Raw genomic sequence first — 72,089 nt, forward strand, 5'->3', positions numbered from 1 at the left:
CAAACCCGCGCATAAATAAAACAGAATAGTCGAGCAGTTGAAAATATGGTGCAAACTAGTACTCGAATAATGAAGGCATTGCGAGGGGTGTCTTTCTATTCATATTTAAAATAGAAACAGTCCATATAAAATACAACACCATTGCGCACGGCCTTAGGAGATTGATGTTGTATATAGTGAAAATAAGTATATTTTGTGTATTTAGTTAGACATAATGTTAATGCTAGTTTAACTGATGTTTTTTGAACCAAATACATATATTAACTTTGAAATTTCATATTAGGCCGTTCGCAATGCTGAGTTTCAAAATTGCTACGACAGTTCTAAGATTTGAAACTGTCAAAAACTGAAACTGCAACACGATCAACGCAACACGCAGTTCTTAAAGGTGTTTGGCATTCATCCCTACATATTTGTGCGTGTGCAAATTTTTTTTGCTTCGGTGATCAGTAATCCAGTATCAGGTAACGAGCTCGAGTCATGAACCAAGAAGAGGTACCGGACGATTCTGCTGACGAAACATGTAAAGAAAGTATGAATATTTATGGAGATCGCTGATCACCTGATGGTCTTGTAAACAATTTTCAAACCTGGTATCGTGGGTGAATATCTAAGAGACGTGATTTGAATTGTTGGGCAGTTGAAGATCTTCAAAATTAGGCTAAATTATCCTGAAGACATGAGAACATCCTGAGAAGTTTTTGGAGATCTCTGATCACCTGAAGGTCTTTGGAATATTTTCTGAGTCACCTGGTATCATAAGAGAAGATCTGAGACAAGTGATTTGAATTGTTGGATAGTTTGAGATCTTCATCAAAATAGTAGCTGATCAACCTGAAGTCTTGAAAAAGTATCCAGAGGACTTTATATACATCCTAAAACACATGGAATAATTTATTCTGCCTGGTATTATGAGAGGATATCTGAGAGATGTGATTTAGATTTTTGGATAGTTGAATATTTTCAGAATGATACCTGATCAACCCGAAGTCTTGAAAAAATATCTTAAGGACTTCATAGCGATCTTAGGACACCTGCAGATCATTAAAATAATAATTGAGCTGCATGGTAGGGGAAAGAGTTCAATTGTTGCGATACGTTAGAAGCGTTAGGAGCCTATTGTTGAGTATGGAGGTCTGCTTCCTGGCTTCTAACGATTCTACCGTATCTATTGCGAACTGTTTTTTTTTGTAAAAGACGCAAGCGCTTTCATAAAATTCTGTGAGATATGAATGAAGCTGTTATGTTGAAAGTTGAACATAGAATGTTTATTATACTCTAGTTTTGGTTACAAGAAGGTTTTCAGGAATACATATTATTATGGAGGGAGATACTTGGAGTTATTTGGCTTATTTACTGTTTGGTTATATGCTTGAAGCGTACAGTACTCAAGAATGGTTCTGTATTGATGTGTAAGCTAGAATCATCGATGGCCACTTGCGACGCGGGAACGTTGCGCCGAGGCGTAAGTATAGAGATCGAATTACGCCTCGCACCAATCGATTATTAGAATAAGGCATGGTGACAATGACATGGGTTATCGACCACCCAACAAACAATTTGAGCTGCGTAAAGGTTGAATAAGCTATTTTTTAGCTGAAGAAGCAAATTTTTGACTGAATAAGCTCTTGTTCTGCTTCCAATGTTTGTTGGGCATGTTTCGAGACTGAAGAGGTTTGCAATAAATTAATTTGAAGTGGTTGCACTTGCTAGATACATTTGAACTTGGCTTGCCTTGGCTTCTATGGGAATGATGATGCGCAAGTGATTTCTGTACTGTGGGAAAGTACGAGTAATTTGAGTTGAAGAAAATGTCAACGAATTTCTGTTGTTAACGAGTCGTGCATGTTTCAAGCGTCCGAAGCAATTTGATAATTTATGAGTTGTTTTGTACAGCGTTTCAAGGATGCTGTTATGCATGCTACATCTGCGACGAAACATGGATTTCCATGAAGTTCTATAACATACTATGAAATTCTAAAAACTACGGTAATGTTTTTCGATCTGCTATGAAATACCTCTCACTTCTTTGAAATAACCTGAACTTCAATGATAGAGGAAATGCAGGTAATGTCGGCCTAAGTGTCCCTAATTTGGGCCCATGCATAAATTCAGCAATCGACTAAATGTTCAATAACAACAAAAAATATCCATTAGTAACGTCCCAATAACGCGTTCATCTAGATAAAATCGACAAATAGCAGATCTTTAACGATGGGCCCAATCTTAGATCCATAGGCCAACATTAGAGACTTTTTAACTTTTTTAAAATATAATTTCCATATGTTTTCTGTTCTCTATGAAGTTCTTCCATTTTTATGAAGCTCTTCGTTATTTAAATGAAGATCTCCGATCTTCTATAAAATATTCTCAATATTCTCAGAAGTTACAACATTTCTGTAAATTTCCCAAATTTTTATTGAATTTGTCAAAAATGAAACTGCAACACTACATAACCGGAAAAACATCTTCTATGAACTATCCCCAAACTTCTCAGAAGTTTTCAAAACTTCTGAAAAATGCCCAAATTTCTAATAAATCTTCTCAACTACTATGAAGTTCTTTGAACATGTACGACCCAAGTAACCAAAAGTTCCGCATTTAAAGATTAATATCACTTCCAAGTTCCATAAAGTTCAAATAAAGTTCCGACCAAACCTTCAAGTTCCATAAAGTTCAAATAAAGTTCCGACAGAACTTTCAAGTTCCATAAAGTTCGAATAAAGTCCCGACAGAACTTTCAAGTTCGATAAAGTTGAAATAAAATTCCGACAGAACTTTCAAGTTCCATAAAGTTCAAATAAAGTTCCGACAGAACTTTCAAGCCACATGAAGCAATCCGCACAAGTCTTTATTAGTAACAAAATTTAATGTACGTAAATATGAAATGATCAGTGGCCCTAATAAATCATAATCTTATATTTATGCAGTTGATAAAAAAAAGTAATTTCCTAGATTCGAACCCGCGTATTCGGCATGCAATCTACGATTGCTAACCACTGCGCCACAAGTGTGTTGGAATATTAAGCGGGCAAACACCAATTTAAAATTCATCAAGGTACTGTGTTTCATATTCAAGTCAGTCAGCTGGCACTGAAAACTCCAACAGTAGGCGGGACAACAGCTCACTATATTATATCTCAGATGACGTAGCGGTTCGTGCTGGGGCTCTCACACAGAAGGACTGGGTTTAATTCTTCAAACAGTTCCAATTCTCTACTACTTGATGCTAATGCTGGTAATCAATACCATTTACCTTTAGAATTAACTTTCATAAAAGTGCGAACTTAAATACATAATTGATGTAGAGTACAATTTATTTTCTAAAAGTTCCGTTCAAGTTCCACCAGAAGCTGCTTAAAAAATGCTCTTCAATTATGGTACCGGAACTTTCAAGTTCTTATAACAACTTAAAAATAAGGCTGCTTAGAATTCTATAGACCACCTTCAACCAAGCTGCTTAAGCAAGAAATAGCCTTTTATCAGAACTTTTGGTGACTTGGGGAGAAACATAAATAAACACATCAAAAGAAATTTGAAACAGATTTCCAGTCTTACTTCAAACCCGCTCAGAAATAAAACCGAATAGTCGAGCAGTTGCAAATCTGGTGCAAAATAGTGCTCGAATAATTAAACTGCAACTCAGCATTGCGAGGGGTGCGTTTCTGTTCTAGCTTCAAATAGAAACAGTTCATATAACATACAACAGCATTGCGAAAGGCCTTATACATTTTTGAATTAATACCAAACATTCTTATTGTATTTTCTTTTGGGGTGGGGGTAAGACGGACAAGCGATGGATTAAAATGGGCATTCAACTGTAAGATTGATAAAAGTATTTTCGATGATTATTTGGAAGTGAAGTAACTTAAAATGATGTTTTAGGAGCTGGATAGCATGTTCTACATACACGCATAACATTACAAAAAGGCCTCGGCTAAAAAACAAAAGATTAAAAATTATTGATTCTGATTGTCACGGAATTTTTTATTACTCAGTATTTTAGTTATGTAAGAATGATACTTATATAAAACCCCATAATTATAAATATCATTTCATATTGTCACACTTCCAAGTATTATCTCCCATATTTGTACTTGTCCATGATACCTCATTCAGCATATTTTTAATTGTTTGAAATTGGACATTTTGAATCCAATTCTTAACTAAATTTTTGAAGATGGGAACGGTTATAACAGTTTTTACACTTTAAGCTCGTACAATTCTTCATTTACACTTTCAAATCTCACCCCAGCAGGCCTGCGTTCAATCCCAGTCGGCGGCGCCAGGATGTTCTGAGGCATAACATCACTAACATCCTTCGGAAGGGAAGTAAAGCCAGGGTCCAGGTGTGGGAGCTACCTCCCAGGCGTCGGTAGCGTTGGTGCTCAGCACGGAAAACAAAATCAAGGAAAAAAAAAATCACATTTTTGGTTTATTTTTGCATCATTTAATAATTTTAGAAAATCACTGAATGTTCCGATTGCCATGAAATAAGACCGCAGTAAAGGATGAATGATCAAAACAGTGATATTTGAAGTTTTACCAACGAAACAAGTACCTGCCCGTTTTATACTGCCTGCTCATTTTACCCCCATCTTCCCTATGATTATTTATTCGTTATTGTTTTTTGCCAATGATGAAACAGCGGGTGAGTCATTATTGCGAACGCTGCTGAAGAAATTAGCAAATAAGTCATCAAACTTCTCTAGTGTATTTGCAGTTGTTCTGCATACGTCATTCTTCGGGAATCCGGTTGATTTTTTTCTGGTTCTTAATATAGGATGAGAAAGATGCGGATCACGTTTTAAATTTGATTCAATACGGTTGGTATAGCTGAGATACGCGTTCAAATGGAATTCCCTGTAACGCTTTTCGAGGTACTTGAGTCAGATATAAACTCACGATATTTTGTACGGAAGAAATATTTCTGAGCTTTACGGACAATATTTCGAAGATGTCGTAGATCCCACCCTAATATACACTCCATGAGAATGTCCATCGTTAAATTGACGCGTAAAATCTCCTTTTGTTTAATTTTGAGATATAGGGGAAATGTATGTAATGTCGGCCTAAATGTTCCTTATTTGGGCCCATACATAAATTCAGCAATCGACTAAATTTTCAATAGCGACCAAAAGTATACATTAGTACCGTCCTAATAACGCGTTCATCTAGATAAAATTGATAAATAGCAGACTTTTAGCGATGGGCCCAATCTTAGATCCATAGGCCAACATTAGAGCCATTACCCCTAAGTCGCATAAACAAAGATATTGTTTACAAGGTTGCATACAACATGGCTGATTTATGCGAATTTGAGCACAATAATTTACATGAAATGTCGAGTAAATTCACGTTAAATCTAGTGTTAATAACGTGTGCGCTATAAATGGCAGCAATTTACATGAATTTTCCATACGGTGTGTGGGGTAAGATGAAATCATCTACACCAACCTTGAAACTTTTACATGCAAAAACATCTGGTTTATTTTATATTAATATTTTTCCAGAGATCCCCGAAGTTCAACATTGAAAAAAAAAACATTTAAACCTGCCCCGGTATACCTTACTAATTCAAAAATGGTACAGGCATAGCTCTCAATTAACAGCTGTGAACATGCTCAAAGAACACTAAGTTGAGAGCTGGAGAGAAGTTCCAGTAGGGACGTAATAAAGCCAAAGAATATGAACAGTATACTAAAAATATTAGAAATTACGGATTGGTTTGGTTGAAATCGAATTTATCTAATGTGAGGCCGACCATAATCGTCACGCATTCTACTGCACACTAATGGCTAATCGACGTAGAAATATTACATAATTTTAGAATTAATTCAACGGATTCCTTTTCAGTATAAAACTACACTATTTCCGTGTCGCCATCGACTGGGTGATAAATAAGTGGTTTGGTCTATCCAGCTCTATCATGTGTTCAGCTGTGAGTGAAAAGCTGAAGACTTTACAGTCGAAACCAGAATATGTCTTGTCAGACACGCATCCTCATCAAGAGACAAAAATTCTGTCGAGGCTAATCTTACCAAACGAAAAAAAAAAATCAAAACCAAAACGTTTGATCGATACACCTCACAGTCGAAGCTTGCTTTCCAAATAGTCAGCATCGGACCCGGGCGGAAAGAGTGAGTGAGAAACCACCGAAACAGCCCCACAGAGGAAACTCTAATCTGGTGAAGTGAATCTTGGCTGATCTACAACGGAAGCGGATAAGTTTGCTTGTAAAAACGCGGAAAATCCCTCGCCGTAATACCGGAAAAGACAGCAGAACATATAAAAGTGAGCTTCCTCAAACGGCACTGCGGGAACAGTTGTTACCAGAAAAGCTGCCAGTGTTGAAAGCTACCCGAAACCAAAGGAAGATAGCATAGAGAAGATATCAAAATTAGATTTATGGATTTTTAAGTGCTTTATTGTATAAAGATTTGCGGTGCGATTCAGGCTTCCGTGGGGTTTCCTTCTTCCATTTTTCGGTTGCTGCAGAAAGCGGGAAAACGTCGCTGTAAGCCCTGCATCCGCAACGAATGTTCACTCTGTAAAGTGTGAAAAGTGAAGATTGTAGATTTGGAGCATCACCAAGTGTAAGTGTGAAAAGCTACGCGTTTTGTGGGAAAACCCCCGGCAGATTTTCCGGTTGTCAGACGAGCAAAGTCAGCAAAGAAGACACAATGCACCGAGGATATATTAGTTTAGCACGATGTAAGTGATGTCAAATTATATTCATACGTACGTCCATTTAACTCTTCGTTTGAAATTGAATTCATATTTATCAAGCTTTTACGCAAGTAACAGCCTAGAAATTTTAATTGAAATAAATTTAAAGCTTCTAAGACTTTTCCAGTATTTCAAGTAACATTCCCAATGCCTTACAGCTTTACTTGAGCTTTATTGAGGTTTTATGAGATTAACAATTATTCCATTTAGTTTGATTGAGTGTTAAGCAAAGGGGCTGTCCATATACCACGTGGATAACTTAGGGGTGAGGCAGTACGGAAAAGTCCACGCTTGTCCACGGGGAGGGGGGTTTTATCATCGTCCACGTCGTGTCCACGAATTATATTGAATAAAATGAAATACCTATGCTAACAAAAATAAATGAACGTGATTCGGTTTCTCGCGGATGAATGATCATAATCTGCCAAAAAATATCGCGCTAAATATAAAATCAGCCGGCGCCGGTGGTGTAGTGGTAAGTGTGACTGCTAACACCCCGATGGGTCTGGGTTCAATCCCAGCCGAGGTCGGTGGGATTTTTCTGAGGCATACAAATCTCTGGTCACGTCTTCCTTCGGAAGGGAAGTAAAGCCGTTGGTCCTGGCCCATGTGTGTTGAATGGGTGCGATACCCTTCGCAGGTGTGGAAGTTGCCTTCCTGCACATTCGATTGCCGTCAATCGATGTCCGTCGGTGATTGGCACTAGATTGCGGAACAGAGACCGACGTTAAACAAAGGAAAAAAAGATATATAAAATCACATAAAAATACAATAACAAAATCATTGACGGATGTATCAAGTACACAGGACCGCATGAATTATTCCTGGAAAAATTCCGACTGCCCTTGGGGGAAGTGTATAGAATCTGTGTTGAGGCAAAACCCCATCATTGGTGATATATGAAGAGCGTCCAATATTGGAATCTAATAAATTCTCATGTTAAGGAACTAACAATTCTCATTAAAGTCCGGATATGATGGTTAGGGAACTAGGGGAAATGACGGCTTCGGCATGACAGAATATTTTCGGCAACCCAAATTGAAACACTATTTTCACTGGATTTGCTTACGAAAACACTTCGCTGAATGCATGCAAACGATTCTTTATGCTTTCAGCTTCAATTTGACTATATTTTTACCACTGAGAAAAAGCAATCTAGCAGGGTTTTCTTGAAATGAAACACACGCACTACAAATTGTAGCTGATTTCGAGTTGCCGATAATAGAACAGCAGATTTACATGCAGTTCAAATGGAACGATTGCCGAAGAAAAACTGGTTGCCGACAATACTCGCTCTCACTAGAGAAGATTGGAGCTTTGTAAAAGCGTTTCAAAGCAGTTTTTGACAATTCTTTCGACTGAAATTGTTAGAGCAGCTGGCAGCAAAAGATTGTAAACAAACCAATACTGCATATGTGTGCGTTCCATAGAGAAAAAGGTCGCTGCTTAGGTTGCCGAGAATACGTAACTTCCCCTAAATACTTTCGAGTTTTAGTTTTTGTTTTGTAACTTTCGGCTTCTCTTTTGACAAATGGATCTAAACTAAACTAAACTAAGGAACTTTTAGAAGGAGTCTGGAGGATGTTATAAACAGGTTCGGGAGACTTCATGGCGGATGAAGTGAAGTAAAGTTTTGACAAATGGATCTAAACTAAACTAAACTAAGGAACTTTTAGAAGGAGTCTGGAGGATGTTATAAACAGGTTCGGGAGACTTCATGGCGGATGAAGTGGGTTTGTTTGAAAGTATACAAGACTTCAAAGTCGGGCCTAGTCAGGTTTAGGGACGATTCTGAAAACATTAAATCACGAACTAACTTAAAGTATACTTCTATCAGGACCGGGTTTTTTCGTGATTTCTGGAAACTTCCAAAGCGCAGCACCAGAAACTTCAAGTAAAAGTTCAGTGCATTTCAACTACAAGACTAAAGAGCTGCTGTTTTGATTTTCATGAATTTCGACTAGTGAGTTGGATTTGGTTCCTAAGTATTACTATAGTGATGTGCTTAGATGATTTTATAAGTTCGACAGTGAGCATTCATAAGGGCGTATACGCGATGATCGATTCTCTTCATCGATTTTCTCTTTTGTTAATAACTCGCTAGATTTAACGTTTGTCGGTGCGTTTGCTGTTGCTTTTGATAGCCAATGCAACCTGTTACAACTCTACATTGAATAAATTCTACAAAATTGTTGCGCTTAGCTGTAGCAATGCAAAGAGAAAATCGATGAAGAGAATCGATCATCGCGTATAGGCCCTTATGCATACTCACTGTCGAGTTGATTTATAGAACATCGGAGGTCGTTCTAGGATTTCAGGGAAGGTAGGGGTGACCTTAGAAGCAAGATAAATTGGGTTTTCACAAAATGTCATAAGAGTTTTAAAGTTACGAAGCTTTCGAAACGGTCCTGATGAATTTTGACGGGTACACTGACTTTGAAGTTGGATATTAGCATGAGCATTAGCATCAAACAAGTTGCACAATATCGTAGGTGGTATGAATTCAAAACTATTAAGAGCAAGACGGATATCTATTACTGGACAGATAGTAAGTAAGAAATAATTACTATCTCCCAGATAAAGACATATCCCGCTCCAACAGTTGAGGATTGTCCTGGCCACGTCCTTACAACTGGTAGGGATAGGAAAGGTATGTTAGTCCAAAATTTACTTAAGAGAGATGCAGAGAACTCTACATACTTACCTTACCAATCAGGCTAAGGCCTTGTTGTCCTCTGCTGTCCGAAGAAGTCGTCTCCACTCTACTCGATCCATGGCCACACTTCGCCAGTCTCGTAGTCTGCGAAGGGTCCGCAGGACGCCTTCTACTTGGTCGATCCACCTTACCCGCTGCGTGCCTCTTTTTCTTTTTCCTGTTGGGTCGCTTTCTAGAACCATTTTCACTGGGTCGTCGTGTGGCGTTCTTACGACGTGCCCAGCCCACCGTAGTCGCCCAATTTTGGCAATGTGGCCGATGGATGGTTCTCCCAGCAGCTGGTGCAATTCGTGGTTCATTCACCTCCTCCACGTTCCGTCATCCATCTCGTGGCCGTAGAGGACCACCGTTCTAATCAGCGTCTTGTAGACAGCCAACTTCGTGCGGCGGCGAATTTTATTCGACAGGAGCGTCCTCTGGAGTCCAAAGTAGGCACGATTCCCTGCCATAATGCGTCTTTGAATTTCTCTGCTGGTATCATTTTCGGCGGTCACCAGTGAGCCCAAATACACGAACTCATCGACCACCTCGATTTCGTCACCGTCAATTTGAACTCGGGGTGGGAGGCCAACATTGTCTTCCCTAGAACCTCTTCCTTTCATGTATTTTGTCTTTGATGCGTTGATGGCAAGTCCAATCCGCCTAGCTTCAGCGTACGTTTCCGCCATCGTCTAAAAGTTCCGTGCCATGATGTCAATGTCATCGGCAAAGCCAAGAAGCTGGATGGACTTCCTGAAGATCGTGCCACTCGTGTCTATCCCAGCTCTTCTGATCACACCTTTTAATGCGATGTTGAATAGCAGACACGAAAATCCATAACCTTGCCGTAACCCCCTTCGAGATTCAAAGGTACTCGAGAGTGTCCCCGATACTCGAACAACGCACATCACTCGATCCATCGTCGCCTTGACCAATCGCGTCAGTTTATTCGGAAATCCGTACTCGTGCATAATCTGCCATAGCTGATCTCGATCGATTGTGTCGTATGCGGATTTGAAATCGATGAACAAATGATGTGTGGGCACGTTGTATTCGCGGCATTTCTGCAGAACCTGCCGAATCGCAAAAATTTGGTCCGTGGTAACTCCGTATTTTAATAGCTCACTTGGTAGTTGATCTACACCAATTGCTTTGTTGTTCTTCAGCCGACCGATCTCCTCCTCAATTTCTTGAAGATCAGGGGCCGGTAGCGTGTCGTCTTCTGCACTTCGCGGTCTGTTGCCGTGCCACCTTCGTTTTCTGCTGCTAGAGAACGCTACGACCCCTCATAAATGTTTCGGGAACTTAGGAAATATGTTAGTTGGGAAGGTTAGCCATAGGATACACCCAGTCAGTGTTACTGGCAAATGTAGATTTTTTTTAGATGTTGAAATTGCTGTCCAGAGCGTCTGCTGGAAGATAAGGTTGCTGAAATAAAATGAAGATATAACATGGTGAACTAACCATCATCTGACTATGAAGTTGGATGTTGAGCCTTTATAAATTTTCCTAACCATTCTGTAAAATGATCTAGAAAACTGGTCATATGCTCTTTTCAATAAAGTCTTTGATTTAGTTATAAAGAATAAGGTATAGAAATCTTCTGGTATTACCTATTTAAACTTGTCACCTTCTTGAGTTTTCCAATGAGATCAAAATTATCAGAACTATAATTGAACTCTTCGTATACTTATCTAATTTATTGTCACATCTTGTCTCAGAAGTTATCCTTTTCAAAGTACGAAACATAAGAATATAAAGTTGGAAACGATAGGGACGAGACGAATATTTTTGGGAAAACTTGACAACAAAAAAGATAGTCCACGACAAGTCCAAGACATCAGAGGAGGGGGTAGGGGTCTAGCCTATGTTCATGCTTGTCCACGGAGGGGGAGTGAAAATCATGCTATTTCTGTTCACGCGGTTTATGGATGGCCCCAAAAGCCGATTGGCCGTTTGGATTATAACTGAGAAGTTCCACACCAAAGAATGTATCGGACAAACTCAGCTTTTTTCAATTTGCATGAAACATTGCATAATTGTTTGTTATAGACAATGATTCCAATTTTGCTAAAAGTCGATCATTTTGGATCTTGTCAAATTTTCAAATTGGCAACTTTGAAATAAAAAAAAACTGTAGCAAGGAAGCGGCATTTCAGATCGAAATGGTACAAAGTTGTTGATAAAAATAATGTTATTAAAATTAATATTAAAATTATACAAAAAAATGTTTTTAGTAATTTGAAATAAAAAATTGCTTTAAAAAGTTATAAACTTAAGTATTTCAAAACGTCCTTGCTCAGTTTATATATATTTTTTTATTAAGCTCATAAAAAATTGAAACCTATGTTTACTATGAAACTATGGAATGCTTAAAATTATGGACACTTACAATTTGACAAAAATCTTAATGTATGAAATTTTTATCATATTTTTGATCTTTTTGTTCAAACGGTTTTTATGTAGTTTTTTCTTATGAAACAATGTGCCTCAATTTTTTGTGAAAAATACACAAAAATGCGTGCTAACTTTTTTTTTAAATAAAGCTTATGAACAATGAAAACTATTGGAATGTTTACAATTATGGGCAACGCTTAAACGATTTTTTAAATCTATTAGAGACGAACCAGCCTAAGACTGAAAGTCTCTTTAATAAAGAAAAAAATAAAATAAAATAATATTGTGATTGCTACTTAGAAAAAAATACACAGAAAAGCGTAATAACAAAAAAATTACCAAAAGTTTTTGTTCTACGATTCAGTCAGTTTGCAAGTGTCCATGTTTTTTTAACATTCTTAATGCATTTTTCATAACCTTTTTTATTAAACAAAAAAAAAATCAAAATTTCGTGATGAGCCAGTGGGCAAAAATTGACAAAACCACGAGTAAATGGAATATCTTGGCTGCCAAACGGTTTCAGTCAACATGTTATACATATTCTCAAAGAAAAACTCTGCTGAATCATTGGCCGGAGACTTTTGCGTACCGAGATAGAGGGCAGGGATCAACCCGAGTTTCCGGTAAGGTAGGAAATGCCACTATCTATCGACATAATTTTACACTTTACTTAACGTATATTACTGGAAATTGATAGTACTAAGTATATATGGTGTAAAGACACGATATACGCCATCAGGGATACTCTACTGGCCTAAAGGAGGATCCGGAACGACCGATAAAGTGGCCACATTATAAAAAAAGTCCTAGAACCTTGTGATTTTTTCTATGTTGCTCAGAATCAAGATATCAAAGCGGCTAATGAGACCACCACCAATCGATTCAGCAGAGTTTTTCCTTTGAGAATATGTAGGGTAAACGCTCCTATAGTTGCGGTACGTTAGAAGCGTTAGGTTCCTATAGTTGTGTATGGAGACTCCATACACAACTATAGGAACCTAACGCTTCTAACGTACCGCAACTATAGGAGCGTTTCCCCTATAACATGTTGACTGAAACCGTTTGGCAGCCGAGACATTCAATTTAGTCGCGGTTTTGTAATTTTTTGTTCACAGTGCAATGGATGAAAGTCTCTTTAATACAGAAAGAAGACAAAGATGAAAAAGAAGATTTTCTAAAATCGGGTAAGGATATTTTTCCCAGAAAGGCATTATTTTTCTCCAAAAACTTTGTCTCAAACTACATATCTTTGAAAAAAAAATCAAGGACGGCATTTTGAAAATTTTACGTAATACAAAATGTTCCAACTTTTGCTAAAATGTGAATTATTTCCCATGCCAAATTTTTATGTAAAGTTTCATACAAATCGGAGTGATTTTTTTTTTTAGTAATTTTGCCTGGACCTGCTATATTTGGTAACCTAATAAATCAATTACAAAACCATTTAAGAGCTTCTCTGTGTATTGTATATCAAAATTGATGATTTTTACTAGTAGGAGTAGGTAGAAGAAGATAGACCTGAATTTCATCTGCATCGGTTCCAATAATGACATCCTTTTTCGGGGTTAATGTTTTACTTCTGCATGGATATCGGAACTCCTTTTCCTTTTTCCTCGGAATCGAAATCTTCTTTTGACACAGTTGTGCCACGGCAATTGAATTGACAAACAAAAAATATTTAACTCAGGCGCAATTGTAACACAAAATTAGCCATTTTTTTTCCATACGGCATCTTTCAAATAGAATAAACATATTCATTAAACTAACGGTTATTATACAGGGGAAATGGCTCTAATGTTGGCTCACAAATAAACCTTAAAAATATACAAAACACCTCAAAATTACAGACGGTATAGGAAACATAGTGTTGTGAAAAAAAATATGTAAAACTAGCTGCACTGATAATTTCACATTCACAACAAGCAACACTTGCACATGTTTACACATAGAATTACAAGCGGCGCCGTTGGTGTAGTGGTAAGCGTGGTTACCTCTCATCCCAGCAGGCTTGGGTTCAATCCCAGTCGGCGCCACCGGGCTGTTCTGAGGCATAACATCTCTGATCACGCCTTCCTGTGGAACGGAAGTAAAGCCGTTGGTCCCCGGTTCATGAGTTGATGGGTCGATAGGTAGGGTCCAGGTGTGGGAGCTGCCTCCCTGTCGTCGGTAGCATTGGTGCTCAGCACGGAAAACAAATCAAGGAAAAAAACTGACTCTGCATGTAAACTCGGAACTGACAGCAATAGAAGGAACGATGGATAAACTGAGCGACAACCAAACATTTTTTCTCTTCCGAGGGTAATTTTGAGTTTTGCATCCCACTCTCACTTTTTGTTGTTGTCAAAAACGGAACAAAACATTCGATTGTCTCATGAATATCGTTCAATAAGCTACTAGTGAGTATATGAGAAATTCTCAAATTTGAATCAATTTTGGGTAGAAAATACTCACGAGTAAGTAATTATTTTTGCCGAAGTCAAATGTAAGCTACTATAAGCGGTTTATTGAAAATTAGCTTATTCAACGGAACATGGGAGATGAGTGAAAAGAACTTTATTTTTGGGTAATTCTAAATGTGTACATTTATGTTTAAAGCTAGAAAATAAAAAGGGATTCTTTCTATGACATTTTCACTAAGCTCACTCAGCAGAAGGAATCATCCACACTACTGCACTCGAAATCATTCATGTTACGCTCAGCTGTATGATATGGTATGATAAGCTTGAGTTTCTGTTTTGAATTTTTCTTCTTGGTCTTCATCTTGGTGGTTTGCGTGACCTTTAAACCTTCATCAGACTTACCAATTTTGCAGTTACTTTTATTTTGTGTTTTTTTTTGTGGAGAGAGGCCTTTAGAAATCCAACTATTTTTTTTTCAAAATGAAGTACCCTAATATACATTCGTAAAATAGAAGATTATATTTAATCAAATTTGTAAAATATCACTAAAGCTGTTTTATTTGCACACAACTTTTTACATTATAGTGGAAATCAGTCCCACTACCCTCAGTGGACCTTAACCTTTTGCTTTATGTGAAGTACTGCGCTACAAGCGTATATGAACGTCTGTACGTACCCGCGGAGCACTTGGCCTCAAAAATCGAATTGATTTGCGGTCTTTTACAATGCTGTTCTGCATAGTTCGTTCAATTAAAATTTTAGGCTTGGGAAAAAACAGCAATGCGTAAATTATTAACAAGCAAACTAATATTTTCAATCTGTTTCCCATGCATTTTCCTATACAAGCTTTAAAGTTCTCCAGTAAATCCAGATCGTATCTAAATTCGTTTAAATTTGGCACAGTTATTCTTCAATACAGATCGGGAATTGAGATCTACCATACAAGCTTAACCCACCCTATTAGCAAGTTTTGTAGCTGTGCCTTTTCTGAGCCCCATTTGAAAATTTTTGTTTAATATTTCAAATTGAATTTTCCTTGAGTCTTTAAATTTCATTTGGATTTTTATAAATAATTAAACACAAAGAAATGTATGAACATTGTGGATTGACTGTGATCCGATGTGTGTTCAATTGATTGGTACACCTAAACATATATTGTAAATTTTAACTTATAAATATAAAATTACACGTTTAACTATTTAAATTCAATAAATTTAAGCTGAAATCAATACGTTCATAAACATTTATATAGTTGTTCGTTGAAATTTAAATCAATTTGGAATTTCAAAATCAAAATTGAACTTTTGACATCCATGTAAAATTATACATGCATTTAAAATTCAATGCAAATGAAGTTATTATTAAATACTTTCATGAAAAAGTTTTTTTGCTGCATGTTACAACTATGGGCAAAGAATACATTAATGTGTCAAATGTAAATTAATATTTTTTTGCTGTGTATGTTGGTTGACTGGGTCAGTCTGTTTGTCGATCAATTGATTGGTTGCTTGGTCGGGTGAGAGGTTTGTTGACTAATATTTTTGTGAATCTCGTGGAGATTGAAGAGACTGGCTGCCTAAACAAATGTTCGCATTTAGTTTTTGTCGTGATTTGGCATCGATCTGCCAGATTCCATGACTGGTATCGGCTGGTGTGTGGTTCTCTGCTAGGGTTAGCTCTGCGGGGTGCGCTCTGCTAGGGTTAGCTCTGCGGGGTGCGCTCTGCTAGGGTTAGCTCTGCGGGGTGCGCTCTGCTAGGGTTAGCTCTGCGGGGTGCGCTCTGCTAGGGTTAGCTCTGCGGGGTGCGCTCTGCTAGGATTAGCTCTGCGGGGTGCGCTCTGCTAGGGTTAGCTCTGCTAGGATTAGCTCTGCGGGGTGCGCTCTGCTAGGGTTAGCTCTGCGAGGTGCGCTCAGTTCGGCGTCCGAGAACAGAATGATTGACTCGAGCAACGAATATCGCTTAAATACCTAAACGATCTGTACTTCCAACCAATCAGAGGAGAGCAACTTCCCAGTGTTATAGAACCGTACTGGCAATCTATCAGAGGAGAAAATATTCTCAGTGATATAGAACAGCTTCTTTCCCTTTTTCTTTTATTAATCGAATGATGAATTTGTAATTCAATAGTTTTAGACTTATTTATTTTATTATTGGATTCATCCGTACCCTACAATGCCATACTTCTGTACTCTTTAATCAAATATGCAATATAAAACCATGTCATTGAAACGAGAAGGTTTCTTCGCCGTTCGTTTGGGTCTATCCACGACATCACTACCCCTACGTAATTCTTCTGTGATCAGCTCCGGGAGTTGAGCTGCTGGCGAATACTCACTTGCAATCATTGAGTCCGTATTATCTTGATCCCGATCACCTTGAAGCAGTATAGGAACTTTCTTCACATCCTGGACGTTTCTGGAATATTGTACCCCTCTGTCACTTTGGACAATCACTTTTGCACCGTCTCTGGCCAAAACCGTAAAGCGATCTTCTGAAAACGTAGGGTCACCTTTTTGCCTTGTATTTTGAGTCAAAACCACCTTATCTCCAACAGTAACTTCAGAGTCCTTTGCTCCTCTGACAGAATCAGTATATCTTTTGCTTTCAAGCTTAGATGCAGCATCTTTTTCACGTATGTCTGTACGATCGACTTGATTCGAAGCTAGTGTTTCCCAAAGAAACGGGAAAGTTCCTCTAAATCTCCAGCCGACAAGTAGTTCAAATGGCGTGATACCAAGTCGTGAGAGGGGACGAACTTTATTATGCATATGCAAATACTTTTCCAAAGCCAATTTCCAATTAATGTTGTCAAGTCTCGCAGCTGTTAAAGCGTCTTTCAACCCTTTATTTTGGCGTTCCACAGCTCCATTGGATTGGGCGCTTAGAGGAATTGATTTACGAATTTTGACACCTCTGTCCTCCCATGTTTTGATGAATTTGTCTCCTTGAAACGGTGGACCGTTATCACTATGAATTGCAAGGGGGTATCCCCATACCTCGAAGATTCTGTTCAGCGCCTCGTTGGTACTGCCAGCATCTGTGTTTCGCATTTCAATTACATGTAGGTATCGTGAGTAGGTATCAACAATAACCAGAAATTCTCCCGATCCACAGCCTTTGAACGAAAAGAAATCAATCTGAAGAATTTCCCAAGGTCCTTCCGGTAATTCACGGCTGGTTAGAGGAATAGGAGGATTTTTCTTCGAGAGCCGAAAGCAAGTTTCACAGCCTTTGACGAATATTTCTACTTGCTTTGCCATTCCGGGCCACCAGAAATAAGTCCTCAAAATCTTTTTCATGGAAGCTGCACCCATATGTCCTTTATGAGCTGAGCTGAGTGCTCTGTTCCGCAGCGCGTAAGGTAATATCACTCGATCTTTCGTAAAAACTAAAGCTCCTAGTGCTCTTAGATGTTTCGCTTCAGATTCGTATCGTCTCAAATCTTTACCCCAGTGACCAGTTTTAATTGCTTCACACACTTGTAATAGCTCATCATCTTTTTCCGCTTCAATCTCGATATCTTCCCACGTGAATTCAATCGAGCCGGTATCCAAAAAGTACAAAAGATGTTTTTCAGCAGACTCATCGAATGGTTGAAGTGATTGCGATTCCGTAACTAATCGGGATAATGCATCAGCAACGTTCATCTCTCCTGATACTCGAGTTACCTGTGCACCAAAAAAAAAACAATTAATGTAAATCAATCGGCAATAGTTTCTCATATACCTTGAAATTATATGGTTGCAGTCGTAGTGCCCATGCTTCAGCTCGTGATACTGCTCTCTTGCCTATCCTGTGTTGTCCACCAAAAATGAATTCGTTTGATTCCGCATCCGTGCGTATTGTAAAGGTTATGCTCAAAAGGTACACTGAAAAACGTTCAACGGCCCATACCATTGCCAGCGCTTCCTTTTGAGTATGGGGGTATTTCTTTTCAGAAAGTGTCAAAGCCTTAGATGCACATGCAATTATTCGAGGTTTGGAACAAGCGTCATACTGAACCAACATTGCTCCTAGTCCCTGTGGTGAAGCATCCACGAATAACTCCGTTTCATCATCACGGCAGAAGTATCCCAAAGTTTTTATGAGATTCCACGCCGTATCTTTTAAGTGGTTAAACTCGTCCTCCAAATCCTGATTCCAGTAAAAATTAGTTGCATTTGCCAACTCTCGCAAATAACGGGTTTTGTCTGCTCGTTGAGGAATGAATCGTTCAATAAATGTTATTAAACCTAGAAAACTTTTTGCCTCTGCTTGTGATTCTGGTGGTCGCGCATTTTTTATTGCTCCGATTTTCTCATCTTCGACTTGCCATCCATTTGCTGACAGCTTGAAGCCCAAGAATTTTACTTCCCGCTGTCCAAAAGTGCATTTTTCTTGGTTTATTTTGACGTTATGTTCTTCCAGTTTCTTGAGGACTTTTTGTAGATTTTGATCGTGTTCTTCCTGTGTTCGTCCAAAAACCAAGATGTCATCTAGGTAATTTACAGTGCCTTCACATTCTGTAAGTATTACGGTTTGCATAACCTCTTGGAATATATCAGGTGCATTTGTTAATCCGAAAGGCAACCGACAGCATCTGTAGAGCGCCTCACCAGCGAAAAAATTCGTCAGATGCCTTGATTTTTCATCTAGTTCAATATGAAAAAAAGCGCTAGTTAAGTCGATCGTGGAAAAATACTTTGCTCCATGTAGCTCCAGTAATATGGATTCGAATGTTGGCATCTTGAATGGAGTTCTGTGAATACATTTATTGGGTCCTCGTAGATCGACGACAAGTCGAATGTCCGATTTTCCTTTAGGAATCACTAATAAGGAAGAACAAAAACTTTTGTCCATATCCATCGTCACTTTTTCGATTATTCCAGATTCACGTAACTCAAATAGCTTTTGCTTTGTCAACTCCTTAAATGCAGCTGGAATGTGCGTATAAACGTTTCTTGAAGGTGGCATCGAAACATCATAGCTCAATGTTACTGGTGGTATGTTGAACTTTGGAAACTCTTGTAATTGTGTTTCTTGAATGCTGTGTACGGTAACAAATTCACATCGCCAGGCTGTATCCGAAAATCCTTCCACTGGTACATCTAGTCCTACTGATAACAAACTATATCTGATAGCAGTATTGAAGCTTAGAAGGGCTCTTGTTTCACGTACTACATAGAATTTTTCTACAGTAACGGGTCTTTCATTCGAAACGAAGAGCTCCGCCGAAAAAGTGGCTACTACGTCAATAATTCCTTCTGATGCATATGCCTTAAGAACTTTATCTGATTCAAAGCATAGCTCATGCAAATTACGCTTAGCTGTTTCATCTCGGAGGATAGCGTCAAATGATTCCAGAGTGATTGTATTGACTTGTGCACCAGAATCTATGAAAAACTGAATTTTAATTCCTGCGACATATGCCACAACATATGCTGCTTTTTCTTCTGGTACCCAAGATCCTACTCTGTTAATATTTGCCTTTTCCATATCTGTTGATTGAGTTGGGATTTCCTGTAACATATAATTTATTCCCGTAAATCATTTGCCATGTATACGTATATAAATTCTCATTTTAATATTCTTATTATTATTTTTTTTTTTTATTATTTATTATTTATTATTATAGAAAGTTACATTTAAATGAATAGTAAAATGCAAGTTATCACTAATTATCATGTTCTGTTACCTTTGATTGCTCGTTTTCATCTTCCTTTTTCTCAATAACAGCAATCTTGCTCGGAGGCTCAGTTTCCTCTCCTGTCCATCGGCGTTTATGATGTTCCTGCTTCACTTGCATCGAGCATGCTCTTGCGATATGTCCTCGGCGGTTGCAGTTGCGACATACCTTATCACTATGAAAACAATCTGCTGGGGTGTGGTAGCTGCTCAAACACCTCCAGCATGATTGCACTGGCTTTTGATTTCTTGCTGATCCTCGAAAAAAATTTCCTCTACCACGGCTCCCGCTTCCCTTGGACGGTTCATAGTGACGTCGCTGTTCATAGTCGGTCGGTCGATGTGTAATTGCTGCTACTGTGGCCGACCTTTTCTGATGAAGCCTTTGATAGTCTTCTTCATTTTCAAGCTCTACTTCTCGAATCCGTACAAGGTCAATCAACTCGTTGAGGGTTCCTCCGTCAGTGAGCACCCGGTAAGCAAGGGTTCTCACACGGCTGTCCGTTGATCCTCTGGTAACAGTTCGGGAGATGGCTTCGAATTCTTCGTCCGATTTATAGTTACATAGTTTTGATGCTGCTGCCACTCTCTTCACGAATTGGATGTTAAGTTCATCGTTCCTCTGAACCGTGTTCGCCAGCTTACTCCGTTGAGAAAGGATATATGCTCGTGAACCGAAATACGCGTCCAATCGAGCAATAACGTTTGAATATGGAAGCATATTTTCGTCTGGCATTCCTGGCTGCGTGGTGATGCCATCAAGCAATTCGAGGAGCAATGGACCCGCCTTAATACGGAACAAATCAATCTTATTCGATTCATCTACAGCTTGCACAAGATTCATTGAAGCGTTTAAGACGTTTTTCCAGTGATCGTAAGCTCTCTTGCTTAGCTCGGTATCACCCGCAGCAGGCATACACTCCGGAATGTTCAGACCACCCAGAGACATTTTGTTCATCGTCATTAGTAGTGTCTCATTTCCAGTGATCTGCTCCTCACGCATCGTACTCGATCTTGCTTGGCCAAAATCATCACTCATTCTCGGGCTCATTGCAGCCAGTGTACGACTTAACTCCTCTTTTTCCAATCGTGTCTTTTCCAATTCAGCTTTCATCTTCGACAATTCGTTCTTCAGTTTTTTCGCAACTTTTCCTTTCTCCAATTCCACTTTAGATGGCTCGTTCTGTTTCTTCGGAGGCTTCACCGGATCCACCTTAAATAACTCGTCCATCAGTTTCTTCGTGGCCTTTCCTTTAGTCTGTCTGTAAGTATGATTATTAATAATAAGCATTAGTTCCATCATAAAGCTATCTGTTTACGTCACTACGTCTTTTCAATCATAGTTTCGTCAATTATTCTTTTAAGGTTCTCCGCCATTTCTATCGGAGTCCTTTATTAAGCATGTAATTCTTCCTTTTCCATAAGAATATCATGCATATATTCCACCATTTCAATTGGAATATACTTTAAGTTAAGATCCTCCTTTCCTATAAGATCTCAACATTATAATATAGCTCTTTTGAACTCACCTTTTGTCGGGAGGCTTGACTTTGCTACCGTCTGCGCCATTGTCGTGATTTGGCATCGATCTGCCAGATTCCATGACTGGTATCGGCTGGTGTGTGGTTCTCTGCTAGGGTTAGCTCTGCGGGGTGCGCTCTGCTAGGGTTAGCTCTGCGGGGTGCGCTCTGCTAGGGTTAGCTCTGCGGGGTGCGCTCTGCTAGGGTTAGCTCTGCGGGGTGCGCTCTGCTAGGGTTAGCTCTGCGGGGTGCGCTCTGCTAGGGTTAGCTCTGCGGGGTGCGCTCTGCTAGGATTAGCTCTGCGGGGTGCGCTCTGCTAGGGTTAGCTCTGCTAGGATTAGCTCTGCGGGGTGCGCTCTGCTAGGATTAGCTCTGCGGGGTGCGCTCTGCTAGGGTTAGCTCTGCGAGGTGCGCTCAGTTCGGCGTCCGAGAACAGAATGACGGAATGAGACCGGTAGCCCGTCCTATATAGATGGACTCCGACTTGACGACTGGTCTGTGGCGCTCTGCTAGGGTTAGCTCTGCGGGGTGCGCTCTGCTAGGGTTATCTCTGCGGGGTGCGCTCTGCTAGGGTTATCTCTGCGGGGTGCGCTCTGCTATGGGTAGCTCTGCGAGGTGCGCTCTGTTCGGCGTCCGAGAATAGAATGACGGAATGAGACCGGTAGCCCGTCCTATATAGATGGACTCCGACTTGACGACTGGTCTGTGGCGCTCTGCTAGGGTTAGCTCTGCGGGGTGCGCTCTGCTAGGGTTATCTCTGCGGGGTGCGCTCTGCTAGGGTTATCTCTGCGGGGTGCGCTCTGCTATGGGTAGCTCTGCGAGGTGCGCTCTGTTCGGCGTCCGAGAATAGAATGATTGACTCGAGCAACGAATATCGCTTAAATACCTAAACGATCTGTACTTCCAACCAATCAGAGGAGAGCAACTTCCCAGTGTTATAGAACCGTACTGGCAATCTATCAGAGGAGAAAATATTCTCAGTGATATAGAACAGCTTCTTTCCCTTTTTCTTTTATTAATCGAATGATGAATTTGTAATTCAATAGTTTTAGACTTATTTATTTTATTATTGGATTCATCCGTACCCTACAGTTTTGTTTACCGCATCTCGGATATATTTCGCTGAAATTTACACAGTTGAAATTCCAGCAAAATGACGTTTGCTCGCTGAGATGAATCTCTGAAGTAACCGAACGTTGCTTTTGTTTGGATCTCAATCAGATTCTTTTGCCAGGAGCTCAGCTATGCAAATCATGACAACAATTGCCTGAATTCGACAAACGATAATAAGTGTGTATATTAATGTAGTAACTAGAAGATTCACATCAAGCACATGACACCGATAAATAAATAATAGGTTGTTAACTGCTATCGTACAGTTAATGTTGATTAATATAGGCCTCACACCGTTGGCTTGTACCATTTGGTCAAACATCATGTATATGTCACAAAGACTTCACTCAGGAGGATGTTAAATGCTAATGGCTGGGTTTGGAAGAGAAGAAAAATGTAGCTACCATCTTTCGATACGCGGAGCACAACAATAGATAGATCCGCATCGATCAGTGTGGCCCATAAAGCTTGGAGCCGAGATTTATCAGTATGCGCGGATTTCCTCGAAAAGTATAGCTAATTTATGCTAAGTCATTTTTTATTGCGCACGCATGCTGCCGTGTTGAGTTTATCTAAATGATAATTGAATACACACACCGCCATCATCATAGGGCACACGTTCTGTCAAATGACGGTATAGTTTCGGTCTTAAGAGTTTCATAGTTTGAATGAAAGCTTTCCAACCGGTTGGAGTAGTATCGAGAGTGTGTTCGATAAAACCCAGATTATTGTGAGTTCTTGGACAGTTTCATCAATCGGTCGGCGTAGAATGCTTTGAAGAAACTCATTTTATGATAGTTTACGGGACATCAGTGTCAACGTCGCAGCAGGATAAATTGAGATTTTACACTCATGAATTGTAATGAGTTACTTTGCTTGAACGACAAATTCTTCAAATATAGTGGCGTTTTATAGAAACGTTTTCTTGATCTCATAAGGCTACGATTATGATAATGTCAATGAACGGTTCAAAACATCTTTATTCGTTGAGATGAAAAAAAAACATAGAACTGGTTACGAGAGCACTATTATGGAAGTTTAGTCGCTTTGTGAAAATTCCCAAACTTTTTAATCGATATTACATATGATAATTAAATCTGTTGATATCTATGTGCTACCAGAGATAAGGACCGATAGGTGATTGCTTGATAGATTGAAACCAATTATAGCGGACGCCTGTCGTCGTCCGTTTCTTCTGTTGTATTCTTCACTATTTTACGGCATTCGAAACGAGCGATAAATATTTTTTGAAGGAGTTCTCATTTCAATGTTAATAGATCTCATATGTCTTGCCCACGGGGTTTCTAATTTCCTCACAGCCATAGGAGGTATAGAATTCGAACCGCAGCGACATACGGGCGATAATGCGAGTGAATTATCTTTCAGAAGTCTACCTTTTCTTTCTATGGCATTGTGTATAAGACCCGGATGCAGACAGAGAAAAAAGAAACTCAGAGTGGAATGTTTCGGTTGAGCTATGCCGTTTGGATTAGTTTCATAGCGGCGCCGGTGGTGTAGTGGTAAGCGTGATTACCTCTCACCCCAGCATGCCTGCGTTCAATCCCAGTCAGCACCGCCGGGATGTTCTGAGGCAAAACATCTCTGATCACACCTTCCTTCGGAAGGGGGGAATAAAGCCGTTGGTCTCCGGTTCATGAGTTTGATGGATCGATAGATAGGGTCCAGGTGTGGGTGGCAGCTGCCTCCCTGGCGCGGTAGCATTGGTGCTCAGCACTGAAAACAGGATCGACGGAAAACAAATCAAGGAAAAAAAAATGGGTTTCATACTTATTTTCTATTTTTGTGATATCTACAATGAACTCTATAATCAGGTATTCTAAAATTGAAAAACCTCATACCTTTAGCAAACATGATGTAACTAAGAGAAAATCAAAATGTGTGTTGCATTTATTCTGAGCTTTTCAATTCATTTAAATATACCTACGCAAATAATAAAATATTCAGGCTAGTTGATGAAATGCCAGCATGTATTATTACTGCTGTTTACGCTTATTTTCATTCTTCCAATCTTTGATGCTTCTTCTTGTTAGCATTTCAAGCTTATTACTTATCGCATATTAGCTTATTGACTGATCTCAACTTAGTTTTCTAGATGCACTTCCACAGTTATTAATTAAGAGCTTTCAGTGCCTGTACCATGTTTGCATTAGTATAATTGTGGGGCAAGTAATCTATCCACAGGGAAGTCTAATTCAGCTACCTCCAGCAAGGTCTTGTTTTGCAGCTGCACCTTTACCGACTGAGCTAAGGGAGGCCCTGGCTTTGATGCTCTTACACGACATTATCATAGAGGTAACTCTAAAACCAGAAGATCCCGACGAAACGAACCCAACTTTTTGGCTCAGCTCTGGTACTATCATCGGTCCCAAGCTAATCGATTCACCCCTCGAAACATAGGAAAATCCACTAACCCCTCATTTTATCTGTCAAACTTTCATAGCGAATCAAAACAAACATAGTGTAGAACTGGAATTTATACTAGAATGGGGTACGTTAGTCGATTTGCTTGGGACCAATAGGCTAGTCAAGTAGTGAGCCAATTTAAAATCGTTAGTTTCGTATTGATTGTTGATATTATGCTTGCTGTCAACTTGATGTTCTTTGAATCGCTTCCACAGTTATTAATTGTGAGCTCTGTATGCAAACCAATGCATGAATTTGTATATTTTGTGGCAAACACAGTGATACTCTTAGGGATGTCGAAAAAATTACCAACCCGAACGATTTTCAAGAGTAAACCGAGAACGAAAGCCGCCACTTTTGGCTTGTTAATATAATTCCTTAAGGTGATACTCTAAGGAAGCCTTAGCGTGGAACTTCAAAAGCACAAATAACAGCTCCCACAAAACATACAATAATGAAATCGATACTCCTTGGTTACTATAACAAACAGCGAGTAATTTCATTGTTGTATGTATTGTCGAAGCTGACATTTGTGATTTTTTAATTTCACGCTAAGGCTTCCTTAACCTTAACTGACACGCTATTTGAGCCCTAAGTTGTTTCCGATTACTTTTCTCAAATCTTTATTGCTTTGTTTATATCCTTTCGGAAATCATGATTTCAGAAATTCGCCTGTCAAAAATCTTGATTGCACCATAGCCAGAAATTATTATCTAAGACCAGACCCATTCCATGAAGTTATTCACCGCAAATTTTAAACTATATTTCTTATTTCTTTGTTGCTGTTGCTTTCAAATGAAGTTTTCTTCGGACAAAGCTTGAAAAACATGTTTGAAATTATTTGAGTAATATGAAAGCAATTTTATTTATTGGACAGTTTTTTATTAAAACATAGCTAAAGCCAAAACATTGCAATTTTTAGGTCTCGTTGTCACGTCACGCAATGTTTTGTTTCTGATAAGCCTACCTGGCTCTTCATCTTTGTTTATTTTTTTTTATTCTAACTTAATATTTGCGTTTTTCAACTAGTTTACAGAATACCCCTATTGGGGATGTGCTTTTTTTGAATTGAAAAAAAAAAGTGAAAACCTACCTAACTACGAGTATAATTTAACCTAACGTGCTAGATCACTGATGATTTGATCTCCGACAGGTGTCTCTGAATCTTTCCAGGATAAATACTCTCCGTTCTTCTAATGTCTGAATTCCAGCGAGGAGGTGGATCTCAGAATTTCCAGTCCGTGGGGGACTATTTAGGACCATCCTAAGGATCTTGTTCTGGATCATTTGAAGTTTAAGGCGCAACTCTCCCAGATTGGCATCCTGTATTCTATTACGGGAAGGATGTCTTATTTTTAGACAGCAAGCTTATTTTTCAGGGATAGAGTAGACCTCCAGTTGATGAGTGGATACAGTGATCTTCTCAAGATGTTACACTTGGTTTTGGTTTTGCTGAAAATCAGCTTGCTGTCTAGTATTAAGCCGAGGTAGACTAACTTCTTTGACCATTCCACCACTTCAGGCAGATCTTATTATTCACCGACGGAACAAGTCCGGGAGATTAAGAGTGTGGAAAGATGATCACCTGGGTCTTTGCCGCGTTGATACGGATCTCTTCCAGCTGTTGAAATATTCAGACAGGAAGTCCAGGCCTCTCTGAAGTTTGGCAGTCACAGCTCCGATGACACTTCCCTTGTAGACGATGGATATGTCGTCTGCGAACAGATACATCAGGGAGAGCCGGTATATCGGAGGTGAACAGGTTGAATAGAATGACTCCAAGGATGCTTCCTTGTGGAACCCCAGCACCGATGTTGAAAGCATCCGATGTGATGTCATTCAGAGAGACTCGGAACGTCCTGTTCGATAGATAGTTGTAAATTATCTTCACTAGGAAGATTGGAAGACCGTAGTGCTGCAATTTGAACACCAGGCCATCATGCCAGACATTGTTGAACGCTTTTTCAACGTCCAACAACACCATGGCAGATGTTTTCTAAGCAGACTTGTTCCGTCTAAGAATGTTTGTTACTCGAGTCAGCTGGTGGACGGTTGAACGACCTTTCCGAAAACCAAACTGTTCCTCGAGTAACAAGTTGTTTTCTTCGAGAGATCTTAGGAACCGGTGGTAGACTGCTCTTTCGAACAGTTTTGATAACCCTGAGAGAAGGTTGATTGGTCGATAACTTGAAGGAGAGGACGGATCCTTACCAGGTTTCCGGATGGGTATGACTTTAGTTTTATGGGAAGTAGCCAAGTCGGAGCCACAGATTAAAATTCAGTGCCAGATGGTTGTAGAATCTGGAACTCAAGTGTTTGAAAATTTGAAGTAACGTGCCTACACAGTTTGAAAAAGTAGTGTAAATTTCTGTTCAATATTATGCAAATAAAAGGAACGTCACATATCATATAACTTTACAATATAAACCGTGTAAAGTTCTGAGACTTTTCATGAAATGTTGCAAATATTGTCCTTATTTGTAAACAACATTGCTTGCAAGCTGCTCGTTTGCGTGAAATGAAACATAAGTTTACGTGAATGAATATTTACATCACGATTAAAATTCAGAATGTTTAGCTGTGTATGGTTACTTGGGATGTTATTATGTAGTCTACAATTTTGATTGACGAATAAATAAATAAACAATAATCATTCACTGATTCTGTTAGATGATTAATCGTAACTTTTCGGTATATTGTACTTACGATATCAGTTATTTTATTGAATTTATAGAACCGGTCAATTATCGTTGCAAAATATATGCAGCAGCTGTTTTAAATCCGTTGCATACCTTTAGGCGTTATCCCCATAGACAATACACCAGGACCAAGATACCAAATGTGATATTGGTCTATTGGTCATTTATATTTTTTCTGAAAATTTTACATGGTTGATAGATGTATTGCAATGGATCGTTAGATAATAGAATAACCAACATTTCCCTGTAAAGATTACTTAATTTAATTAAATTTTGAGCTAGTAATAGCTCATTTAACAACTGAGGATTATTAGCTGAAACATTAAGAATTCGGATGAAATCATATGCACAATTGTGCGGCTAAAAATTTCTCGTTGTCAGGAAACCTGGGCACAGTAGTTCCCCTTAGAACAAAAGCTGGCCAAAACCTCAAAATTGTTGCAAATAGGCAAAAAAAAAAAAACAGTTGAAATAGATGTTTTTTAGCTGTACGAAGAAAACTTGGCAATCAAGACGTCACAAAAAGGTAGTAGAACCAAAACCAATGAACAACCCAAGTAACAATTTTGGTTTTATGAAGGTTCTGTAGACCATGATTTAGAATTGTAGAATGCTATAAAATCTCTATAAAACTGGAAATGTTACTTGGGAATGGTCCCAAAGCCGTATTTAGGAAGACAAAAATGTTTGCGCCCAAACCGGCAGTTTTAGGTACATGGTTTATTAGAGAAAGTTGCTTCATATTTTTTGTTCAATCTTTTTATGTTCGTAAAACTAGGGTGGTCGATAAAATTGGTGAATTGAAAATACAAACTTTTTTACTATTTGAGATAGACCAAAGATGTGTTTTAAACAGTTGTAGAACATTCAATTCAAGCAACTTTGTTGAAGACACAACGTAGAGATAAAATGGTTCATGAGCTATGATTTTTTTTAAACAAGCCGGTTATGGCGGTCACTAAATTCTTTGAATATCTTTTCATGTGTTAATTTCTCGTAAAAACATTGTTGTGATTACATTTAGAACTTTTAATGACGCATATTTTTGCTGAAGCAACTAGGTTACTATCTCTTTTGATTTGAAAGTTAAAGGCTATTTTGTTCGAAAAAATTGCTCTTTGCAATTGTCAATCCCTCCAAATGGAGCAAACCGATTTTCAAACATTTAATTTCATGGGAAACATCGTTTTTCTTCATTTTTGGTATAATCTACAAGAGCTTTTTCTGTTGAAAGTATTTAATTTAATAAAAAATAAGTAGTTTTTTTCAGCAAAAACTAGCCATAACTTTTCAAATAAAATAGATAACAACTTAGCAAAAATATGCGTCATAAAAAGTTCTTAAAGGTCTAGTATAAAAGTTTCACGAGAAATGAACGTTTAAAAAGATAGTTAAAGAATGCCGATTGTCTAGAGTCCACCATGACCTGCTTGTTTAAAAAAATCATAACACATGACCCATAAGAGATAGATATATGGTGCGTGTGTGTATGTGTGCTTTGAAATAGGCATTGTAAAGCTTGCTACAGTAAACACCGCAGATTATATAACTTAGGAACGGATATTTTGCAAAAAACACTTTACTTGTTATTCCTAATTTCAACATCTTTCGCAAAAAATCGCAAAACACATTAAAGTCTATCTGAAAGTAAACTTTTCTAGTTATCTTTTGGTTACTAAAGGATAGTGGGTGGATGTATCCGTCATATGTTTTGCTTAGTTTAAATGTGAAAAAAAGTATAGTTTTGCTAATTTTTTATTAGAAACTGTCACTAAAAACAGTGCAGACACTCTTTTTTACCATCCATCTGATGTGAAATAAGCCGAGGAATATTTTTTCTGAAGCAACCAAGTTGATAAACACATTAATTATTGCTATATTTAAGCAAAACAGTAACAAGAAAAATTACGCTTTTTTTCAAAAATTTATAAAACCATAAAAAAAATATGTAATCAACAGAAATGCACAAATCATTCTATTTATTTATTTATTTATTTCCATATCGTCAAGCCAGTGTATACTACATACAATGATTATTACAATGTTTACTTACATACTATGCATTAATTCTATTCTGTTTTAGCCTATTAGTTTTTATTTGCTGCTTGGACATAGTGATGTCAATAGTTCCGCAATGCAAATTATATAGGCGCATCATTCGATTGATTGGGCTATTTTTTGCATAGTTTGTTCTGTACGATGTTTCTGAAAATAAATTCCGTGTTCTAAGATATCGACAAGGTGTGTAAAAATTTAATTGTGCGAGAATTTCTGCCGAATCTATGCGCATTGAAATAATGTCGTTGATGAAGAAAAGCATTGCAAATTGGCGGTGCTCCTTAAGTGTTTGTATATTGATGAGCATGCAGCGCGCTTCATAAGATGGTAATGGAAATGCAGTCCAATTCAAATTTCGTAAAGCATATAAAAGGAATTGTTTTTGGACAGATTCTATGCGTTCTTCGTGTATGGAAATGTATGGATTCCATACTAGGTGGCAGTATTCCAGAATTGGCCTTACATAAGTGGTATATAAAAGCTTAATAGTGTATGGGTCTTCGAAATTATGACAGAACCTTTTGATGAAGCCTAGCATTCTGTTTGGTTTACTAATGATAGTATTATAATGTTCTATAAATGTTAGTTTGGAGTCTAGGATTACACCTAGATCTCTTACAATTTTGCTTTTTTCTACTATTTGGTTGCCTAATGATATTTCAATATGCGGTGTTTCAATTTTTCTGCTAAATGCTATTGCAGTACATTTTTTTACGTTCAGTTGAAGTAGACTTTTACTACACCAGGTGTGGAATATATTGATTTCATTCTGGAATTCTTCTGCATCGCTAGAATTACTTATTTCCATAAAGAGCTTCATGTCGTCTGCATATACAAGCAATTTTATTTTTTTAAGTATGTAGGAAATGTCGTTTATGTACAAAATAAAAAGAAGTGGGCCTAAATGAGAACCCTGGGGTACCCCAGAGGTGACTGAAATTGGCTCTGAAAGTTTATTTTGAAAGCGAACTATTTGTTTACGATGTGTTAGGTATGATTGAAGCCAATTCAAAAGTCAAGGCTCCATTCCTATTTTCTGCAATTTGAGGATTAATAATGGTATGTCGATGCGGTCAAATGCTTTACTGAAGTCGGTGTATAGCGATTCAACGTGCTTGCCACTGTCCAACGCTTTAATAATGAAAGATACATATTCTAGAAGATTAGAGGTAGTTGAGCGACCTTTAAAAAAGCCGTGCTGTTTACTTGTAATTAGATTTTTCACCTGCTGAAAAATATTGCCGTTTACGATTGATTCAAAAAGTTTTGGAATGCAAGAAATAATAGCAATTCCACGATAATTTCGAATGTCTGATTTTGCACCTGATTTGAAAATAGGTACCAAATAAGATGATTTCCAAATTTCAGGGAATTTTCCATTTTTCAGAGACATGTTGAAAATACGCTCTAGTGGAAATGCGAGTTCTTCAGAAAGGTTTTTCAAAAATATGGGTGCGATGCCGTCAGTTGGTTGACATAGATGTTTTTAGAAATTTCAGTAATTAATGCAAAGAAATCGCGGTCACGATCTTCTTCGGAAAATGTGGTGTATACTTCTTGGAAGAAATTTGCAAAGAGATTGCAAATTTCAGAAGAATTCTCACCTACATTTGCATCCAAATTCATTCGCGAAGGAAAATTGCTGCTTTTTAATTTCGTGTTTACATAATTAAAAAAGTTCTTAGGACATGATTTGACTTCATTTTCGACTTTGCGGTTATAGTCCTCATATGCAGGGTTGATGGCTGTATTTAATTGGTTGCATAAGTTGTGATAGTTTCGCAAATTGGTTTCAGTTTTTTTCTTTTTTGTATAGTTTATGAGCTTTCTGTTTTTTATTCTTTAAATTTTAATAATTTCAATTTAAGATACTCTAGATACGCCAGAGTACCACCATGCTCGTTTCGGCTGATCGATCATTCTGCCGACCTCCAACCGACTTCGTTCGACCGCCACGTTCGTGGCCTGCGAACAAAGATTGATGATTTTTTCCTGACTGCCGTTGACTCTGACTACGATGTCATAGTTCTTACGGAAACCAGGCTCGATGACCGCATTAGTTCATCTCAATTATTTGGCAGTATATTCACGGTATTTCGAAACGACCGCAACCAACAGAATAGTACCAAATCGCGTGGGGGAGGCGTTTGCGGTTGATTGCGGTATCCAAACGCCTAAGCTCCTGCATAGATCCTGCTCCAGTTTGCACTTCTCTAGAGCAGCTGTGGGTAGATCAATAAGTATTCGCGCTACACACTAAGATTATTTTACTGATTTCTGTAAAATTTTACCGAAATCTCAACAGCTGAACGTTCGGTAAACAATTTTACAGATTTCCTGTAATTAATTACAGATATCTGTGAAAAATTCACAGATATTTGTGAAAAATTACAGGAAATCTGCGAAACTGTTTACCGAACGTTCAGCTGTTGAGATTTCGGTAAAATTTTACAGATTTCTGTACAAAATTCTAAGTGTGTATGTATCTACCTCCAGACCGAAAATCTGATTCGAGCAGCATTGCAAACCACATCAGTTCGATTAGTACCGGGTTCTCTCGACTAGAACAAAACGACCTAGCTCTGTTATTTGGTGACTACAATCAGTCTGGGCTCTCATGGAACGTTCCTGCAAACGATCTTCCTAGCATTGATGTTCTTCGCTCGAACATGCCCGCATCCTACTGTGCTCTCCTTGACGGTTTCAACCTGCATGGCTTAACGCAAATCAACTCGATACTGAATAGCAACTCTAGGCTGCTTGATCTCGTTCTGACGAACGAAGCTGCAGGACTGGAATGTTCTATCCTAGAAGCCCCAGAGCCTTTGATTGGCATCAACACCAATCATCCTGCGTTGGAAGTTTCCATCAACCTATCTGTTCCTGTTCGCTACGATAACCCCCCTGTTGATGTACATGAGCTCGACTTTCGTAGAGCAGATTTCGTCGCGCTGAGTCACTCGCTTGCCCAGGCAGATTGGCAGTTCCTTGACACGTGTTCATCTATTGATGAAGCCGTCAACTACTTCGCTGAGGTTGTTGGCCGGGCAATAACTGATTCTGTCCCATTGAGGAGACCCTCTCCCAAACCCGCATGGTCCAATGCTCGATTACGGAATTTGAAGCGTCTGAGATCGAAGGCCCTCCGTAAATACTGTCGTACTCGTAACCCATTCACCAAACGATTATTTTCAACAGCGAGCAACGAATATCGCACATATAACCGCATTCTTTACAAGAGCTACACAAGGCGTGTGCAGGCTAATTTACGGCTTAATCCAAAGCAGTTCTAGTCATTCGTGAATACCAAACGAAACGAGGAGGGGCTACCAGTCGAAATTCTCCTGGCTGATAGAATCGCCAGCAATTCCCTTGAGAAAAGTAATCTTCTGGCAGAACATTTCAAAAGCATTTTCAATGACACTACAGCTTCGTTGTTTCAAGTTGCTGAAGCGGTGAGGGACACTCCCAGTGATGCTTTCAATTTTTCGATTACCTCGGTTACAGTAGACCTCGTCGAATCCGCTATCAAGAAGCTGAAATTTTCTAATGCTGCTGGCCCTGACGGGATCCCCTCAAGCATCCTGAAGCGATGCTGTTCAGAGCTTACAACACCGCTTTCGAAGCTGTTCAATATTTCATTACAGCAGGGGGAGTTCCCTACGCGTTGGAAATCGTCATTCATGATCTACAAGAAAGGAGGCAAGAGACACGTCGAAAATTAACGAGGGATCACATCACTCAGTACCTCCTCTAAAGTTTTCGAAATCATCATCAACGACGCATTATTCTCTAGCTGCAGAAATTACATTTCTCCTAACCAACACGGTTTTTATCCCAATAGATCAGTTTCAACAAATCTAGCTCCGTTAATTTCTTTATGTCTTCGAAGTATGGAAGCTGGAGCGCAGGTGGACGTTGTATATACAGATCTTAAGGCTGCGTTCGACTGGGTTGACCACTCCATACTGCTAGCTAAACTTGAAAAATTCGGTGTATCCTCGGGTTTAACTCGTTGGTTCAAGTCCTATCTGACCAATCGGGAACTTTGTGTTAGAATCGGATCAGAGCAATCGGACTATTTTACAAACAGCTCCGGTGTTCCTCAAGGTAACAACTTGGGACCATTGCTATTCTCGATTTTTGTAAATGAGGCCGGACTGATCCTCCCAACTGGTTGCCGATCGTTCTACGCGGATGATGTGAAGATCTATGTGATTGTTCGTAGCTTCGCAGATTGCTTGCGGCTTCAGCACCTAATCGATACTTTCGAAGAGTGGTGCTCAAGAAACTATCTCACGTTGAATGTATAAAAATGTATTATTATCTCATTTCATCGCTAGTTGAAACCAGTGGCATTCAACTATACGATAAATCACCAACTTCTGCAACGTGTGGACAATGTTCGTGACCTAGGAATCACGCTGGACTGCGCCTTAACATTCAAGCTTCATTACTCGGGCATCGTTGCGAAAGCTAACAGGCAACTCGGGTTCATTTTCAAGACCGCTGACGAATTTCGCGATCCTGCCTGTCTAAAAGCTCTATACTGCTCTCTAGTGCGATCGATCTTGGAATTCAGCTCGGTAGTATGTTGCTCGTATCAAGCAGTTTGGATAGCGAGGATTGAATCTGTTCAAAGGAAATTTGTTCGGTATGCCTTTCGTCACCTTCCTTGGAATGACCCTGTGAACCTTCCGCCGTACGAAGATCGTTGTCAACTCCTGGGTCTTGAAACACTAGAACATAGGCGGACGATTAGTCAGGCCGTGTTCGCAGCGAAAGTACTTATTGGTGATATCGACTCTCCAGGAATCTTGGCTGAATTCGAAATCTACGCACCCGAACGAGTTTTTCGGTCGAGGAGTTTCCTGCATCTAGAGATGAACTAGCCTAAGGCTAAAAATCTCTTTAATAAAGTTTAAAAAAAAAGTTTCCTGCATCTTGGACCTCGTACTTCGAACTACAGCCCAATATGGTTCATGTCTGGGCGTTTCAACGAGTTTTACGAGTTTTTCGACTTTAACTGATAAAAAACTGTGCAGTGGAAACCTTTCGTCACCGTATTCAACGCAGACTCCTGAGAAGGACGAGGACTTCTACCTGATTCACGGAAAACTCTATGCCACAGGAGGATAATTTTTTTATGCTATACATAGACTTGATTAATGTTCGTTGTAATTGTATTGTATTATTGTGATTCATGTATTTCGAAAATATATGGGGTTTTTACGCCTTTTCCAGGCTTTTCCCCATCAGGTTTCATTTAGACACGTTAAGTCCGATGAAGAAAAAACAAATTAAATAAATAAGTAAATAACTAACATGTAAAAATGATAAAAAAAATATTGAATTAACAGAGCTGGGTACCTGGGTACCCCGTCCCGCACATATCGGTTAAACCATTATTAACTTATTCGTGATCTACTGTGCAATAAAAAGTGATATTTTTGCATTTCTTTGAGCAAATCTAAGCCAACTAACGACTCGATCAAACTTTACACTCTCAGAATTCTATGACATTTTCTCTAATTGCTCGCTAGGGGTAATAAACCAAGTATGAGCTGGACTTTTGCAATTTTGACTCGCGCATTGTTGTTCAAAATGGCGTATTCGATGCTTTTTCCATAAATCCGAAAATGGCTCACCTAATCGAAATGACTGGAAACTGGATTGCCTTTTCAGAAAAAAATCACACTGAAAAACAAATTTTTGGTAAAAAAAATTGAAAACAACATTTCCAGCTACCGTTTACAAAATTTTGTTTGTAACACCCTAAGCTATCATTTGGAGGGCGAGCCCCCAGGTTTCCTGTCAACGCACAATTTTGGGCCACCGTAATGCACAGTGTCAACAATAGTTAAAATATGTTTGAACACAATATTTATACGATTGTTGATACTCAACCACAGTTTTAGCATGTCACCATGATTGGTAAACGTCATGGTCACGGATAAATGCTGCACAGTAACCAATGTGAAATTTGCAACAATAGGGTAATGTGCAACAATTAGCAAATCACCCAACATCTATGACAAAAAATATGATTTTTTAGGATTAAGTCTAGAATAATTTTTTGTCCCAATGTGTCACATTGTTTAAGTACCATTCTCTGCATTCAGCAGTACCGCCCTAAAGTTACACCCAAGTAACAAAAAAAAAGATGTCTCAATTCATGAGTAGAGTAATGTCTAAAAAAGTTATGTGATAGGACATAAGGGTATTTTAGACTATAAATCAAGGAGCAAAATGTTGTCAAATACACTCAGCTTTGATTTTTACTAGTAAAAAAACAGTCTGTCGTACAGCGTAATCAAACCGATGTAATATTGAAAGTCATTTTTCTTAATGTAAATGTTAGTTCACTTCGGAGCATCAGAAAAATCTGAAAGCAAATCAATATGTTCATCATGTCCAGTCTTGTAAGTGGTCACGGTATTCGACACATTTTCTGTGATAATCGACTGCTTTTGCCTCCGACACTTGGAAAACAAGCTATCATAGTACAGTACCAAACTCAAATGTCGTACGATAGGCTCTGTCATACGACACTGTCGCCAAAGACCGTCACGAATGTATGTATTTTAGTTTTTCTCATAATAAGAGCTGCTGATGTTGTGCTTGTGTGAATTCTGAAAATAGCAAGCAATGATGTCCTAGGAATAACATTTCTGATCAGAAATGGTTTAATTTACATCAAATTGAGGAATTAGAACGAAATTACTCATATCATATGATAGTTATTTGATAATTTTCTTTTCGCTTGAATGTTATTCTACCGGTTGTGTTGTGTGAGAGAGACGACGGTAGAGCATGAGTGTAGGAATAAAAACAGACTGTCGCGCACGACAACGAAGCGAGTGTAGTAAAAAACGTCAACTGTTTCAACCCCTGATCATGTCACACCTGTCCACAACAACGGTAACACATAGCATAAAATCGATGAACGGTTTACCATAATGGACAGGTAACGGTGTAGTTGAAAGATCGTAAAACGATTTTATTGCAAACTTGTAAAATGATACACATCATATAGATTAAATTCAACGACCTGTATTAATTTCCAACTCATTTCATTTCTTCCTTCTATGTTCGTCTCAATTTTCAAGTAAGGCACACACCACCAACCAAATCTAGTGACACTAGGAATAGGATATAAAACTGATCCTTTTATGAGAACAACATCAACGTCTGAAATGTCTTTTATGACCTGTGATTTGTACATGAAAAATAAATAAACATAAACATAGCTTGACGAATAGAGAAGGCGTGTAGAAATGAGTGAAATAAGTTCAATCAACTGCAGCCAACGATGATGAACTGTGATTCAGCAAAAAGCAGAAAATAACCGCAAGGTCAAAGGCAGCTTGGCCCGTCAACGTCGCTATGCAGAGGCTGAAAATTTACATAGAAAAACGGTTGGATAAAACTACTTTTGGAATATTCAAAATGACATGGCGCCCTCTGGGTTACTAGAATGGAATTTCATTCATTTCGTAAAAAACTGCCATAAAATGGTAATAGACTCGTGATGTGAAATATGCTAATTAAACTACATATTGTTCACCTCCTTAGGTGACCGTCTCCATCTCGAGAAGGTGTCAAATGACCATAAGCATCAGTATCATCAACAAGCTTTTATGTGTTCCCGTGTGTCGCGTGTTTCAAGCTAACAGATTCGAGGTCTAATACATTAATGATATATTTTTTATCTATGAGAGTACCTAAACACCTTAGCCTCCCTTTAATAGGATGTTGTCTAGCCTCGATAAAAGATTATGAATTGTGCCTTAATTTTGATCGAATGACATCTGAACAAAACGTGTTTGTTTTTAAATATTTTATCCAGAAAGTTCTAAATTTTATGAAGTCAATTATTACCCTACTGGAATATTTCACCTGCCCTGAACACAGTTTTCTCTGTGCACTTCCACAGTTGATAATTGAGAGATATCTAAACCTGCACTATTTTTACATTGGTGGCAAGGATATGCGAAAAAATCTGAAAAGAAAACATATCTTAATCAGATCATCACTGAATAGACATTTTCAGATCGTGCTTCGTCAAGTATCGTGCTTCGGCAAGTATAGTGCTCGGTATTGTTTCTCTTAAACTCGAAATGTGTACAATTGTCCAAGTAGGGTAAATGCAGTGGAGACTCCATAAGTTACTATAAGAACACATTGCACTAACTTACCTCCACTGGTGCGTTTACCCTACTTGTTTCATAAAATCAAAAATAAATCGATGAAATGAATGGTGGTAAATAGACTGGTCCGCAAAAATAAAAGTTCTAACTGTCCACGGGCCAACCTCTAGACTTGTGCCTTTAGGTGAGAAAACCATTCTCTGAAAGTTTTAGCTCATTTGGTTGTAGAATGAGCTGGCGCTTTTAGTTTGAATTTTGTATGGGGATTTTGGATAAACTACATGAAAAAAATGAACCTCATACACTCTATAGATCATAAAAAAGTTTCCTTATCCTCGATTAGATTCAGATTTTCAAAATTTGTAGTTCAGTTTATGAGTAACAACTTTGCTGCAGATTGCATCATGAATCCAGTTAGTTTTATTGAGATATATGCATTTGAATGTACATGAGCATTTTGTGTATAAAAATTTCAACCAAATCTCCTATATGGGCCTGTTCATAAACTACGTAGACAGGTTTTTGGGGATTATTGAGCCCCCCTCCCCCTGCGTAGACAATTATCCATACAAAAAATTTAAAATTCGTATGGGCCATGCATATTTGTCACCCCCCCCCCCCTAAACTGTCTACGTAGTTTATGGACAGCCCCTATGAACATTAAACCAAAAGCGCCAGCCTGTGTAGGGTCAAAAAGAGCTGAAACATTCAGAGTGTGCTTATCTCACCTACTGACACGAGTCTGAATGTTGGCCTGTAAGAAATATGAACTTTTATTTTTTAGTGGTAATCTAGTTGAATTGCCTGAATTTTGTTACAAAATACAAGAATGAATATCTCCATAATACTAAATATCGTAATGCTGTCTTGAGCAAAGTTGTTCCTTATATTTTAAGCTACATGTGCTGAAATTCTGAGCTTAATCGAGTTTGCTGAACCAGTTATATGCACGAAAGAGTGAAAGAATATTATTTCTCCATATATTTCAACCAAAATCTCCATATGAACTTTAGACTTAAAGCGCCAGCTCGTGTTACATCCGAATAAGCTGAAATTGGTTAAATCGACAGTGTGCAGTGTTCTCAAACGTTTCCTTGAGTGGCATACTATCGATCGGCAGGATCATAGCAAGCGTCGTAGTGGAACTAAGGATCGGAAGCTGCATTTGAATGTGTTGAGAACGGTTAGTGAAAAACCAGGGCTGACAGATTATGATATCGCCAAAAAAATCAATGCCAGCCAAAGTACCTTTAGAAGGCGTTGTCAGCGAGAAGGATTTTAATCTTTTAGGGCCAGTATGCAACCAAACAGGACACTGAAGCAGTGGCCAAAAAACGTGCCCACAAAGTACGAAGGATGCATCCTCATGGACGACGAAACGTACGTGAAGATGGAAAGTTCTATAAAGCCACTGGTCGATGTTATGTCCCTAGCAAGTTCAAATTCGTTTATGCCGATAAATTTGCAAGAAAGCTTATGATCTGGCAAGGTATTAGCAACTGCGGACAAAAAATCCAGTTTTTCGTGACAAACAAGACTATGGATTCCAAAATGTATAAGCAGGAGTGCTTGAAAAAACGTATTTTTCCTTAAAGTAAGGCTCATAATGCAATGGACCTGTAAAGTTTTGGCATGATTTGGCAAGCTGCTACTACGTCGGATAGGTTCCTCAATAGTATCGAGACAACGTGGTAGATTTCTTCGAAAAGGACATCAATCCACCCAACTGCCCTCAATTCCGGCCAATTGTGCAATTTTAGGCAATTGTCAAACAGAAGTTGAAGAAGAGTGGAAAGGTGGCTCGGGATGCGACAGAGATGAAGAGATGGTGGAACAAAATGACCGCTCAGGCTAGCCAACAGAGTGTCAAACATATGATGAATGGTATTCGATATCATCAAAACAGAATCGGAATATTTTTTATTTGATTTCTATACTGGGGGTCATATTAAAAAATCAAAATTCAGACATTTAACGAAAAATCCGAAACACGGACGCAACCCAACGCGCAAATCGAACAAACGACACATTGCGCATGCTCACATGAGCGAGCTCAATGCTCGGTTGATCGACCAATGAAAGGAAGGGAGGAGAAAAGCAGCGCTTGCCAAATCATTTTCTTCGTAATTTGCTTTCGAGCAACGGACGGATAAGCGTCGGACACGGCGCATGAGTGGAACAGCACGCATCGCACCAATACGAAGACGACGACGACTACGAAAGCACCCCCATCGACCAGAGGAAAGGCTTCCCGCAATAGGAAGCACCGCCTTCATTCACTCGGCATCGACTTGCACTGGTGTGGCCAACAATTCAAAAACGGAAAGAGTTAAGAACTAAATGATCAACATATTTGTTCCGTCCACTAGCGGTCCTACGTCAAGGTTCCGTTCGTACCCCTAGACACAGACCCTTCTACTTTTTTTTCGCTATTTTTCATTTAATGTGCAATAAATGACCTTCATTTTGAGTACTCAACATTTTTATTTCATTAAGATGGTTCCAAGATACACCCGTTTTTTGGCGTCCAGATATTAAATGACTCAAGCTTTAAGAACTTGTTTAAGTATCTATGCTAAACCCTATAAACTTGTCAGATCATAATCTTAGAACAAAATGTGTTAAGCAAGCATGGTAAAATCCGTTCACTCGCGTGAGCACCACAGACACAAAATACGAGATGTTTGACAGGTGGACAGGAACTCACGGTGTCCCAGTGTTGGTGAGTTCTTTGCTGTTAATGTTCACGAAAAGTTCACTATTTTGCCATACAGAAAACAAGTCAAAAAATTTTATGGGTGGATTTGGATGGTTTTTTACCTGTTTCATACGACCGGAGGGTGTATGCTGGTCACAAATGCCGTGCCAAACTAATTTCCTACGCAATTAATCAACCTTTGATGTGACTTTCGCTAATAAACACGAGGAACATTTCGTATAGCAAAACTTGCCATAACAAAATGGGCATAGTTCATTTTAGTAAACAAACTAATTTTTTTTTTAACTCTTTATTTGTTCCAAATTCAAAATAAATTACATTTCATTTTAACCTAGGTGCTCCAGTTACTGCAGTAACGTACCAGCCTTAATTGTTATGATATATATCTAAGTGTTTTTACATTGTTCATGTCTTGGCAATTCAGTATTTTAAACAGGTTTTTTAACCTGCATGTCAGTATAACAATTGATATCTTAAAACTAAAAACTAAAACTAAATCTTATCTAAGTATAAAGGGAATTAATCGTTGCAATTGAGGATTGCAACGATTTTTGCCTGAAATTATTAATTATTTTGTTGGACATTTGTGCTAAAGTCTCAACATTCGAAATTCTATGTACTTCGGTTGTACTGTACCAGGGAGGCAACTTCAAAATCATTTTCAGAATTTTGTTCTGAATCCTTTGAAGTGCTTTTTTCCTGGTAGTGCAGCAACTAGACCATATTGGCACAGCGTAAAGCATGGCCGGTCTAAAAACTTGTTTAAATATTTGAAGTTTATTCGTCAGGCAAAGTTTGGATTTCCTGTTTATAAGAGGATACAAACATTTAATATATTTGTTACATTTGGCTTGAATGCCCTCAATGTGATCTTTAAAAGTTAATTTTTGGTCAAGTATTAATCCAAGATATTTCACTTGGTTTGACCAGGAAATTGGATCTCCGTTCATAGTGACTATGTGACTACTACTAGGTTTCAAAAACGAAGCTCTAGGCTTATGTGGAAATATTATAAGTTGAGTTTTGGAAGCGTTGGGAGAAATCTTCCATTTTTGTAAATAAACAAACTAATACTTCTTCCTTGTGTGCCACCTTTCATGCAGCTCCTAGCACAAAATATCCATTCTCACCTACAAATAGATTGGTGAACGAGTGTAAATTCTTTCAACCAACTGACTCTGCATGTAAACTCGGAACTGACAGCAATAGAAGGAACGATGGATACACGCTATTTTAAGGCTACTCAGTGACTGGGTAGATCACACTCATTTTTGTATGCTGTGTGGAGTTGTCAAAACATGAGTAAACTGGTTTTGCTCCGATGAGTGGAATCGACCCAGATTCTGGGTAAATGGTCCTAATATAATTTTTCCAAAGTTCAAAATGGCGCACTTTGAAGTTGTAAACAGGCGATTTTTGCGCAGTGAGTTTAAAATGTCTTTTTAGAAGTGAAGCAGTGAAAATGGAGCAGCTACGTTATGGCCTGGATGGCGAAAGTTATCAGCAGCCAGTTAGAAAGGTATACAACGCTAACAAATAGCTCGTTGGTATCAATAAAGCCAGAATTATTATTTTCACAATGTTTTTTTTTTAAATATTCTTCCTGGACTAAACAATTTCTGTATAAAGCATTCATGGGACAGTCATATGTTTCTACCGACATGGGTAATGTTTACTCAGTTGACAAATGTCATAATCTGAGTTACCGTTACCCAGTTTTCTCTATAGGCAGTTTACTCAAATTTGAGTAAAAGCATGTTTACTCATTCTTGAGTAACGTCGCTTTTGGCTGGACTGAGTGATTTTCGACTCAAAAATGAGTAGTCTCAAAATAGCGTGTGGAACAACCTTCTACCAGGGTTTGGAAATATTTTTTTTCAATTTTGGAGGCGTATTTAGGTATATCATTTCACAGTGTAGATTATTAACAGACATCATCTGACTAATCGATCCATATTTTGCTTTGCAAGTACGGTGGCGATCTACCGCAAACAAATGTGGATTATGCAATTGACAAGAAGGCACATAAAAAATAAGTCTTGATAAAATAAAGAATTAAAAAATATCCAAAGAAATTATTTTACTAAGAAATATACAACCAGCTTACACTCTTAACCAAATTGTAAAACGTTACTTCAGCTATCTTTACCAATAAAATTATAAAAATCAAAGGGTGTCTTAAGAAAATGAAAGTTTTATAATTTTTTTAATTTGAATTTACCAAGGTTTTTCTTTTAGTGCATTTTTTGCTAAAAGAACATTCAACTACCTACCACTTTTTCTCTGATATAATTTTGATCAGATCAATAATTTTCATGTTATATTTTTTTTAAAAATATATTCATTTTTTTTTTTTCAATACGCCCAACCATTGAACATGTGAGCAATGCTTCATTCGAATCGGAAGGAGTCGAGACAAAGCTAACACCTTTTTAGCGTTTTGATTTCCAGCCCATATGCATAAGTAAAGGTGCCTACTTTCAGAATAATTCCTTTTTCAGATTACAGAGTTATAACAACCACCATCAAGGTTTCTATGTTGCAATTATTTGACATCCGTTATAACATGTTATGACTTTGTGGTCTGAATGTACTAATAGATTCGTTTTCAGTGCAATACTTGTGCTCTGGTGGCGTCATTATCCGCACATCGTCAAACTGCAATTCTCAGTCTTGATTTTTTTTTTGAAGTTTCTTTAACATAAATCTAGAATTTCGTACGTTGAGAAAATTCGAAACCATAAATGTTATAATATATACTTTATAAGTCCCATAACATATCAGTTGTTCTTCTTCTAGGCTTCTAACGCTCTTTTTGTGAGTGTTTTGCCGGCTCTCAACTTAGTATTCTTTTGCCCTCCACAGTTATTGATACACCTAACCGGTGGATGTAAGATTCGCTTACAATTATGTGGGATTCATCATGTAAGTGGAGACCACATGAACCGAGGATGCGATATACCTAGCTGCGGTCCAATGCAAGAAAATTGGAGATCGAAAAATGTAGAGTGTATTAGTGAGGTAAATTAATTATGTCGAAAAAAAAAATAGGAAAAAGGTTGCCGACTGGACTCGAACAACGAACGTTGCGATTATCAGACCTGTGCTTTCTCCACTCTTCAAATACAACAAGGATAGGTTTTGCGGCAAGTTTTTAAAGAAACCAAAAGTCGATGAAGGAAATCGTTCAATGCAGATAGTATCTTTTAAGAGAATCAATTAATGCAGATATTATCGTTTAAATAGGAGATATTTAGACATTTTATTACATTATTGATTTGAAAGTTGATCCATCAGTATCACATAAATTTACTTATGTTGACCTTAAGTTGACCTTGAAGACGATGTAATGCTTTTTTTATCTTATTTATTTCGTGTTCTGATTACGCTTTCGACTTTACTAGCAAGCATTTTATTTATAACATTGTAGAACGACGCACATACTTGCCACGATTCTCTCCAATTCTCGTTCAGCAGTAAAAGCATGCGAAATCAAATTATCTTACTATGAGCGCTTCTTATTTGCATTTAGCCTAACCATTTTCCGAAGCATGGAGACAGAAGTGGAGAGAACAGTGGAGTGTTAATCGCATCGATCGTGGTTCGAGTTCCAGTCGGCAACCGTTTTTTTTTTTCTATATTTTTCGACACAATTCATTTCACTCACTAATATACTCCACATTTTTCTTTCTCCATTCTCTTGAATTGAACCACAGTTCGGAATATCTCATCCTCCATTCATGCCGTCTCCACTAACATCCTGCGATGATGAATCCCTCATAATTGTGAACAAGTCTTACATCCCCTGGTTGAGTGTTCAAATTTAGTCTAACTTTTTCCATGCACTGAGGCAAATACGAGCGACACATATGAATTTCATAAGCGCATTTTCGTCTAACATGAGGTAGCTCTCCGAGCGTAGATAGATGAGTGGTCCTGACACAGGACCCGTAATCTCAACGTCCATGGTTCTGTAGGCTCCGTTTTATTGTTTTTACTGTCGACATAATTTTTTATAAGATAAATCTATGAAATTCATACCGATTTCTTGTGGTTAAATTCATAAGTGGTATGGAATTCTTACGTGCGTTTGCCTAAGTGTAGGATTCAAAATGAACCTTAAGGGGAAGCAGACCGCTCCGAAAAAAAAAATTACGTTTTAATTTTTCTAAAAATATTGAAAAAAAGTATCAAAAATCTAAAAAAATCACATTTTTTCTAATTTTTTATAGAAAATTCACGTGCAAAAACATGTTTTATAAGTCATTATGGCATAAAGTTGGACTCAAAAAACCACAAAACATCAACTTTTCGGTTTTTCTGAGAGTCCAATTTTTGTTCATGATGGGATGGAAAAATTTTTTTTGCATGTAATTTTTGACAAAAATCTAAGGAAGAAACTGATTTTCTTGGATTTTTGATAATTTTTCCCAATATTTTTAGAAAAATAAAAACGTACCGAAATTTATTTTTTTATTTTTGTGCCGGTGAGCTTCCCCTTAACAATCTAAATAATCAGACAACATTAATCAGATTTCCGTCACATAAACCAATGATCCCACTTTGGATTCAAAGTGAAAAATTACGAGTTTTTATATATAACGATATTTGCTTTCATTTTAGTGTCTAAATAGTTGTCTTCAAAAAAAAAAAAAGGTCAAGATTAATATTAGATTCAATTTTTTTTTTATATTTGCTCTATTTAGGAGATTTTCAATCAAGATTAAATATTCTAAAAGATGCGAAACAATAAATAAAATTAAAACTTTCTTAACACACATACCAATAAGACGCTAAAATGTACACAGACAGCAGCAACCAATTGAGCTAGCGAGTATTCACTTTTAAAGCACTGTGCAATGCCGAAATTGTTGTTAAAAGTAGCAGCTTGAAAATAACTGCTAAACAGCGAAGCTCATAATTAGCTCCTAATGTTAAGCTTTGCCAGATTCATTATAGGATTTCAAGATAATAAAATCGATGTTGTGTGCGGAGGCACCAGTAGCCGCACCCCTTTTGCTAGCATATTCAGCGAGATCCTGCTTTGTACTTAGGGTGTGAAATCTCAAATGATGTTAGAGTTGGGGGTAGCGGTGAAACATGATTATCGCCTTAACAGCTCTTCTGCTAAATTCTGGGGGATTAGATCCGGGACATTAGACAGAGCGGTTGCCGGCTGAGCTAAAATATTGAAGATCAAAACTTGTCGCTAACAGGTTTTGCCATTTCAACGGACAGGGCTGGTTCATGCTGAATACAAACCATATGCAGATTAGAAATGTTTATGCCATCTATAAAGATTAACAGATGCGTGCACATAAAAAGATTATTACACTTGATTAATCATGAGGCTTGGTCTACAAAATAGTTGTTGGGATAGGTTATGTATTTACCATTTATAATTCTTCTGTAAACTTTTTTTTTTGTTTGTTTTTCAGACATGTTTGCAAGCATGGTATTATTATCCACAATCAGCCTGTCGGGTGGTTTCAGTGCAGGGCAAGCACTAATGCTCAATCCCGATGTGCTCCAGATGCTGATGAACGGTGGTTTCGATATACGACAACCGGCGCGAATTTTCCTACCTCCAAAGTACTATTCTTCGGGTTTGTACGATACTGGCCACCGCAGCCCGGAGGAGATTTTTCGCACCAATATTGAGCTTATGATGGAAGCCGTTTACGATGACAGCCTTCTCAACCAAAGCCCATCAACAGCATCATTATCGCAAGCCGCGCTGGCAACCGCAACGACATCGGGCGGAGCATTCAATCGGCCCAACTCAATTTCGTATTCCGATGGTGGCACAGGAAATCGCAATAAAGGAAGTGGAGCATTGAAGAAAAATACTGTAACAAATTTCAAATCGTCCTTGTCGTTAGCACCCTCTGCTTCAGCTTCAAGAAAGACGATTGCTTCGTCAATCGTTCGAGATCAGACCCGAAGCGGTGTGTCACAAATCGTCTCTCCTCTTGGTGGAAGCACTGGTGGCAACAGTAGACAGAGCTTTGACAGAAGGTACGTGGTTTGATGGCCGGAAATTTAATTACATCCTTTCCATCTTTGTGACACATTCATCATTATGCAAGAGACACAATCAGATGAATATGTTATGGTACTATTAAATGTCGTTCTTTTGCTCTCTTCCACATGTGCCGGATTCGTGCAGCGACCGAAGTCGGGATGCCACCGTCGACTACAATCTTCGATCGGCGCTTCCTGGTGAACCAGATGTCGATTATCCAATTCTGGGGCGTATTCCGGAAACAAGCTTCAAATGTCACCAGCGTCGTGACGGTATGTTAAATCTGTTGTTACATTTATGATCACAAGTTCCTTATTAGAATACACAAATTGTCCTGGTGTCACATGAAATGTGCAACTTTCTCACAAAAGTTTCCAGAAGTCAGATGAACCCACTAACGGAATCACGCGGAGAAATTGTTTTCTGAGGATGGCTGAAAAATACGCACACCTAAACGTTGAGCTATTTAACAAAAAAAAACATTTAATTGAAGCTTGCCGAACAAAATCAAGACTATCGTAATCCGAATTATACAAGCGTCAAATTTATTTTTATATGGCAGGATTGGTATTAAAATTGACAAAATTATCGTTATTGTTACGTCAAAATCATCTTAAAATATATATCAAAATGTCAAAAATGGTAATAAAGGTTTTCCATCAGATAACACTTTTAGCTGTGTCGGTGGTGTAGTGGTAAGCGTAACTGCTTCTCACTCCAATAGGCCTGGGTTCAATCCCAGTCGGCGCCACCAGAATGTTCTGTGGCAATAACATCTCTGAACACGCCTTCCTTCGGAAGGGAAGTAAAGCCGTTGGTCCCCGGTCCATGAAATGAGTTAATGGGTCGATAGGTAGGGTTCAGGTGTGGCAACTGCCTCCCTGGCCTCGGTAGCATCGGTACTCAGTACGGAAAACAAAATCGACGGAAATCAAATCAAGGAAAAAAAAAAAAAGAAGAGACAACTTTACTTTCAAACCTTATTCTCATGCGGGTCTATCCGGAATAAACTAGTTTATTTTTTTTCGAAATATCAACAGAACAAATAATGAAAGTTATCATCACGAATTATCTCGATGATATACCTTGCAATTCTATACGATTGTATCTCATTGATAGGGGCCTCCCATTATTAGTTATAGACATGCTGAAAAGTACCATAATACTAAACTACGAATAAATTAACAGCTTGAATATATAGCCTTGAGCGAGATTTGATGGATCCAAAAACAGTAGGAGTTCACCGATGCTATTGGAGGGCTAAGTTTGGAGCCACTTTTTCATGAGAAGCATATCTGAACCAATCTTTATGTGACCATTGTGTGCCACAAAGGGGGGTAACATAGATGGAGACGTTACATTCTGCGAAAGCAATTAATGTTGATATGTGGAAGCAGCGTTTTCGTGGTGGATCGGGGAATAGATTAAGCTCGGTTGTGTTCTGGAATCTGCTATTCCATATGAGAATCGACGTAAATGTTCTACATTTTATATTTATTTCCTTGATGTCAACATGGGACTTCGTTAGCGTTTAATAGAAAAAGGAACAGGTGTCTGTTATCGACTAACATGATTTGATCATGAAAAACATTATAATTAGCAAAGACTTTCCTAACATTTATCGCATTCTATTTTACAGGATATTATGCTGACGTGGAAGCACGCTGCCAGGTGTTTCGAGTATGTGCCAATACCGATGATTCTGGATCCGGTTTTGCCTTCCTTTGTCCTAATGGTACTCTGTTCAATCAAAAATACTTTGTTTGCGATTGGTACATGAATGTTCGATGCGAGGAAAGCGAAAATTTTTACAGCAAGAACGAGGAACTAGGTAAAAACACAGCTGACTTTGGCAAAATGATGGGAGCAGTAATGTCAATGGTTAGCTTTCCGATGATGTCCTCGATGATGTCTGATGGCGCAATCCGCGATGTGAAACCGAGTTCACTTAACAACGAGATCCTAGCGAATAGGAAACATGGTCACGACTTTAGTACGGGAGACTTTGTAGATCAAAATCTTCCAGTATATCGCATAAACAGCAATATGGTACAACCGGGTGGTGCGAAGAGCGACGTTTTTCAATCAAAATTCAATAAGGAGAGTAGTTTCCAACATCATACGGGCAAAGACGTGCCACATCCATCGAAGCAAGTATATGTTTCAAGTTTGGGAACACTTTCTACCGACCCACAGTCAGGGTTCGACCCAAGGAAATCGTCCTTCCTCGTACCACCAGGTGGTGCACAACTGCTACCACCAAGATTGACGAGTGGATGGAAAGCATCATCGGTGAACCAACAGCACTATAACGAAGAGGTAAGATACTCAATTTCCGACAACATCAACTGTCTACAAACTAAAATAGTTGAGTGTTCATTGTCATCTGCACAAATATTTGAATTCCTGCTTGGGAAGTTTAAGAAAACGGCGGCAAACATAGACAAGACACAATTTCAGAGCAGTATCTTTGAGAACGCACACATACACTCGTTCACACATACGCGACTGCAGGAACATCTTTCTTAAAAAGTTTGCCTCCTCGACGAAACGACGAAGAAAATTGTTCATTCTACCGACTAATTTACTTCCATCCGGTGCAGCCTGGGAGTGGAATCATGCTGGGAAAGTTGGTACTCTCACTTGCCTTTAACCTAGTTCAGAGGAAAGGATGGGTGCAAGCAGTGCCTAATATGCCAAGATCGTTTGTCATGACACTACGATTCGTTTCCTTATAAGTATTCATTGTGCACTGGATGATTGTGAGCGTTGAAGCTATCGTCGTCTTTTCTACCTCTGCCTAACGATTACTTTTCTTGGAAAGTAATCTAAATGAAGTTGATTTCACTTGCTTGGCTTTACACGATTTTGAGATCGTTAATTCGTTAGTTAGGATAAACGGCTTTACTGATGTTTTTAAAATAATGACGGTGATTTTTTTGTTCATCCGATGGTAGGTATCCAGTTAAATTAAACATGTATTTATGAATCTGAGCAGTTTCACGTTTTGCGAATTCCATGAAACTTTTCAAATAGCCCAATCTACAATGTAGATTGGAGCGAAAAATTTTTATTTTGCATCAGTCTAGTGGACATACTGCAAGTATTGAAATTCTGAACTTTTCTTTCCACAGTAAATCACGAATAACTTTTTAACGGTTAAAAATTAGGTTAAAGTGTCTTCGGCAAAGTTTTTGCTTATAAAATTTCCTGTTGCATTTGATTGATAATAGCGCTATGTTTGATACCCACTTTTGATGATTGAATGCAGTGATGTACAACAAAAAAACATCATTTTAGAGAATTTGAAAAATTGTAACTAACAAATTGGATAGAGAACATGGCGTAGCAATTTTTTCTCTTATAGTTTTGACCCTTGGGAATCTGCGAAAAATATAAAAGGGTGAGATTTCACTTAAATTTAAAGAACTAAAAATATTTATTGGATAATAGCTATGGAAATTGGACTTTTTTCAAAAATATCGTTGGGGTGACCTCTAAACAACATTTCTCAGAGTTGCCGCCCTACAAAAGTTTGTTTGTAACACCCTTAGCTATCATTTGCAGGGTGAGCCTCCAGATTTCCAGACATAGTGCAATTTTGGGACACCCTAATCTACATTGATCGATTTCCTTCATTGACTCTCTCTCTCTCTTTCGTTAATAACTCGGCTCCAAAAACAGGTTTAGTTGTTCTTATCGTTCAATACGCTTGATAATACTTTCTTTTATCAGACTATGTAAACAAATTAGCCCAAAATATGAATGCCGGCAAGTTATTAACGAAAGAGAGAATCGATGAAGATTATCGATCAAAGTAGATAGAACCTATTGAAAAGTGACGCGAGAATTGTTCACTAGGGGTAATGAACCAAGTTTGCGTCGTGTTCGAATAATATATCATAGTACAAAAACGGCTTCTCTAATCGAAATGACGTTTGAAACAGAGTTGTAGGAAACTGGAATGCCTTATCAGAAAAACATATGCACTGAATAAAAATCACAATTTTTGGCAAACATTGAAAAGTAAAATTGTTGAAACATCAATATTAAGAAAAAAAAAATTTTAGATTTTTAAACTTATGTTGAATTTTTTAAGCGTTCATTGTGTACTTTTCAGAAAATTTAGCATTTTTTCTAATCTTCCAATAAAATACTTAAAAAAAAAATAAAAAGTGTGCTTTTGTTGTTGTTGTAAAGCTTCGTTTTTATTTTTATGAAAATTTGGAATTTTTTTAGTGTGCAATTTTTTTTTTCTGAAGGCAAACCAGTTTCCTTTAACTTTATCTCAGACGACAATTTGATTAGATGAGCCGTTTTAGAGTTATGATTTACTGAAAAATATCGAATACACAATTTTCAAAAATGGCTGAATTCCAGCACAAACTTGGCCCTGAGCGAATTTTCATGGAATTCTGAGAGGTAAAATCTAAAATTGTTTATATTTTCGCTATTTGGCCTGGAACCGCTTATCTGTAAAAATAGATTGTGAAAATGGCCCAGCGTAGTGGTTTATATCCATACCTCTCACGCCATCCTCGGACTAGTGAAGAATGACCCAAGAGTGTTACAGTGACAATTAAAAAAAAAAAACAGATCTGTTGGATGAGCTAAATTGCGCTTTATATGTTATGCTTAAGAACTCGAAAAGAATGCATTTATACAAATTGATCTTAATGTGTTCCTAACCCTATATAATTAACAGATTTAATTTTTGAAATATAAAAAAAAAAACAAAATAAAACATTTTTGAAGGCACTTCATTTTGATGAATGTTGCAGGTAGGGTGGTTCAAAAATGACGAAATCAGAAATGGATATTTATTATTTATGATGCAACAGGAGAACATATGATTTCTCTTACAGTTATGTATGTAGACCATGTCCATATTCTCAAACACATTTTCATTTTGTTGTTGTAGTATATCTACGCGATATACATTACAAACATGATTGAAGACATAGCTTGATTGGAACGGTGAAATGACATAAAAAAATTCTCCATTTACTTAAGAATACATCTCCTGCGTATGTTGTGAACCAGCTTGCAAACCATTATGTTGTTTCCTCCTACCGTTGGACAAAAATAGCAGGTCCACCACGGGGGCAGCAATCAAGAATTTTGACGTAGCTTTCATCAATGTGATGAATACAGGCGTTAGGGTGACTGCAACAGACTAGTCTTTCTAGCATACAGCCCTGCGCAATGCAAGTGTGATAGAGTAAGCTGTTTTGTTCTGTCGTACCTCCGTCAGTTTTACCACTGTCAGTATGCCCAAAAGTGCCAGATTGTCCAAAAATGTCAAAATGATATGCATCTTTATGGCATCTATATGTGGTTGACAAGGATATGCTCCCCCTGACCTCAACCCATGCATCCTAGATGTAAACAGTATGTAGTATGTCTCCACAAACGAAGTGACAGACGACTAACTGGTGGAGATATCAATTAAAATAATGTGGTTCGCTATAACAGAATATTCTTAGAATCTTGTGCCATCCGCCACCAGATGGGCTAGTATTTTTGTTTTGATCTGAACAATGTTGATTTTGTGTGCAATGATCTTTGACAGTGTGCAAAGAGTGTATCATGTTGTCATTGGTTTTATGCATGTTTTGAGTAGAGTGAAAGAGATAGAACTAAAACATTCTAGTACATTTGGTAAAAATGCTAGTACAATTCGAAAGTTTTCGAGCAGCACCGTCTGTCACTTTGTCTGTGATGTCTCCACCATGGCAGGACAGCCGAACAATCGGTATGTTTTTATTTCCATTTCTTTCAGTATCATCACACAACATAAGGGCCCCGCTCTTACACGATCAGTCACTTATGATGTCAGAAGTCGTTAGTCCAACTACACTGTACCAAAACATCACCCTATGTTCGAGTGAATCCTCAGCCCATTCAAATCGAAGCATCAAAATCGCTTTTTCGAATGATAGCTGCAACCCGATGATGGTTGTTTTGTAATCAGATGATTCTCCTCTCGACTTCAGGATGAACAATGATACGAGAAGCAAACGAACCTCAGTTGAAATATGAAATGCTCTCTGTAGAATGATTGTCATTCCGAATCGAAATGCATACGGTATTGGTTCAGCCTTATAACGCAAATAATCCAAAATGATGATGTAAATAATTTTATCGAACATCATTTGCTAAACGAGGTGGAAACATACTAATCACTATCAGAGGTGATACGAACATTGGTATAGCGTGGAAACTGAAGATTGTCTATTTCGTGGAGTAGGAAGACTCCTCTACCAACCTGTAAACAAGCGAATTATAAATCTAATTTAAAGCATTTGCAAGTCATGCTATTCTTAAATTGTTGTTCTTTGTTTTACAGCCAATTTTCAAATAAATATCATCCTTCAATTGGATGACAGTCATATGGATGCTCATCAGCTGATAACGAATTCAACAATAAGGCAATCATCCACAATTCAAAAGCATCTTGTCAACGGGCTCGAGCAATGCGAAGTATTGCGGATGATTTTGTTCACTGAACGAAATTTTAAATTAAAATTCTTGTTTCGAAAAAAAGACTGGTTTTTTAAAGAAAATTTACTTTGAACACATTTTTTCAAAGCCATCATGGCAAAAAGTTGGCCTCAATAAATAGTAAAAAATGATCTTTCGGTTTCTAATAGATTCCAACTTTTTTTTTCATGATGAGATAAAAACATATTCGATTTAGGTTAGCGACTGAAAGTCAATTTTTATTTGTTATATGCGACAGTTAGAAGATACTGAGAGGTTAGCACATATCATCGGCAAGAGACGTGCGTGTGACAAAATTTCCGAAAAAATCTAAGGGCACCGGTGGGATTCGAACCCACAATTCCCATTCAGTACACGGGTGCATTGCCAATTATACAACGGTGGACCTATGGTCTACGGATGTATTTGGCTAATGACATATGAGTTTCGAATCCGTTTCCCTCCCTTAGTCTTTTTGCGCAAGCGTTCTCAATACACAACAATCGTCTATTACCGACGATATGTGCTTGTACCGCAACCACTCAGTATCGGTCGATGTGAACAAACACAACTCGTCTCTGTTCTACATCACACATGTTGGATACGGGATGTCCAATGCAGTATGAATAGAGCAATGAGCCGCTGGCCTCACCTCCGACCACCGGGCCATAGTGATGATTTATCATCAAATTAATTTTCGATTTAGGTTAGCGACTGATAGTCAATTTTTAAATAAAAACATATTTTTACATATAAATATAAAGGAAAACCTGATTTTCTTAGATTCTTTATATCTTTTCCAATATTTTTAAGAAAAATTCAAACGTGAAAAGGTGTTTGTTTATTGGGCTGTAAGCTTCCCTTTAAAGGAAATAAAAATGTTGAACAGTCATTAAAAAGTTGGGTAAAAAACAATTCGAAAGGTCTCGTTAAGCGGTATTTTACTTTTTACCATCATGATGAAGAAAAAATAATTTTGCACGAACGTTTTCTTAAGAATCACAGGAAAAAGCGCAGTTTCTTGGATTTATGATATAATTTTTCGTTATTTTTAGGAAAATCAAAGTGTAAGTTTTTTCGCGGGGGTCTGTAAGCTGCGCGTTAATAACCCATGTTCTTGTTTTTGTTCAAAGTGTATTTTCCATTTAAATAAAAACTTGTTTTTTGTATGGAAAATACAGTTCAAACGAAAACGAGAATATAAGTGGAAGACTGCAATGCAATTTCCCATTGATGACGTTACGCTGACATTAATGGCGTTAACGTCATAAGCGACACGGTACGAGTGAACATTTAGCAGGAAAACAATATTTTCTCTACGATTTTTTGTTTTTAGTACCTCCGAGCATTCATTGCATATATATCATATTAACGCAACATTTTTCACGATGGAGATTTTTTTAATCGTAGATCGGGTTTGGGTAATGCGTAATACAACAACTTAAATTTAATTAGAAGACCATCATTTCATTGTAAGGAGCGACAAGTTCAGAAGCCGTCTTCAACCATAGTTTGAGTACTTAACACTAGACAAAAGACAATACACATAAACCTGTCCCACCAGTTCGAGCGCGAATCTAACTGTCACTCCATGACAAAAAAAAAAAACAATACGCCTAAACGTATGGATGGTATCATTAACCACTCACAAGCGATGTACAATTACGACTGCTTCACATATTTTTTTCATTAATTACAGGCCATTTCTGCACCACCAATGCCAAAAGTTGAGTTCGAGCTGTTGATGGGCAAACTGTTAAAATCCTGGACCGATATGGGATTTGCAAAGGCCCCAGCACCACGCCTCCAACCGAAACAAGTCTTTCTTCCACCATCAGGCGTTTTACCACCATCACCGGTACCATTTGGGTCGATTAGGCGATGGGCAGTCACCGGAAAATCTCAAATTGCTCAAGCCCCTCCAGCACCGCGTAATCCAAATCCTGCCACGGTTCAAAACGTGATCCGAGTGAATAAAGTATCCGTAGCGCCACAAAGTTATCGCCAGCCAAGCTATGTTTCTGTCCCGCAAACTGGTTATTTTATTCCGCAATCTGTTGCACCGAGATTCATTGTGGCAAGCCGTCCACCCGTAAATCCATCACCAGCTCAGATTTCACGAAGGAATGACGTCTTAGTTCAAAGAATTCTACCACCAACACCAGCGGCTGTTGGGCGAGAAGTTGGGTACGACATAGAAATCGTTCCCTCTAAAGGATATTATTTGAATAATGAGCAAGAGAGAAAATCATATTTTCATGCGCTACAGAAACGACTTCCAGGATTGGAAAATGGTTCGTATTACAACAGTGGCGTTTCATCATACAACGTTCCGATCAGTAGTATAGGACCATTCTACAATGCTCGTTATTAAGAGGATTCAGTCTGAGCTTTAATCAATAGTCTTTGTACACACCTCATTAGCTGTAACTTGGTATGTTCGTAGTTGGTATCTGACAGATTCCATAGTAACTCAAATTGTGAATAACTTGTTTGTAAGTACATCTGAAATAAATTGCGATTAAAATAATCTAAATAAATTGTTGATGCAATAGGAAGGCGATATTATTTAGTTTCTCATATATGCGATGACATCATATAAACAATGTTTGTGCCGAGGGGGCGACTCTATCTACGAGGCAGGAAAACTTATGTGGTTAGCTGCGTGCATGCTGAGTAGATAGCAAGTAGATTGGTGACGATACTGAAGATTATCTTCAAAAATATGATGCGCGATGCAAGTATATTCGAGAAATGAAAGAAGATTTTTCGAAGATTGATTCACTAGCGGGAGATTTGAGCATCTAGAATTGAGAGTTAGAATTGTCGTCCCCTCAGTTTGTGCTTATGTTTTTACTTTTTAAAGTGGGAGCCATTTGAAATATTTTGTTCTCACCCTCCATTTAAACCATAAGCGAACAACATCCCTAATGGTAAACTTATTCCTTAAATAATAATAATAAATAATTCCTTGAACACATCGTTAAGCACTTTTTATGGTATTTTTCTATTAGGGTCACCCTTAAATCAAAACAAAGAAGAAGAAAAATATATGGTAAACTGGACACACTTGATCTCCTCCTGTTTTCTCGGAATCTAGAAAGGATTTTTTTTTTGGAAAGTTGCCAAAATGTTTGGGCTAGACGATAAAGCATAGTTATGCTAGCATTTGCGTCAGCTTGTGGATAGCACACACTACGAAAAAGTCATGTAAATATCGGTTCCCTGAGACCGACATGTAAGCGGCCTTTTTGACATAAGAATTAGTTGAAAGAAACGAGAAAATTAATTCAATCAAACGTTCTATTCGTCGACTTGCTTATGTCTTAGTTTGAGAACACTTAATTTTTGTTTGTTTACGTTCCATGATTTACGTCCAATATGGATTACGTCTAGTATAAAATTTGTTATTTTAAGTGTGCATATATTGTTGAGAATAGTTCTCATATTTTAACTCCGTTAGACTTTGTAGTGTCTGAGTTTAGCTCTTGGTTGCCTTGAGTGAATAACCGGCCCAGACAACCAGAAATCGTATAAAAATGTACAGACAGTATCATAAATTGCTACAGATTATGTCAACATCGCATATAAGAATGACATACATCGCATTATGTTTAAGTTAAATAGTATAGAATGCAAATTTCCGACTTATATACGCTGAATATTTTTTCCATCGTACATTAAATCAGATTACATCGTAAGACTTTTCAAATTGATTATGATTATAACAGATTACATTGTATATAATATCAAATCAACTAGTTCAAAAAGAAATTAAAATTTGCACGTATATGGCCTCCACTTTTGTACGTATAAGGCATTCTTTTGCATCTTTACGATTTGTTTGTTTGTATATATGTTTATAAATTACAAAAACAGCTTTGAATATACGTGCACTCGAGTTGTCTGGGAGGATTGGTGATGAAAGTGCCAGCCAAACAAAAATTAAAATTGCATGGAAGAAAGGTTTTTCATTGTGCAGATCCAAAATTTGGATAGAAAAATCATTCATGTTGGCACCAACCAGCCGCTGACGGAGATTGCGAGCAAACTGAAGGATGCCTCGCCGGATACGCCCAAGACTGGACGGGCGGTAGCTGGTGACCGCGAACGGTTCCTGGGGAAAGCGCTAGACGTGAACCTCCTCCCAGATGACCATGTCAATGCAAGGAAATTTGTTTCAGTTGAAAGAAGTATTACTAAAAAAGGTAATTGCTAAGACGGGTACGTAGAAGAAGTAATATTTGAGTTTTAGAAAAGATCATATCAAATTCTTCTCAGATCGAAGTGCCACTCGATAACATAGTTCTAGAAAAGAACTTTAGTGCAAAGCAAGTGCAAGTGATCGCGTAAAATGCATTTCAAAGTGTTTTTTATCAGCGTCCTTTTCGTTATTTATTCACCTGTTTCGGTTTCTACAACTTTGTCTTAGACATAATTTCAAAGAGCCGCTTTCGTGCTGTATTTTGCTGGGGGGGACGTGCTGTCAAATCAGCCTACTGATCATTCTTGTATGAAACTGGTTCCAAACGTAAACAATCGCTGTATGTTTCTTATGGCTTGTTTACGTTTGGAACAAGTTATGCGAGGTAGGCAACTATTGTTCGTATTTGACAGCCACCTCCCCCCCCCTTGGTATTTTGATGAGAAATCAAATGTCGAGTGCGCTATTGTCAAAGGTTGGGAACGAGTGGGTTCCCAAGTTCCAACATAGATTTGCCAATTGGTTCATTCGGTAAGAGAGTCGTCCTAGTGCTTTTTCTGGTTTTAGACGTTTGATGTTTTGTACCTTAAAGTTTTTTTGCTCATGATTTGCCTGAAGAATTTTTGAATTAGTTTGGAAATAACCCGGAAAAGTCTTGTAAGTGCCTTTGGTTCAAAAGTAGTGCAGCAAGCCAGTAAGAGTACAACATTAATGAAACTGGCTGAGATCTTCCCTTTATTTTTATTTATATGTTTTTAAATTTATAATATATTTTTGTTATATTATTCTCTACTGAAAAAAGCTCTCACCTGTTTGTGTTCAGCGTTGGAAATTTTTGCGAGGTTTTATGAAACACACAAAAGGAAAAATTCACGAGTCATTGAATCGAACTTTTCCTGTAGATTGATTAGAGACCCTTTTTTCATTTTTTACGCAAGGGAAGATAGAACTAGGGTTCCTACCTCCTTTTCGTTTATCCTGCGGCCTTTTATTCCATTTTTGGCGCTATAACCATAAGCCATATAGGGCTTAGATAAGAGTAAGTGCTCATGTCCCAACCACTCGAGGAAAATGGAGCATCATTTAACTTTTTTAGATTTTTAGCCCAATCATTTATAATAACGGAACGTACGGTACGAGATGTCCACGTTTCATCCATTTATTGGATTCTGAAACATCGTGTTTAAATCTTTGATTTAAACAGGCCCGATGTTTCTGAATCATCTTGCCCCTTAAATGCTGCACATTAGGCCTGGCCGTTTTGATATATTTTGCAAATCTCTGATGAACAAAATATACCAAATAGACAAGAAAAAGGATAGAGGTATGTCTAACATTTTCCAGGATGCTTTCATGAACTGGCTGTGTTGGTGTTAGATTAGATAAGATTATAGATCATATCAAATTCTTCTCAAGAGCAATTGTTGTCATCATCGGTGAGGTCGTCACCGGTATCGAAACATAGTAATAACAGATTGAACGGAGACTTGATCGTAATTGTTTTGAAGTATATGGAGCTCGGTGGCCTAGTAGCGACCGATTTCGATTACTGAGCAGAATACCGTGGGTTCAAATCCAAGCTCCTTTGCGCTATGGAACCGTTAGGACATCTATTCAGCTTATCGTTTGCCTAATCGAATCCTGCTGCAATCCCAACCCTTTTATCCAACATCCCAGTGATTTCTCGTGAAAGTGCAGAGGTGTTCTCGACTGTCATTAAAATGAGTATAACGTCAACATATTCCTACCTATTCCTTTCTCGACCAGCATTCGGACGTGGCCGGTGCTGGTATTGCCTAATTTTAGATCACCAGTATTTAAACATTGAGGATGAATGCTAGTCCCAATCAACGTCCATTGGTTCTCCGTGTAATTACAGCTGATCTGGCACTAACTGAGTTGCATCATAGGGCGGTCAATCATGCTCATGTATTTATCAAAAATCTGCACTACTTTTGATCCTTCTTTTTCGGTTGATTCTAAATCCGTACACCTGTGTACACTCTTAAAATTGCAGTACTTTTATATAATAATTGTCAGCACAATATAGAATTGGCCATGGTTAAATACACGCTTGAGAATTTGAAGAGCGCTTTACCGATTTACCGTTAGTGGAAAATCCTTTCGGGAAGCATCCCGGGCAACGATTTTACCTTTCTGGCCGGAACATGTTCCGGTGAATACGGGTTGTGAGTCTATAACCTGCCTATATTGATATCAAGATCAATGGTGGTCATAGTGAGCGTTCAGGACCAAATTGGCCACATCTGAAAAAAAAACCCTATCCGATGCAAAACTAGTGAGATCGTTACCCACAAATACGTCAACATTAATTTTGAGATAATCCCGCCGGCTAGCAAACGGAAATCAAGTACAATGATAACACATTTATAAGAATGTCTTTCAACTGGAACAAACTCATCAAATCTAACTATGATCGATGTCCAACGGTGCATATTCATACCTTATGTATTCAGAAATGGCAGAAAACGACCTGTAATTCGTCCAACTTGTACACAATGTATACATTCTGCATAAGGCAGACGGGCTTGAATCATTCTCCACGATAACCACCGACAAACCGAAATGCATGACCATCATGCAAGCACATCCCCCTCCAGCCGATATCAGCCAAACAATAACTAGATGTGAATTACTTTTCTTCCATTTAATTCTCAATGTTGCTTGGTCATTAACTCCACTCAGCCAAAGGCCAAGCACTGCATTATCGAACGGTTTTCGGTTTTTATTCTTTTGCAAGGCTAATCTCTTCAGAACTTTCTCTAGCTAATAAATTATCGCACTCGAAAGAATAATTTTTTTTTTGCAATTATTGCTCATGTTTTAAAGTAAGAAAACCTTCTAGAAATGATTCCAAGAGAATAAAAATAAAAATATAATCTAAAATGCCAAAAATTAGAAAAACTCATTTCAAAAAGAAAGAAAATTGCTGGAAATTATGCCATCGTGACAAATTTAAAGTACATACAGTATCCTTCGTAAAAAGTGCTTATTTTTAATGGAAAAAAGTCTTCAACCTAACGTACTTCGTCCTATCTAATTTGACCTATCGTTCTTCGAACTAATGACCTAACACCCCTAAAAAACGTGACGTGTTGTAATAACAGTATATTCTCGAATATTGGTTTCTAGCCTATTATGCATCGGGGGCCATAAGTTTTAATATTTTAATGTAACAAATAAAAACAGTTAGATCCGTTTGGGACCTGACGAACCACTTATTTTTCACATATAAAAAAAATAAACAAAATTTTTGAATTAAAAAAATATTATTTTAGAAATACTAATCTCTAGGCCAATTTGTTTCCTCAAAAGATTAAGAAATATTTAATTTATAACAAAATGATCCTTAAATCAGCTGCGTCATCCTAATCTCAGTCTGCCCGTACATCAGCTCTCAAATTGTTTAAAAAATCTTAAAACAATGTTTGAAATGGATACATGTCAAGAAGATTCTCTGCATGTTGCAACTGATTCGGGCATAATCAGGTTCTCAAAGTTGACCACTGGTAAAAATAAAAGGTAAAGGTAAAAGTGATTCATATGTGGACAGACATATATCGTAGTTGGATATAATTTTTCTAGTATTCATCATTAATTCATTAACCATCCTCCCTAATACAAATAACCTTAAAAAGGAGCTTAACGACGTGTTCGGGGTATCTTACAAACAATTTGTGGAATAGTTCACGCATCCGGGCTATCGTTCGTTTATAGTATTTGTTTATTAGGGCTGTCAATTTCACTTCCTGACAGTCACAATCAGCGATTTCATCGATTTTCACTCACAAGCGTGTCTTAGCAAGCAAAATTGACAGGTTTTATGCGTCAAATTCATACAATTTACTAGTAAAACATGTGATCACTATTTATTTAATTATACCAAAAAACAAGTAGCAAGTACAACAAAACTCTATGTCCTGGGAAGTCGAGAAATGTTTCAGCCCGAAAAATTTCTAGTCCGGACTGGGAATCGAACTCTTGCAAATCTTGCATTAAAGCTGCGCCTTTTTCTACTGAGCTAAGAGAAGGCCCCAAGGAAACCAGAATTGTAAAAAAAAAAATTGCCGGGATTCGGTGAAAAAACTAAGGGTGTAATTAAAAATAATTTTTCGAAGAAATTGAATGATATAAAAAATGTTTTTTTTAATTGAAAAAAAAAATGATTGATCACTTTGTTTTGTTATGGTTTTATTAGTTTATAGCATCACTTTAAAATAGTGATTTTTTTAAAGAAATCATTTTTGAAAAAAAATATTTTGGACCTTTTTAGCATGAAAATGGTTACCCTAATGACAATATAAAAAAAAATACGGGTCCAATGTTTTGCGATAAGAAAAAAAACTAGCAATTTTTACGAAATTTCGAGAACCACTATATCGTTTTGCTATGGAATGGCTGTATAAGAATAGTTCCGATAGATTTGCTTGTTGTACTGCAGACGGTATTTTCAACCTCTGCCTGAAATTATTTAAACCGTTGGCTAACAGGCCATATAAAAGATCAAAATGCTTGCTAACAGAGTATTACTTGACCGATTTTTTGGGAAGGTTTCTGGGTTATTAGGGGTAAAAATCATACTATTTTCCTATTACCGCTGTTTAACCAGCTGGTACCATAAAGATTCCAAACAAAAATTGGTGTGTCCATTATATTATAGTATACTTATCAGCCATGATGCCCTGAGGCATTTCTGATCAGATAGATCTTCGGAGAAACATACGGTGCCGTTGACAAAGTGATCATTTCTGAAATTTACAGATTATTTGATGATTCTTTTCAAAGCACAGGATTATGCATTTCTTGTTCGAAATATGTTTTCACAGATTCAAAGTGTCTGTGTGGATCATACACGACGTATTCCAATGAATCACAGATGTTCTAGCGTCTCCAAGTTATCCTGGAGATCAGATGATGTATTCGTTCGTAGTGGTTCGTTTTCCAAATAGATGTGTCTGTGTGGATCATGTAAAACCTCTTTCCAAATCGTTCTGACGTTCATATGATGTGTTCTAAGTAGAAAAAAAATCTGAATTTTACTCGTGATGGATGTAAACATTCATGCATGTAAACTTCGTTTTCACGTATACTAGCAGCTTGCAAGAAATGTTGCAAACATAGGTGGACATGTCTCATAAATTTACACGATCTATAATGTAAACTTGTATGTTATATGACGCTTCATATACACAGTTCGAATAAAATACTGTAAATTTATGTTCAGTATGATGCACATAAATGGAGCGTCACATATCAAATAAGTTTACATTATATAACATGTAAAAGTTCTGAGACATTTCATGCAATGTACCAAATATTGCCCATTTTTTACAAGTTGCTTAATTGCGTGAAATGAAATACAAATTTACGTGACTGAATGTTTACATTAGTATTAAAATTCAGAATTTTTATCTGTGTATGTCCATCATATTAACGGAAAGTTACACTACTTTTTTTTAGCTGTGTACTGCATCATCCAAGATTGGGATGTCCAAATACATCCAAGCATATGTGGATCATACACGACTTATTGCCATGTACACACAGATAAAAATTCTGAATTTTAATAGTGATGTTAATATTCATTCACGTAAACTTGTATTTCATTTCACGCAAACGAGCAACTTGTAAACAATGTTGTTTACAGCAATGGGCTTTTGTATGCAATATTTGCTACATTGCATGAAATGTTTCAGAACATTACATGATATATAATGTAAACTTATATTATCTGTGACGCTCCATTTATGTGCATCATACTGAACAGAAATTTACACTACTTTTTCGAACTGTGCACCAGATGTTCTAGGTTCTCCAAATTATCTAGGAGTTCAGATGATGTGTTATACTAGATCAACCAATATTGAGACAATATCATAGTGTCTGTGTGGATCATGCACGATCTATTGTCAAGCATTCTAAATGTTCTAGGTTCTCCAAATCGTTCTGGAATTCAGATGATGTGTCCTACTAAGTCTTCCAAGATTGGGACTATATCTGTAGTATCGAAATATGTCAACATAAATTCATTGTGTCTGTGTGGATCATGTACGATTTATTTCCATGTACAACAGAAGTTCTAGATACTCCAACCCGTCCTGAAGTTCAGATGATTTGCTCAAATACACAATCAAAGACTTGGACAATGTCTGTAGTATCGAAATGTGATCCAAAAAGATTCACAGTGTCTGTGTGGCTGACGCACGATCTATTGACATGTACACCAGAAGGTTTTGGTTCTCCAAATCATCCTGGAGTTCAACTGATTTGTTCAAATACATCGTACAAGACTGGGATAATGTCTGCAGAATCAAAATTTATGTAAACAGATTCATAGATGCTGTAAGGATAATGCACAACCTATTTCCAAGTATACCAGATGTTAAAAGGTTGTCCAAATCGTCCTGAAGTTTAGATGCTGTGTTCTACTACATCAACCATGACTGGAACGATGACTCTAAAATCGAATTATGCCCATACAGGTTCAAAGCGTCTATGTGGATCATGCACGACCTGCCATGTTCTAGGTTCTCCAAATTGACCTGGAAAATGATGTGTTCTACCAAATCATACAAGGCTTAGACAATGCCTGTAGTACCGAAATATGTACAAACAGATTCAATATGCCTATGTAGATGTTGCACGACCTATTGCCAAGTATATCAGATGTTCTAGGTTCTCCAAACCACCTTGAAGTTCAGATGATATGTTCTATTAAATTAAATAAAACTGGGACAATGTCTGTAGATCTAGTTAAACAAATAATCTAAACTCCAGGATAATTTGGAGAATCTAGAATATATGGTTTACATGACAATATGTCATTAATGATCCAAATAGGCATTTTGGTTTTATGGTCAAATTGCGATACTCCTAGTCTTGGTTGATGTAGTACAACACATCATCTGAACTCCTGAACGATTTGGAGGACCTATAACATCTGGTATTTTTGGAAATAGGTTGTGCATGATCCACACAGACACATTGAATATGTTTGGACATACTTCGATACTACAGGCATTGTTCAGCCTTGGTTGACCTAGTTGAACAAATCATTCGAACTCCACGGCGCTTTAGAGATCCTATGCTATGCATTGATGAGTAAGTAATCGTCCATGCACCCCTATGTTTCTATATACGTGGTTTATGAACAGTCCCTATCCAGTTTCTGGGTTTTAAAAGAGAACCATCTTAATTAAAATGAACCAGACAACATCCGGGAATAGTTATGCCGTTTCTATAGATAAATCAACTGTTTCAATTTTGCGTGGAAGATTATGTTTCCTTTGGCATGTTTTAAATTCTTAGTCATTACCCCCTGCGTAATTTTTTTCATCAGTCAAACAAAAGCTCCTGCATTATTGATTTACGAGTTCATCAATTTCCATAAAAGATCCGAAGGCCGCAGTTATCTCTTTATTTATATCGTATATGAAATTCAAATCCTCAATAAAATATTCGCCATAATGTTTTAATATTTTTCCCGAAGAGAAACCTTTCGGTTTCCCATCAATGTATTCAGTTTATTTATGGCGGGTGAAAAAGGAAATCGAAAATAACTGGGAAGGAGACAATGCCTTCTTCTTCTGGATAAGATAGAACAATCAAGAATGATCCAGATTTCATGCAGTAGCTCACAGCTTTCAGGCGATTAATGGTGGATAAAATTTGGATGAAATTAAGCAGATTACAAAGGATTACATAGAGTGCCTGAGCAAACCGGGGAGTTTTGCCGACCTTACAAATACCCGTGCCAGTTGCCACAGAGCTTGTTGTTATAGTAAAATGATTAAGCCGGTTATAAATTAAGTTCTTGTTGCGGGGGTAATGGTCCAGATATTATCATGACCACCGGATTTTATATCGGTGATTATAATCGACATCCTAATTCTTTCTTTGTTTATCTGTTAAGAGGAGAGGGTGGAAATTGGGTGGCCCAACGTGTTGTATTTAGGGGTCGCCACCCCGTGCCTCCCTCAGCTGGTGCTTTTGCTACGCTATGGCTGTTTTCGGTTACATTCATGGATGCTGTGGATCATTGATGACCGTGTGTATAGTAGTAGCAGGAGTGGATGACGATGATAACGTGATGATGATAGCACAACACAACACTGTGTTGATCCACGAACTCAGTGAGTACTCGTGGATGAGTGGACATGCGCACTGGTTCTGGCGATTTAAATTTCGTGAAATCGATCCATGCTTTTTGTTTCCTCGTTGAATCGCTGCCGCTAACCTCGACTTGGTTAGTCTGCCGCAATCTGAAGCAGATTTCACACATGCAAACCAGCGCTTATCACTGCTGAGCTTTTTCGAATTGGTCGTGTGGAAAACTCTCTCCTGCTCTGAAACACGTGGAGTCAGTGCATTCAATAATGTCTCAGTGAATTGGGATGAGTGTTTTTTTTCTGCATAAAGTGTGTGAGAGAAATTGCATGCTTGCAGAGGCAATTTCTCTGATACTACTACTGCTAGGAAACCGGAAGATTGCTATCGTACACCGGTTCCCGGCACCACAACTAGTGCACAATTTGTTTCTTTTTCAGTTTTCTTGCATTTGCAATATGAAGGGTTGAAACGCGAGGATTAGTGTGTATATATATACCGACATCTGTTAATCTGGTAGGGGCAAAAATTATGCATCGAAAAAACTGGGATTGATTTTGTTTTTAAATAGACCAGAGTAAAATGCACCACAACGCGTAAAATTCGCGTGAAAAATTAGTTTAGGCACGTTTTTATGTTTCTAAAAATAGTGGAAAAATTTAAAAAAATCCATAAGAATATTTTTTTTGTTACTTATGGACAAAATTTCGTATTGAATATTTCATAATATACATTTTTTCAAGAATCACAGGAACAAATTATATTCTTACATTTTTAAAATAATTTTAAATTATTATAAAATTCAAAATATTTTTTTTTCGCTGGCGGTGGTTACTTTAGCGTTGAAGGGAGCTACTGCTAGGTTCAAGTAAGTATTAAGGTAAATAAAATACAGATTATACAGATTTTTTTTTATGATTTATTATAAGATACGGGCGTGTTAAAATGAGCGGGTAAGTTGGAACGGATGGCGTATCTCTTAGCGGAAGTGAATAATCACTGTATTTATTTTCAATCCAGCAGTTTGCGAACGCTACCCGTTTTAACCTCACTGCGAATGTCAAATTGTCCCAGACAGGCTTCCTTCCACTCACTCGCTATAAAAACATGATATTCTGAATTTTGAAATCATTAGATGTTATAATCATATTTTGCACGTGTTAGATACAAGAAGAGGTTGAAAGCCAAGTGTTTGACACATGAAACCTGTCGAATTCGCTTTCAAATAGTCACAATCAGCGATTTTACGACTCGCGAGCACTCACTCTGAGTGAACGCTCACGAATCATAAGATCGCTGATTGTAACACTCTGGTAGCAAAATTGACAGGTTTTATGAGTCAAACACTTGCCTTTTAACCTATTCTTTTATCTAACCAGCACAAAATATCATTATAACATCTAATGATTTCAAAATTCAGGAAATTATTTTTTTATGGCAAGTGAGTGGAAGCAACCCTGGCCCCAGAGTACCTTAGTCACTGATCAACATCCTAGGACCAGCGTGAGACTCTAAACAGAGCTGTGCACGATGCACCAAATAGAATTCTTCGACATTATCAACGTTCGGACGAATCGCAGTGCGCATATAAATTTGGACCACTGCTTAGTGGCAGTATGCATGCGGTCAAAACTCTCAACGGTGCATAACACCCGTCGAAGTTGAACGCCGCGACCCAACATTGAGCAATCCCGGGACGCCGGAGTTGTGCAGGATTACTCACAGCAGCTGGAAGCTGCACTACCCATGGAAGAGCCGGTAGGCTTAATTACTCTTGAAGATGGCTGGAGGGACACTGGTTTCTGGCCTAGATTAATTGTGTCATGTAGAATAGCATGCTTTCTAATGAACTATATACAATTGCATTTTTTACATTAAGTTCTAAAACATTTTTCTTACACCAGGTGTAAAAAATATAAATTTCATGTTGGAATGTTTGAATGTCAGATGCTTTGATTATCTCCATGAAAAGTTTCATGTCGCCTGCATATATTGAAACATGAAAGAAATTCATAGTGTGTATATCGCTGACAAATAAAATAAACAGCAATGGACCAAAATGTGAACCTTATGGCACACCTGATGTGACATTAACTATGGTAGATAAATTTCGTTCAAATCTTACTCTTTGCATTCTGTGATAAATATAACTCGATCCATTTCAGAAGCCTAACTTGGATAACTTAAAAAGCAAGAGCGGTAAATCAAGTCTGTCAAATGCTTTTATAGAGTCAGTATATTACGTTCGAACATAGTTTCCTTTATCCATTACGTTTAGAGAAAAAGTTACAAAATGTATCAAGTTAGTAGCTGTGGATCTTCCCTTAATACACCAATGTTGTTTGCTAGTAATTAAAGATTTAGCCTATGAGAACACATTGTCAGAAATAATCGATTCAAATAGTTTAGAAATACACGAGAAGAATTAAATAGCCAAAATAAAGGTTTAGCTAGCTCCTTTGAAAATGACTATAGAAATATAGATGGCAAACCCTTTCAAGCATCCAAAGTTTTAAGAGCACGAATGATTTCATCGACGGATAAATTATCAACTGTAATGTCCATCATTGGCTCTTGGAAATATGAAAATATTAATAATCTCGCTCGTTCTCATCATGAGTTGCATATATGTCCTGAAAAAATCAGCAAATAAGAAACTGATCTCATTAGGCGTGTTGCCAGTGCTGTTGTTGAATTTCATTTTTGATGGACAGCTCCTTGATTTCTGTTTCTCTTTGACAAACTTAAAAAATGATGTTGGTTCTGACCTAATGTTATTGTGTTCTGCATATGCAGCTATCATCTTTAGATTCTGCTGGTCACATAAAGTTAGATAATATGTAAAATTTTCATCGTTATTATTTCGTTTGTATGGCACGTTCAATGACGGTGCTGTTGGAAACGTCAAATGGACATGTGCATGTCGATAACTAATTGGTTTTTAGTGTAAACCTGGATTAAACTCGATATATAATGTAAATTTGTATGATATATAACGCTGTCAAACCCCAGATATTCAGTTTGAATCTAAGCTTTGTTTGATTTTGATGTTTTGGTACCTATGGTATTTGACATTTTGGTACAGAGGCATATTCTGATTCCGTGGAAAATTAACAGGTTGCTTCGATATTCCATCTAGCCGGCACCGGTGGTGTAGTGGTAAGCGTGACCGCTTTCTCACCCCAATGGATCTGGGTTCAATCCCAGCCGAGGTCGGTGTGAATTTTCTGAGGCATCTCTGGTCGCGTCTGGTTGCCTTCGCAAGGGAATTAAAGCCGTTGGTCTTGGCCCATGTGTGATAAATCGGTGCGATATCCTACTTTTCTTGCACATTCGAATGCCGTCAATGGATGGCAATCGATGTCCGTCGGTGATTGGCACTAGATTGCGGAACAGAGCCGATGATAAGAAGAATAATAATACTAATATTAATAAGAAGAAGATATTCCATCTACATGATGGTTTTAAAATGGAGCTCAATAATAACCCAGTACATATTGCTCTTCCAGAGATTTATTTCTGTTCACCGGATTAATTCCAAGAAGAAGAAGGTCCACCGCATCTGTCAATTAAACAAGACATCAAAGAATTGCCAGTAAAAAAGTTGAAACCTCATGGTTTTGTGATACGTTTAAAAAAAAGGAACTAACTGTTACCTCTTCCAAGTCAAAAACAATAATGAATTTTATTTTATTTGCCAGAAGTTACAGAGGCCTCACTGGAGAAACGTGCCTTAGCTATGTGGTGAAATAGAATCGCCGTCCGGTCGTATGTTGCTGATGAAGCGCGTTGCAGTTTTTGGTTTGTTGCTATGCTGCTCAGTGTATTTCGATGAATTTGCTGACTATGAACATGATGATTGTGATGGCTCTACGAAGGAGACTAATGCTGCTGCTAGTTGATGTTAATGAAGTGTTTTAATTTGATTGATCCTTGTGTATGAAATTCGAAGGGTTTATGAAACACTGCGTTCTTAACTAAAATACTTCAAGCCTGGTCAATGAACACTATGTTTTTTTCTTCAATATTCAGCTCATGTTCATACTGGCGGTAGAACTTTGACAGCTGTGGTAGAACTCTATGGTAGCCGCCAGACCGAATTTTTTCATAAGATGTGGATATATGGAACTTATAATACCGTGGATACACTTGTATGACAAACTATGAACATGACCATTATTTGTATAATAAATTATGAGCACATCCATGGTCACACTTGTTATTATACAAATAATGCTCATACTCATAGTTTGTCATCCAAGTGTATCCCTTTTGAAAAGTTAAGTCAACGATCCTTACCCTGTTATAACTGTACATCGAAATGAAAACAAAATTAAAAATAAAGAGTTAAGCAAACTTTAAAATCATTGAACTGAAATTTTTTCATTTAATCATTAGCAGATAATCTTATTCTCAATAGTGTCCAGCGTCATTAAACAAAATCAATGTATCCCACAAGCACACCTCTCCTAACATTATGTTCTGTAATGCCTTCGACTTCATGTTATTGCAGTTCTTCGTCTTTGTCGATCGGTACTTCTATAATTATTGCATTTTGCGGCTCTCATATCTATGAAATCTTCAAAATGACTATCACATTCTAATATGAATATTTTTTGTTTTTTTTTAAGTAACCATTTGGGTTAGGAAAATCATGGCGCACTGGAATCCAAATTCTATCTACTGCCGTAAATTATACCACTAGCGCTTGGTACAAGGGGTAATGCAATAATTTATGTTTAATTCATAAGTTTTAATGTGGTTACGATGTTGTTTTCCACGCACTTCATTTTATTCACGCCAAAATAATCAAAAATGGCATACAATTTTTATTTTTGATTGCTTAAAAAAACACAAAAAAATGTGGAAATGTATGGAGAATTATTCGTATCTTGACCTAGTGTGTAAGTATCAAAAATGAAATATCTCATCTAGTTTAATTCAATCTTTTGACGGATATTAAGTGTATCTAAAAATTGAGCGTACAGATGTTTATTAATTTTTGAAAAAACAGCTTTAAATGGCTGCTGAATCATCATAAATTTATCGATTATTGGTACAGTGTTGGACTTATTTGGTTGCGTTTATTAAAAGTAAGAGCTATTTGAAAAAACGCCTTTTTCCTTGAAAAACCTTAATATCTTTAAATAATATAGACTAAAGTTTTTGAAATTTTGCTCATTTTAGTGATAATAAAGATCATTCATATTCCACTAATTTTACTAAAATTCGCCCACTAGGTAAAAAGTTGAAAATCGTGCGTTGTACTAAAATAAATCTTACTTCATAAGATTATTCCGAAGTAAGGCGTGATCAGAGATGTTATGCCTCAGAACATCCCGGCGGCGCCGACTGGTTGGTCCCCGGTCCATGAGTTGATGGGTCGATAGGTATGGGAGCTGCCTCCCTGGAGTTGTTAGCATTGGTACTCAGTACGGAAAACAAGATCAGCGGAAGTCAAATCAAGAAAAAAAAAATACAAAGAATGCTATCTTATTTGATATTTATAATCTTAAAAATCTTAAAAATGCAATTTTGTTGCAATTGAAATTTTTATGTTTGGACGAAAGTTTGAACAGTGTCTTTTTTTTTTTTAAATTTTGTCTCAGACGTCATTTCGATGAGAATTGTGATATGATTTTGATGCCAACATGTCATTAGGGCGATACTGTTTTTGTAAACAATGACTTCAACCGTCGATTTTTCGCAACTTAAAGTTCGCTCTTGCAAACTAGCCATGTCAGAATTAGAAACATTCCTTTTCTTGATGATATAGTTAATTTGAATGTGCGAACTTTTATTCTCATAAATTTTCATAGCACCCTGAAAGTAAAATCAGAAATTAATTCTCTTTCGCTATTTGGTATGGATTTGTTTAAAAATGATAACGTGAAAAATTATGCATGGACTATACATAGAGTAGTTCAAGATAGAGTGATAGTGGACAAACCTGAGCGTTTTCTAAATAAAACTGAGTATTTTTTTTCGGTTTTCTGAGTCATTTGAAACTTAAAAATACTATGACCGATCGATTTTCACTTCAAATAAAAAAAATGACGTTAGAGGTTGAAAATCTACCTATGTTATGTGATCATCATTAGCATAAATTCACACAACATTTGTGTCACCATACAATGGTTGAATAACATCATGTTTCAATAGTTGTTTTTATAGAGTAAATGTATCAGTTTTGGCACAAGTGCTACAGTTCATAAAAAATTATTTCGTTCATAGCCTTTATACTTAGTTAAGGGTTGTATGGTGTTTGGCTACGATTCCTACACATGTTTAACAATTTATATGAACGACTGTATACGCAGGGGTAGTGTTTTACAATCCTGCTTCAAGTTCACATTAACATTGTTTGTTGAACACAGAAAGTAAATTTTGTTTATTTGAATGCATATAGAGACGATTCAGTGACACTTCTAGAAATTTATATATCATGTAAGAGGCTCGAGAGTATTTAAAAACTTGTATATGGAAGGTCCACTCTCCCTTATAAAAATGCATGTGATCAAAATGGGGATCAAGTCTCTCAATTCTAAAAAATGCGTTTTTGGAAATATTTTAGAAAAAAAAGTACGGTTGAAAACTTATTTATGAAGGCTTTAGAATATTTATAAAATTATATAAGATATTTCCCTAAGAGTATGTGCAAAAACCATATAGAATTTTGAGTA

At 37.6% G+C, this 72,089-nt stretch overlaps 1 protein-coding gene across 1 annotated transcript; it reads left to right on the forward strand.

The window, feature by feature from the left end:
- The first annotated feature begins 6,664 nt into the window (after nt 1-6,664).
- On the forward strand, nt 6,665-55,449 carry LOC135700958 (uncharacterized). The gene is made up of 5 exons (XM_065221625.1): nt 6,665-6,714; nt 46,006-46,585; nt 46,746-46,864; nt 48,232-48,911; nt 54,775-55,449. The coding sequence occupies exons 1-5, from the start codon at nt 6,684-6,686 to the stop codon at nt 55,447-55,449; spliced, it is 2,085 nt and encodes a 694-aa protein (XP_065077697.1). The 5' UTR covers nt 6,665-6,683.
- The last annotated feature ends 16,640 nt before the right edge of the window (nt 55,450-72,089 follow it).

The sequence above is a fragment of the Ochlerotatus camptorhynchus genome, unplaced genomic scaffold, assembly GCF_037179485.1.
Source record: "Ochlerotatus camptorhynchus isolate MF236.1 unplaced genomic scaffold, CSIRO-AGI_Acam_v1.1 ptg000146l, whole genome shotgun sequence".
NCBI lineage: Eukaryota > Metazoa > Arthropoda > Insecta > Diptera > Culicidae > Ochlerotatus > Ochlerotatus camptorhynchus.

What these genes read in the sequence shown, in the direction of transcription:
- LOC135700958 (XM_065221625.1), top strand. Translation starts at nt 6,684, where the DNA reads ATGCACCGAGGATATATTAGTTTAGCACGAT. An exon ending in ATATATTAGTTTAGCACGAT is followed by an intron (nt 6,715 to 46,005) that starts GTAAGTGATGTC and finishes TTTGTTTTTCAG; the next exon opens with ACATGTTTGCAAGCATGGTA. An exon ending in ATGTCACCAGCGTCGTGACG is followed by an intron (nt 46,865 to 48,231) that starts GTATGTTAAATC and finishes TCTATTTTACAG; the next exon opens with GATATTATGCTGACGTGGAA.